Source organism: Anopheles marshallii, chromosome X, assembly GCF_943734725.1.
Source record: "Anopheles marshallii chromosome X, idAnoMarsDA_429_01, whole genome shotgun sequence".
In the NCBI taxonomy this organism is placed as follows: domain Eukaryota; kingdom Metazoa; phylum Arthropoda; class Insecta; order Diptera; family Culicidae; genus Anopheles; species Anopheles marshallii.
In genome coordinates, this window is record NC_071325.1 from 10,549,218 (window position 1) to 10,619,443 (window position 70,226).

The 70,226-nt window shown below is 43.2% G+C and overlaps 8 protein-coding genes across 9 annotated transcripts; 3 read left to right on the plus strand and 5 right to left on the minus strand.

Moving 5' to 3' along the window:
- The first annotated feature begins 2,523 nt into the window (after positions 1-2,523).
- Positions 2,524-25,035, plus strand: LOC128719418 (armadillo segment polarity protein). Its single transcript, XM_053813046.1, has 6 exons — positions 2,524-2,551; positions 16,808-18,438; positions 18,533-18,736; positions 19,272-19,544; positions 21,493-21,586; positions 24,710-25,035. Exons 1-6 carry the CDS (start codon positions 2,524-2,526, stop codon positions 25,033-25,035), a joined length of 2,556 nt encoding a protein of 851 aa, XP_053669021.1.
- A 3,131-nt stretch (positions 25,036-28,166) lies between these two features.
- LOC128719429 (uncharacterized) lies at positions 28,167-29,378 on the plus strand. The gene is made up of 2 exons (XM_053813057.1): positions 28,167-28,983; positions 29,050-29,378. The coding sequence occupies exons 1-2, from the start codon at positions 28,167-28,169 to the stop codon at positions 29,376-29,378; spliced, it is 1,146 nt and encodes a 381-aa protein (XP_053669032.1).
- An 873-nt stretch (positions 29,379-30,251) lies between these two features.
- Positions 30,252-34,190, minus strand: LOC128719440 (F-box/LRR-repeat protein 4-like). Its single transcript, XM_053813068.1, has 5 exons — positions 34,106-34,190; positions 32,061-32,257; positions 31,565-31,974; positions 31,076-31,393; positions 30,252-30,990 (listed from the first exon to the last, which is right to left on the minus strand). The coding sequence occupies exons 1-5, from the start codon at positions 34,188-34,190 to the stop codon at positions 30,252-30,254; spliced, it is 1,749 nt and encodes a 582-aa protein (XP_053669043.1).
- Positions 34,191-35,059: 869 nt separating this feature from the next.
- On the minus strand, positions 35,060-37,012 carry LOC128712503 (F-box/LRR-repeat protein 4-like). Its single transcript, XM_053807397.1, has 4 exons — positions 36,869-37,012; positions 36,373-36,782; positions 35,884-36,201; positions 35,060-35,798 (listed from the first exon to the last, which is right to left on the minus strand). The coding sequence occupies exons 1-4, from the start codon at positions 37,010-37,012 to the stop codon at positions 35,060-35,062; spliced, it is 1,611 nt and encodes a 536-aa protein (XP_053663372.1).
- A 1,594-nt stretch (positions 37,013-38,606) lies between these two features.
- LOC128707185 (probable methylthioribulose-1-phosphate dehydratase) lies at positions 38,607-40,679 on the minus strand. 2 transcript variants are annotated; one of them, XM_053802137.1, is made up of 7 exons: positions 40,638-40,679; positions 39,685-39,708; positions 39,483-39,577; positions 39,275-39,388; positions 39,043-39,196; positions 38,772-38,974; positions 38,607-38,694 (listed from the first exon to the last, which is right to left on the minus strand). In XM_053802137.1, the coding sequence occupies exons 1-7, from the start codon at positions 40,677-40,679 to the stop codon at positions 38,607-38,609; spliced, it is 720 nt and encodes a 239-aa protein (XP_053658112.1). The 2 variants fall into 2 exon arrangements, with proteins under 2 accessions (XP_053658112.1, XP_053658120.1); XM_053802145.1 differs by lacking the exon at positions 39,685-39,708.
- A 1,261-nt stretch (positions 40,680-41,940) lies between these two features.
- LOC128711504 (protein ILRUN) lies at positions 41,941-43,111 on the plus strand. Its single transcript, XM_053806387.1, has 6 exons — positions 41,941-42,016; positions 42,089-42,191; positions 42,270-42,389; positions 42,485-42,738; positions 42,870-42,994; positions 43,076-43,111. Exons 1-6 carry the CDS (start codon positions 41,941-41,943, stop codon positions 43,109-43,111), a joined length of 714 nt encoding a protein of 237 aa, XP_053662362.1.
- Positions 43,112-47,644: 4,533 nt separating this feature from the next.
- On the minus strand, positions 47,645-50,083 carry LOC128719474 (mucin-2-like). The gene has a single exon (XM_053813101.1). It carries the CDS (start codon positions 50,081-50,083, stop codon positions 47,645-47,647), a length of 2,439 nt encoding a protein of 812 aa, XP_053669076.1.
- Positions 50,084-51,953: 1,870 nt separating this feature from the next.
- Positions 51,954-60,314, minus strand: LOC128714500 (neuropathy target esterase sws). The gene is made up of 14 exons (XM_053809378.1): positions 60,222-60,314; positions 60,066-60,147; positions 59,456-60,003; positions 59,172-59,378; positions 58,753-59,097; positions 58,436-58,677; positions 57,354-58,353; positions 56,967-57,242; positions 56,379-56,565; positions 55,165-55,281; positions 53,521-53,637; positions 52,598-52,809; positions 52,303-52,514; positions 51,954-52,227 (listed from the first exon to the last, which is right to left on the minus strand). Exons 1-14 carry the CDS (start codon positions 60,312-60,314, stop codon positions 51,954-51,956), a joined length of 3,912 nt encoding a protein of 1,303 aa, XP_053665353.1.
- Positions 60,315-70,226: the final 9,912 nt, after the last annotated feature.

The following is a 70,226-nucleotide window of genomic DNA, read 5'->3' on the forward strand; positions in this document are numbered from 1 at the left end:
GTGGCCTTTTGTTAATTTGACCGAGTGCGTGTGTGTATCACTGAGTTTCGTTCAAATCCTTTCCCAATCAATAATCTACCCAACTGTTATATTAAAAATTAATATGTTTTTAATAGAATGTTTGATTATTTGTTGTTACGTAGAGATAGTGCTACTAATGTTAACATAGTGCTGATTTCATTCCTCATCCCACCCAGTAAAGACATTTGGATAATACAACGTGCAGAAAATTTCGTGCAAAACATCTTCCAAAAAAGGGTTTCTTGGAGGTGCACGCAACTAGGTATGCATCAGTGGGAAGGATAGTTACACTTATCCTTATAGTTGGGGAATATTTCACTATTCTAAATAAAATATCAAGAAATAACGCTGTAATGTAGTGGTGTTATTCAAACTGTCAACTTCAACCCTCTTAAATCAAACCTTCACTACTTGTCATTATTTAAGTTCTTCGTAAATCATATCTATTAATCACATTGGTGGCGCTTATAAGAGATAATAGAAAAAAAACCTGTTAATATGCATATAAAGAGTCAACAGCGACCCCTGTAAAGGATTAATTTGGCAAATGTTGCATTCTTCCAGATGCGATAGTCTCATTTGTGTTGCTTATAAGAAATCATAAGAGAAACACCTGCCATTATGCATTATTTCAGCATATTAAGAGTCAACAGCGACCCCTGTAAAGGATTAATCTGGCAAATATTGCATACCGCCAGGCGCCTTGTTCTCCTACACACAGCTTAGCGGACAAATTACACATTATTGTTAGTTAATGTTATCAATAATATCTAACATAATTATGCTAACCGTGAACGAAGTTATCCCGCATGTTCCTGCGTCCTTCAGAAGGGAAAAGGGACATGAGCATTACATTTAGCAGAAATGTGAGCAGAGGAATGTGTCGAAAACATACGCAACTTCCCTTCGAAATGCTGTACTTCTACCAATCGTCCTGTCATTGCTGGCATTAGTATATGTGTGTCTGTGTCTGTGTGTGTGTGTTTGGGCAGGGATTCACTAAACATCTTCCGTTCCGCTGATTGGTGAAACCGATTTACAGTAAATGGTATGCGCTAGAACGCGCCGGTAGCATAATGCGCACATCATTTCCACTCCTTTCCGTGACGAATCCTCGGATATGTAGGGTTTTTTTTTCCCCCAACCATGTATATACTTTTTACTTCAAAGAGTTTACAGGGCGCACCAAGCGTGGGAGTAAACGCTCGCAGTGGTATTTGTGTGGATGTGGGTGTGTATAGCTCATTTAATGAACGTCTTTTTTTGAAGTTAAATATGTTTTTTTTTTCGTTGCCGTTGCTATCCTTCAAACATACCTCTTAACCGTACGCGGTGACTTTAGCAGGGAAACCCTCTTCAATGGAAAGCAGATTGAAAACGTATGAAAATGCCTTCCGCTACACTACGGTTTGGTGGGAAGACTTGCGGAATATAGCAGTGCGAGCAAAAAAATCTAAATGCAAAAGAACGACGAAAACCCCTTTAAAAGGGAAATAGTCGTGCGTTGTTATGTGTTTTTATAGTCGCGAAGCGTTTTTTTTTTATTGCACGCCTCGCACAAACACACACACACACACAGGGTAGCAAATGGTTGATGGACTAAGCAGCGGGACGGGGGTGGCTTTGTGTGGCAGGGGTTCATCTTGCGCACCCGAGATTGACGTTTACGATTCGGGAAGGATGCCACATCGGTGTATCCAAAAGCTGGCCGTGTTTGCAGCAGCCGGAAGATGCCGTGCTGTATAAAGGCATACGGTATGCAGCGACAATCGCTTATTGATCGCTCATCGCTCGATGGTCGCGGTCGTGCGGTTTGCGTGTTGCCGCTTACCCAAAACCTCCCGCCGTGCACCGTAAGAACTGTTGAACGCGATGTGCGCAGTTACGGGCAGGACGCGTGCCGAAGCAACCGAGAGCAACTCGGTCGGATCGGATCTGCCCTAGGTTAATCGTGCGCAGGAAGCCTGCGAGAGGTATTCGGTGGTGCAACTTGGTGCTCAGTTTCCGGCGGTGTTTAGTGATACACAGTGACTCTGTTTGGCTTCTCAGCAAGTGATACCGTTTGGCTCTCACCCCGTTGTGGTTGAAACAATGCCAAGTGAACGTGAAATTGCGCGAGGGTCCGCTGCTCCATTCCTTCCGGTGCTATCGGAACTGTGAGTTTTTTTTTCTAGTGGGCTAAGCTTGCAAGCAGTGTGAAACAGCAAGGATATCCATTGGAGTCACGCACATGCTAACATCATCTCAACGTAACACGCCTTTCTGCTATCAAACGTAACCAACTTCCATCCACCGATTCTACCAACCTCACGACTCACAGCACGACTTGGTGGAATGTCTGGCTGTTTTGGCGCTGCGGCACTGTATGTCCGGGAGAGTGGTGTTGTATGTGGTGGAAGGGTCGTTAATTTTGTCCAGACTTCAACCGGTAGGCCACGCGAAAGTTGAGTACACCGTGCGAACTTAATGCCCAATTCCAGACATGGCCATTTGATCGGGAGGATGGAGTATCTACAGTTCCTGGGTGAATGTAAGCGTAAATTGTTCTTCTAGCTTAGACGAACCGTAATTCGCAGATGTCGTTTGCATTTCTGTCAGCTAAGTGGGGTTATTGGCACTCAATTCTATGCGGAGTACACTCCACAGGGTGTTCAATAAGTTTGGCACCGTCAAGTACGCGTTCTGAGCTTGTTGTCAGTATAAACCAATAGTATTCTGCACGTTGTTGACTCTCTGTCAGTTGGAGGAGGTTGAGTCGAGCACAGACCTTCATCTTGTGGGCCCAATGGTCAAGAATTCATTTTATTCGGAAGAGAGATACTGTTTGTGTTGTAGCAGCCACATGATTTTGCAGGGGAAGCTCCTAAGACATGGTTCATATGAACATGCCACGCTTCCCCAAATGCATCGTTACCTAGCTGTTTGGTGTAGGTTGTTGCCTTCAGCCTTTGAAACCTCTGCGGAGATGTGCACTACGTGTTCCAGCAGTACGGTGCACCAGCATTTGGTCCAAATCTGGTGTGCGAACGTTTTCAATCGACTTCTTGGGCAAAACCTTGTAGACTCCCAGCTTCCCGGAGTTTGAATCCTCTTGACTTTTATGATTGGATCTGTAAGATGTCGATTCTCAACGTATACAAGGAGAACGATTTGGACCAGCTTTAGACAGTAATTTTCAAATCTCGCACAAAAATCCCATGCCATTTGTGCATGCCACTTACTGCTCAAGCAACATGTGAAGTTCGTGAAGTAATTCGAAGCTTGAAGTTCCCGAGTTACGCGAATAATGCGTGCCAGAGAAATTCGCGTTACTCGAATTCCCCTTATAATATCGCTTATATTTAATATTCAGTGATAGATTACTTCTTTTCACCTAACGAAGCACATTAATAATTGATATTTGTACCTCTATTTCGACAATTAGAGTAAATTTTACCAAAATTAATGTTTTTAATATTAAAATGTAACATGTTTTTGCGAAAACTTAAAGTTTGATAAATAACAAATTTAATTCTACGTACAAAATTACACGAACTGTTAAAATCTTAAGATTCGCGTATCTCGAATTGGCGTAACTAGAGTGCCAGGTAGCTCGGGAAAAGACTGTACATGATCATCTTCTAAAGATATGTTGTAGAACTTCTATACAAACATAGCTTCAAATAGCAAAAACCACATCTCGGTGTGTTTTTAAAGCTTATTTTAAAAGCGTATTCGAATTTATGAAACACCCTGTAGAATAGTTTTTATTCTAAGCCTCAAAGCAGGTTCTAGTGAGCTGTGTTGAGTAAAAATAACCCTTTTCTTTAGCTTTCTTTAACTCCTTTGGGAGGTTACCTCAGATATAGGGGTGGCAACTCTGACGTGAACTTGCTGTGATCGGCAACCATCGTAGCCCGCTGTTGGGCATGAAGCAAAATCGATGTTTTCTCTTAATTCTCACCAAAAAAAAAAACTTGTTTTTGAGATGAAGTTAACGATAAAACGCTTGAGAATTTGTACACCAAGAAAACCAAGCTTGAAACATGCAGAGTGTACCGACTCCTTACACCAAGGCCAGTGTAACTGCTGTGCCAGTGTTCGTCGGGCGCATTATCAACGATAGTTTAGAAATAAAACACACCGCTAGCGCGCTAGAGCTGTGTTATCGCACAGTTTGGTGACACACCGCCCGTCAGCAAAAAAAGAAAAAAACCCCGCTGGTGTTGAAATGTTTCTCCGCAACGGGAAGCAATGCCGTGCCGTGGCAAACATAAACAACCGTTTCGCACTCACTTTTACGGCGACAACAATCGAAGGCAATTGATAGCGGAATGTCCGCCGTGCACGGATTGTAGAGCGGACAGGGAAGAAAAGCATGCAAACAGCAACACAAGCAATGGCGGACGGAAAATGTGTTTAATTGATTTTATAATCTTAACGGCTGTACTTCGGCCCGGGCCCGAAGTTAGCGGAACCTTTCATACAGGATCGTACGGAACGAATTGCATGTTGATTAGGCATGTTGCCCTGTTGCGTACTACATTTCGGTACATTGCAGTGTAAGCGTTGATATTGTGAGCTTTTCCACGACATTAATCGTCTAATTGCAGCACTAAAAACCCATCAAAACCTTTCTTAGTGCAGTGCGATCAGGCGAAAAATGTAAGCGAGTGCAGCAACACAGGCTCGTAGTTCATTAAATCCTACGGAAGCGTCCCGCGCAGAAAACGCATTGCGAGTGTCTTTGCGCTTATCGTTCTAGATAAGAAGCTTCTAGATTACAGCGCATAAGGCATAAATTGAAAATAAACAAACTATGCGTAGCAAAAACTAATTGTTTCCATAGCAAAGGTCTTTAAAACAGAAAGGTCGGACGTGTGCCCTCGCTGATAATCTTTAACTCCGCGCCTGTCCGCTGCTACCCAAAGTGTCAATAAGTGTTGTGCTGCACGCTCGGCAGCAGAATCAGCACCAACATGTAAATATGTAGCAGGCCCCGCCTTTTTAATCGCCTGGAGGGGTGATCTTGGTTAGCAGCGCGCCTAGCCCGCCATCCCCGGAAAAAATACCATAACTGTGATCATTCACATACCGTGGCTGCATTAGTTGCGTCACCGAATTACAAGCACTTCAGTTACGCTGCATTGAACGTGCATTGAACAAACAAAAGAAAAACATCGGATCCTGTGTGCATTATCAATGCTTGAAACCCAGCGGTCGTAATAATCGGGTCCGAACCACCGAACGGTTGGACCGCGCTTGAATCGGGCCATAAAATTGTGGAACGTAAACATAAACATTGCTTATTTTGCATTGCCATTGCCGAGGGACACGGACGATGACATTGTGATATGAATGTTTCGTTTTGTCGTGAGTCTGAAGGAATTTATGGTTTTAACATTTTTTTTTTAATTTTATGAGCTGAATGAAGGCAGCTGCAGTTCTATTTCAAAGATTTGTGATTCCTCTAAGATGCATGAAACATCTAAGATTTATGATCTTCTCCTGATCCGGTGTCAAAATTAGACCATTTTAAGCCCTCTAGGGGCATAATCCGTTACTGTTTTTGGGGATAAATGAATCTTTTAAGTGTTGATTCTTGATTTCAATGACACTAAAGAGTCAAATGAATGTCTCTTCTCAAAAGATTTGAATGATTCCTAACTAAAACGTCATATGAATGAAACTTCTCAAAAGAATTGGACGACTAAAGAGACATACGAGTGGCTTTTATTTAAAGATTTAGATCATTACTAAAGAGTCATACGAATAAATATTCTCAAACGAGTTGGATGACTCCTCACTAAAACATCATAAAAGTGACTCTTTTTAAAAAGATTTAAATGTCTCCTGTAATATTAATAACTTTTCTCAATGAATGAAACTTCTCAAAAGAATTGGACAACTAAAGAGACATACGAGTGACTTTTATTTAAAGATTTAGATCTTTACTAAAGAGTCATACGCATAAATATTCTCAAACGAGTTGGATGACTCCTCACTAAAACGTCATACAAGTGACTCTTTTTAAAAAGATTTAAATGTCTCCTGTAATATTCATAACTCTTCTCAAAGGAATTGAATGACTCCTCTCAAAAGACTTGAATGACTCCTCACTAAAGCGTCATATGAATGACTCCTCACTAAAGAGACATACGAGAGACTCTTCTCAAAAGATTCATTAAGCGTAAGAGTAAATTTAATTTATTAATTAATCGTTTCTGGCTGGAGTAAGTGTTGAACTAAGCATTGTGCGCAAGAAGGCGATTGAAGAATTTAAATCTTAAAAAAGAACATGTGAAGTCTAATGTCTAGTCTACATATTTAAACACCTTAAACCAATTTAACGACATCAGTAATCCCACAGCAAGGACGTTTAACATTTACCGAAGGTTGAAAATTGAATTTTCCATTTCGCTCCGTCGCTCGATTGCCAGTTTTCTCTGGGTGTGCATAATGATCTTTAGGTGGGGCGAAAAAGGAAAAATAAAAACGTTCCACCAAATGGGGGTTTGTCCTTTTAGCTCGGCATGGTACTGAAGGAAACACACAAAGCTTCCAGCAAGAAAACTTTACGCAGGTGGGGGGGGAAGAAAACAAAGCAACAACGCGCGTGAGCGCTGCAGTGTTCGGCAAAAGGGAAATTAATATAGGACGGCATGGTAAAACGATTCGCGGTGCGAAGAGTCGGTACGTCCGACACCCTGTTGCCGTAACGACGGCAAATGGATCCCGTTTCGTCTAGCACAGCGCTTTGATGCCAGACGGTGGCCAAAGCGCGACACGCGGGCATGGTAGATGCCTGGGAAGGAACGAGGGACAGCCCAAAACCTCCGCTTCTTCATTGTGCCGGGATGTCTTCGGCGGGATGGATGGCAGCGGGGCGCAGAGATCGTCGACGAGAGTGGAAGATCAAAGGAATTCTGGTCTTCACCCTCCGTCCGTAGATCTTTAGGATGTGGTTCCCGGTTTTTTTTCTTTTTTGGTTCCGCTTTGAACGTGGGAGAAGGCTAACACCCACATCCGTGTTTTGCTGCCCGGAACGCTCCGAAAACTGTCGAAAATGGAAAATTATCCCAATCGTTGTGACTTGGTCGGTTCGTTAAGGTGGCATTGCGCATCAAAATCGAGAATCACATCTCTTTTCGATTCCAAATCGATTGGTAACATCATCAAACTACTGGAACTTGGTGATAAAATCTTCTCTTTAAAGTGAAACATTGCGGAACGGAGCTTTAGTGCTGTTTGAAGCTGTTCACGGTGCGTCCTGTTGACATTTAGTGTTATTCTGATTTATCTAAGTTGTACGAAAAATCAAGCTCAGAAGCGCAGGACTCGTGACATTACGGGTCAATTTAGATGTCCAGGCAATTTAACTGCGTTATTTAATGCATATTCTGCACCCCGCCCAGCCACTTTGAGCAACCCACCGCGTTGAGACGGACGAAATTGGATAATAGCTGGATGGCGATCACAGAGAGAGATCCCCCGCACACGTGTGAGTTGTCCCGGTAATTATATGTGGTGCACCCAGAGCGCTGGAAAATGGAAGTGGAGTTGTACCCGTGCAACAGTTCCGCAAACTGGCGAGCTCGCTTCAATTATCGCCTGTGGGCACAACTGTGGTTCTTCCCATGGTGGGGCCAACTGGTGTCCGGTTGATGAATAGTTGATGCTAGTGCAACAACTCTGTGCTGTCACCGAGACAGAGGGGGAACTCCAACAAAACGGTGTGTGTGTGTGTGTGGTTTTTTTTAGCAAGAATGTCCGGTTTTTCTTCAATTCGCCGAATGACATCTTTCTTACCGGTGGAGTTGAATTATTCATGAAGGGTCTGTCGGGACTGTGGGGAGGTATAATTTGGTGTCAAGCAAGGCAATCGCTTCCCTCCGTTAGCTGACAGTCTCAATGACATAATTAAACGCAGCCATAAAATATCCAGCCCCAACCTTGCCTTACAAACTCCAACCCAAATAACATAGACGTAATGCGTCCAACGGTTTCGCCCAAAAACCCCCGCAAGATGAATATTATTAGACGTCTCTGCGCTCCAAAGCCCCAACAAAACACAGCAATATGTTGATCATTTTCCGTTGCATCGCTTCATCACCAAATCGCAACGTTGCGCTGTACAAACACACTGCCGCGCGTCTGCCGAGCGCGCCCGTTGCTGGTTGGAATGTTCCGTCATGTTATCGCCACGTGTATCCCTTGAACAGCACTCATCACCCAACGAATGGAACGCGCTGTCGGGCAATATCAGGCCAGATTTTGCGGGTCTGCGGAAATCCGAAGGGTAATAAGGGGGAGAGGGGAAAGACGCGCGCGGGGGATGGAAAATGGAAAACTGATGGAAGCCCTTCATTTTTCCTTTATTTTTTCACCACATGGAGGTGGAAGCTGGGCGGGTAAAAAGGGAGAACATTCACCGATGGCAATGTCGAAAACTTCAAAGAGAATCCCTAATCACGTAGATGAGAAGAGACGCCGTACCGAGGGGGCTTTTGTTGTTGTTGCTGCAATGAAGATTCCTGGGGGCGGACGGCAGAGAATCACCGAACACCGAATGGCTGGGAGGCCATCATGAAAGGCGGCCATTTTTGCGCGGGAAATGACTCGCATTCGCTCGCGTCTGGCAGTGCGGGTGTGTGCGTACGTGGCACCGTGCCGTCCTCACTCCGCAACGCGCGGGCTGTCTGGCAAAGGTTTCGAATATCCGAAAGGTCCAACAGTTGACAACACTGAATGCTATTAAGGATAAAGAGATTACCTGAAACCCCTCCGAGTCGGCCGATAGGGGGGGTTGGTTTTTTTTAACTGCTCTACCTCCAGCGAGGCAGTCATCGTGCATCTCGACGACTAAAAGCTGGGATGAGCTGAGCCTTACGAAGAAGATTAAAGTCATCTCTGGGTATCGCTTAAGTATTACGCTGTATTTTAAAACCGTCAATATACGATCTGCCAGGGTTCTAATAATGATGCCTCTTTGGGCCAAGTTATCCACCTTACTTACGCGGGTATCAGATGTGTGACTGGCAATGGAAAGTGCAAACAACGCCCAGCGGGGTATGTGTGACACGTGGACCTCTTCAAGCGTGTGGCCAGTTTGAGTGAGCTGGCAAACATAACCTCCCCCCGGCCCAATTTCCTTCAGTTTATTGTCTTTTCTCACTCTCTCTCTCGCTCTCTTGAGGCAAACTACTTACCAGCATTAGCCTGGTTTATTTGCTTAAGCAAGGTAGCCTATGGTCAACCAACGCACACCCTGACCCTAATGGTCCGCACGGGGGGACTCTCTCCACGCAGGTTGTCACATTTATTTGCCCTACTGCTTTTCGAAGTTTTGGGATTGTTTTGATGCGATTTAGGTGTTTGCTCCACTGCGCTGTGTGCCATGTCTAATATGATTTATCGACACTGCGTTAGTTCGTCCATTTGCCGCCCAAAATCCAGACGAAATGATCACGTCCCACGCTATCGGTAGAATCGTCAGCTTACGGGCTACTGATGTTGTGCTCCATGAGGAGTTCATTATTCCAGGTGAGATCTGGTGGAGAAACACCCAGCAGTAACGCTCTGCTAAAAGTGTTGTGTCTGTTGAACCTGTTGAGAAGAGTTATTCACATGATTCTTTAGTAAGGAGTCAACCAAATTAAGAAGCGATTCTCAAAAGATTCATCTTCAGAGCAGTAGCAGTTCATGCCGCTGTGGAGGATGCTGCTTGTAGGGAGCGGTTTTGGATGACTCTTGAATCTTTGCAATAGAGATTCAGATTCATTCCTTCAGTTCAATGATTCATTTAGATTTATGAGTCTGAATCCAAATCATCCAACAATGATTTTAGGATCTTCTTGAATTCTGAAAAAACAAACACATCACAAAAACTATAATTGGGTAAATGAATGAAATCTGAATCTGAATCTGAAATGAATCTTTTAGGAGTCGAATCCTGATTTAAATCCTCGCAAAAGATTCACATGAATCACTGTTCGCAAATAATTCTTTAAGAATTTATGAATCTTTTTGAGAGTTGACTCCTCGTTATCGAATCTTAAATCACGAGGAATCATGAATCTCATTAGCATGAATCATTATGGGATTCATGTGAATGACTCTTTGTAAAAGATTTGTTAGGCACAACACTAACAAAAACAGCAACGATCTGCCACTCTGCAAAAGAACATTAATATGTGCATATGACTTTACAGATTTTATTGTTGTGCCATTTGTTTTCAAACCACTACGCATCAGCACAAGTTTCTCATAACATACAAAAAAAAAAGACGCTACCGGGTTTGATTCCAACCGCAAAAGAAAAAAAAAACGCGGTCAGAGGATTCGTTGCAGTTGAAAGTACAGTTCCAAAACGTGTCCTTTTGATAGCCGTACACGTGTGCATTCATGTTTGCCTGCGAGGGACTTGCACGCTCGGCTTTGCTGCCAACAACCTTCCAGCGGTTTGACGAGACGACCGTAAGCATACCGGAAGCGAAGAGCCCTGCCAGCTTGCCGCACCTCCCACCCGGCTTTCTTTGTGCTCCGGAAAAAGGGCACATTCACTCGCCGGTTCTAAAATCTGCTCTACCGGACTTGGGGCAATGGGTGGGCTGGGACGACGGTGCGGTGTCCTCACTCGTCCGCCTGTTCCCCCGTTTCCGAATGGTAAAGTTTTCCTTTGATCTTTGCAAATCTTCCTGCCAGCTATTCGCTTCTCATTTCCTCTGTATCAACACGTCCAACCGTATTTTCGCCCTCGCCGATGAAGTGGAAAATCCGCATCGTTATGTGTCGCCGGTTGGTGTGTGCGACGGGCGGATGGAAACGCACGCAGCAGATAGGCTCTTCGCCTACATCTCTGCAGGCACTGACCTGCTAACCGTTTGCGCTAGTGTGAACTGTTAAAATGAAAAATATCGCCACGGTGTGAGCGTGGCGCTGGGTTTTTCCGCAAAACAATTTGGCGCGCCCGAAACGAAGCAAACTTAGCTGTGAATTTCGCTTGAGCTTTGGCCCTGCGCAGGGAGGAACGATTTGACGAAAGACGCCACGATTTAGGTGCCAGGTTTTCTAATCCTCAACGAGGTTGGTACTGTTCGGAGGATGCTCTATTTAACGTGAATTTAGTTTGTCTTTTTTGCTTAATAAATATTTTATTTGTTTTATGTATTTTAATGCCGGTTCGTTTCGGCGTAACTAATATACTTTACAAACAGAAAGGATTTAACGACCAAGAAAACAAACACCGGACCCTTTAGCGAATCTCTCGATAGTTCCCTTGTTGTTTTTCTGCCTGAAATTCGCAACTCAAACCACAATTAAGAACGATTGTCTCAAGGCGGTTTGGTTGGAATTATTGAGGATGCAATTTGGGAATGGATTTAACCGTGACAGTAGTCAAACAGCGGGAACCCCTTTTGCAACGCGATGAGAAACCCTGCTGGTTGACAATCCCGCTTTTCCCCCTCCCGTTTTGTTTTGTCGGCTAAAGTCGTATCACGCCACGATATCGATGATGACGCGTGTCAAGACGGGCTTGTGTGTATTGTGCGCACTTGGGAGGGGGTGGAAGGGGGGGGAGGGATGTTTTGTGTCATAATTATGTAGTAATTGATATTTCCGCTTTGTTTCGCTTTCGTCCGCCTGGCCTGTAAAACACGGGTTTTGTGCCGCTGCACAACAAATGCATGAAATGTGCCTTAGAAAAACTAACACGTGGGTCACTGGTGACCCCTTTCTTCCTGCAGTTCGATTCATAACCGGGTGCATCATGCATACCGTGTGTGGGAACAAAAAGAAAACACCGATGTAGGCACTACCAATTGTACTAAAACATTTATATTTATTAATTCTGGGTCGCTTCTTCTTTGTTGTAATTAATTGATCAGAATTGCCTCGCTGTACCCGATCGAGGAACAGTGTAATTATTGTTTATATACATTTTTTACGAGCTGTGGAGCAATTAGAATGCCGCCTTGCGTTATGGTAATTAAATTTGCATGTTTTAGATCGCAATCGAAAATCTTTTTTACACTTGTACTTTAAGTTGCATTCACTACTTTTTTACTTCCGACTCGATACAAGTAGGATGATCACTGACCATGCATACCCATTCATTTGGTTGTACTGAAATAGACAAAAACGCTGCACATTTTTTTAAATATAGTTTGTTAGAAGTTATTTTGTTGTTCCTTTCTTCCTTATTTATGGTTAATTTGTGCACGAGGTTTACGATATGCAAAGTTTGCATAACAAGCGTTGTGATAATTGTTTGCCCCATGTATAGGGTTTTACATTTGATAGAATATAGAGACACAAAACACTTTACTGAATCGCAAAAACTGTATATGGAATCACGTGCACAATTTATTTATATTATTCACAAATTATGTATGGGCGGATTCAAGAGTTGAGGTATAAAATTCATAATTTTACGACATTTTAAACAAATGATAGGCATTATTATAATTAATTATTATTTAATTAATTATAATTTATAACGAATTATAAAATGTGGTTAATAATAACATATATTTGTACTTAATTTCCAACTAATTTAATCCTCATAGTAATTAAATTGTGTGTTTCTACTCTTGAACCAATATCTAAACCGACGGCCGAAGTTCCATTATCTAAATTGTGAACGCAATTTCATATCCAGTTTTCTGCAACTCAATAAAGTTTTTAACTTTTTAGTGTCAAACTTTTTCCGTTCATCTTATTCGCTTGGGCGAGTAAGTTCAGTAAGTTCATATCTATAGTAAAACCCCTGTATAATTACCACAAGAAATGGATTTGAAGTTAGGAATAGATACAAGCAGTACGCTATTATAGCGAACCGCTATAACCCAGGAAAAATCCGCGTAATTCGAAAGCAGGACTAAAATCGTTTATACTTCAAAGTTACATAGTTGACTTCCTTCTCTACACTTAATTTTTTCAACATATCAGGTGACTTTTGGAACGAATACATTAAAATAAATTAAAAACAAATGTTTTATTTGACAAAGGAACGTATGTTCGGTTAATTTTTCATCTTTTTGCTTACATTTTGTGCTATAAACTAACTCTCAGCTGTCAAATTTCCAAACACCGCGAATCTCCGAATCCGCGTATTTCGGGGACTGCCTGTAATTGTTTTTTATTATTAAATTCTTATAATATTCTCAATACTTAGACGAAAATTCATTGGTTGATATATAAATAATGGAGAATAACTGGCTGTGTTGTTTAAGAAGGAATCATATCAGTTTTGAACGATGTTTTCGTTTACAAAATTAAGGTCGAGCGAGGGAGAGATCAAGAAAAAGGGGAAATAAAAGAAAGATAAAGAGATAGAGATAACTGAAAAGAGATAAAGAAAGATAAGAAGAATGAGAGAGAGCGATAGTGAGATTCAAATTAACTGAATGTTTCCGAGGATTATTGACAAGATTTTAGGGTTCGAAATTGAAATTAGATTTACAACATGTACCCTAATGAGGGTTTGAGAGAATAAATTCCTGGTATACGTATCGGAAAGAGATGACTGGGACAGACGAGACCTGTTCCAGGATTCAAATTCACCTCCAAATATGGTTGCCAAACCCTTTGATCTTTTGCATTGCTGCCCTCTTTCATCCTTCCCATCCGGGAACTCCTTGCTATTATGCCGCTTCACTCACACCAATCGGTCTGGTTGCGCAAAACCCGACGAGAGTATTTAATTTTTCCCCCTTTTCCTGGACCGGGGCCGTGTTGTTGTTGCTGTGCGTGTACGAATGATGTTTCCCCACATCATTCATCGCACTGAATGTCCTGGCAACAGCCGATTGCGAAGGCTGTGCGCGACCGTGCCTCGCAATGTCTACACCCCTGTTTTAATGCCCTAACGTTTCACCCTATCCGTAACACCATTATCAAACAATTTTAGAGAGCTGCCCCGTTTGTGGAGGGAGGAAGGTGTAGCAAAATCGTTTGATGTTGAAGATGTCGTCATTCCCTGCCATCATCCTGCACTGGTGACCGATGACGATGTGATGATGATAGACGGCGTTGCGCCCGGTCTGGTCTGCTGTGTGCCGGTGCAGTTGGCAATCGAGTTTAAGGACATACGGTTTGGTGAAACTCGTTGTGTTTCTGTGTTTTCTCGATGAGTTTTTTTTTAATTTTCACCTCATCCTGCTCATGAGCTACCAGGACAACAACAAAAAAACAGCTCAAGACTGACATTCTCAAGGCCGTGAATTACAGAATACGCAAAGTGCGGCATTGCTACATCCGAGAACAGTCTCGAATAAAGTAATAAGCATTTCCGTTTCTGAACCTGGAACGGTAGCAGTAATGCATTTGCAAAGGTATACGAGTTATCTTCTGATTTCCCCTTGAGGTGGATTACGGTCGACTGCCTATAGACGCGTGGTATTACACTTACGGTTTTGCAGCGATGGGCAAATATTTACCTTCACACTCCCAACGAACTCCAAGCGCCAATGTGAAAGGACGAATAATTAATTATCGTAACATAAAGCCAGGATGCACTTGAAACTGGAGATACATGCCAACTCCAATACCGGATCTAGCAGTGACATAATAAAAAAAGTCATAAAATGAGCAACTGTTATACTGCCCCGCCGTGTAGCACAGAATGAATAGCCGCTGCGGTCCGCCGTTCGGGCCGGCTAAATGAATTATTGGCTGCTTCGCGGGACGAAAAAAAAAAATCAGAAAGCAACAGGCGCCGATAAACGATTCGCTAAAGATGCTGATGGCACTTTTCGCGCCAAAGCACACAATTTGTCGTTGCATCATTAGTTCCGCCGCCAGATGTCCTGTCGTTTTGGGGGAAAAACGGGTCGCCCACCTCGTCAAAGCGTTTTCCCGCTCGGTGGGTGGCTGTATAACTCTGCAAAGCATCAACGACATCATCTTCACCACTAGCCAGCAGCCAGCGTTCGTGTCGCGGATTGCTCTAAGGATTCACCTTCAACGTCATCACCTCTTTAGTGCATTCGTTCGAAGCAAACGGACGGATACAGCGCCCGTTGTCAGTGGACGCATCATCGTCCTTTCATGTACGGCGAAAGCACACGCAAAAAAAAAACCTCCAACCAAGATGGCTTTCTTGCTTTCAATTTTTTAAGCATCTTTAATTTGCCCTCGTCTCGAGAGGAAATTGTCTTCGTATCAATGGAGCCGCCTCTTGCGTTACGCCGGTTTCGCATCTGCTGTGGCAAACGCAGTGCCAGATTTTTGTTTGTCAACCGTGGACCACAGCAGCGGGACGATTTCCGTTGGTCAAGGAAGGTGTAATTTTGTTGATTCGCCCATCCCTTAGCAGTGTGCATTATACTCTTGGATCTTCACAGGGAAACCAACCGTAACGGAAGTTATTGTTGAAACCCGGTGGTGCCGAATTTCCGTAAGGTGGCGTTCAAGGGAAAGCCTGGAGCACCTCGAGAATTAGCCCCTTACAACCGCAAAACGGAAACTGGCTAAGAAAAGATTTATCATCTTCCTGTGCGAGAAGATTGGGAGGGAGTGCGCTCCTGTGTGTCTTTATCCCCGGTCTCTGGTGTATAAGATTTGAGGGATATGTTTGTTTGGACGCTTTGCTACCTCCAGCACCACTCATCATTCACCGTCAAGTGTCTTTACGTTTGATGCCCTATCCACATGGCGTTGTTATTTGTTGCTTTTACCGACACAAGGTGAGAGGATACCGCAACTCTCCAATTGGTACGACTGAAAGGAACAAGATAAAAAAAAGGCACATACATAAGAAGGACTTTTCAAGGTTCATTTGAACAGCATTGTGTTTGCGTTTACCGGTCCCCAAGTTGTCTGCTAATCAGGTTGATTTTTGCATTACGTGTCTTGTTTTCGATGCGCCCCGCTTGATTATCGTGGCGTTTAGCTTACTTAGACCATGCAATCCAAACAAAGGGCATCACACACATTACACCGGAAATGTTTCCACATTCTTCTAGCTAGGTGCTTTGTCGCTTTGAGTTTTCTTACCATCATAGAACTTTTCCTTACGCTATCGCTTCCTATGTGGCCCGTGCTCGCCGTGCTTCGCCCGCTGTCGGCAGAATATTGGATAATAAGCCGAGAAAACGGTGTGGATAAATGAGGATAATGCGCGATTGCATTATCTAAGGCTTCTTTCGATGTTTCGTTTACCTCTGCGAGGGTTTTGAGAGAGCTTGCTGGGGGGAGGGATTTCCAAATCTGGGATTTGATGCTTGGTGATGCATTAGACAGATCACGTTTCCGCTTAATAGATTATCTGTTTCCTGTCACTTAGACGAAAAAGTTTCGAAGATTCGAAGAACAAGGACCTTAATTATTCTTATGCAACTGCTGTGAACAATTGACTTTACCGATGATCAGGTTTGGATTGTTTTAGATACATTCGTCACACAGCATTCCAATCCTTAAGACTTCCAATTCTTGAATGTTGGTTCCTGAAATTAGACATCCTTTTTCAGATACCTGAACTGCTTTAACACCGAACTTCTAACTCTGGTTCAGGTTTGGATTGTTTTAGATACATTCGTCACACAGCATTCCAATCCTTAAGACTTCCAATTCTTGAATGTTGGTTCCTGAAATTAGACATGCTTCTTCAGATACCTGAACTGCTTTAACACCTTCTAACTCTGTATATCTTTCACATTAGGAACTTTGAAAGTCCGATGAGAAATCGAAGAGTTGCTTTTTGATTTACTAAATCTTGAAACATGTGTTTCAGCGAGTAGCTCATACCAACCATACAAGAACAAAGTCACTAACAGTTTCCGTGTTCTCTGTGCTCTTTTTACAGTGTCTCATAATCCCTACAATCCGTCGGATATGCCGATGCCATCGGCAAAGGAGCAAACACTGATGTGGCAGCAAAACTCGTACCTCGGCGATTCCGGCATACACTCGGGCGCCGTGACCCAGGTGCCGTCCCTGAGCGGCAAGGACGACGACATGGAGGATGATCCGCTGATGTTCGACATGGATCAGGGCTTCTCGCAAAACTTTACACAGGATCAGGTCGACGACATGAACCAGCAGCTGAGCCAGACGCGCTCCCAGCGTGTGCGGGCCGCAATGTTCCCGGAGACGCTCGAGGAGGGGATCGAGATCCCGTCGACACAGTTCGACCCGCAGCAGCCGACCGCGGTCCAACGGCTGGCGGAACCGTCCCAGATGCTGAAGCACGCGGTTGTTAACCTGATCAACTATCAGGACGATGCGGATCTGGCCACCCGCGCCATACCGGAGCTGATCAAGCTGTTGAACGACGAGGACCAGGTGGTGGTGTCCCAGGCCGCCATGATGGTGCACCAGCTGTCCAAGAAGGAGGCGTCGCGTCACGCGATCATGAACAGCCCGCAGATGGTGGCTGCCCTCGTCCGTGCGCTCTCCAACTCGAACGATCTCGAGACGACGAAGGGCGCGGTCGGTACGCTGCACAACTTGTCGCATCACAGACAAGGTCTGCTGGCAATCTTCAAGTCCGGTGGCATACCGGCGCTGGTAAAGCTACTGTCCTCGCCGGTCGAGTCAGTGCTGTTCTACGCGATCACCACGCTGCACAACCTACTGCTGCATCAGGATGGCAGCAAGATGGCGGTACGGTTGGCTGGCGGGCTGCAGAAGATGGTCGCACTGTTGCAGCGCAACAACGTCAAATTTCTCGCCATCGTCACGGACTGTCTGCAGATCCTGGCGTACGGTAACCAGGAGAGCAAGCTGATCATTCTCGCCTCGACTGGACCGAGCGAGCTGGTGCGCATAATGCGCTCGTACGACTACGAGAAGCTGCTGTGGACAACGTCCCGCGTGCTGAAGGTGCTGTCGGTCTGCTCGAGCAACAAGCCGGCCATTGTGGAAGCCGGTGGCATGCAGGCGTTGGCCATGCATCTGGGCAATCCGTCGCAGCGCCTGGTGCAGAACTGTCTCTGGACGCTGCGCAATCTGTCCGACGCGGCAACCAAGGTGGACGGGCTCGAGACGCTGCTGTCCGGTTTGGTGACCGTGCTCGGCTCGTCTGACGTTAACGTGGTCACCTGTGCCGCCGGCATTCTCTCCAACCTGACGTGCAACAACCAGCGCAATAAGGTGACGGTCTGTCAGGTGGGCGGCGTGGAAGCGCTCGTCGGCACGATTATTAACGCCGGTGACCGGGAGGAGATTACCGAACCGGCCGTGTGTGCCCTGCGCCATCTGACCTCGCGCCATCCGGAGTCGGAATCGGCACAGAACGTCGTGCGCAATGGGTACGGGTTGCCGGTCATTGTGAAGCTGCTCAATCCACCGTCCCGCTGGCCGCTGATCAAGGCCGTGATCGGTTTGATTCGCAACTTGGCGCTCTGTCCGGCCAATGCGGCACCGTTGCGTGAACACGGTGCCATCCATCTGCTGGTGCGGCTGCTGTTTAAGGCGTTCCAGGATACGCAGCGGGTAAAATGTTTAAAAGAAGCGCAAAGCCTTGCAAATGTTAGCCTAAACAGTTAAACGTGTACGGTATTTGATTGTGTTATTTTTCTCCCAACAGCAACGTTCATCGGTTGCTACGAACGGGTCGCAGCCACCGGGTGCCTACGCCGACGGCGTACGCATGGAGGAAATCGTCGAGGGTACAGTCGGCGCGCTGCACATTCTCGCAAAGGAGGAATACAATCGACAGGTCATACGTTCGCAGAACGTTATTCCGATCTTCGTACAGCTGCTGTTCTACAACGATATCGAAAATATTCAGGTTCGTGTCTTATGCGTATGTCGCTCCGTAGTATCTCCGAAGCCCTGGGTGTACATGAATGCCCCAATATAGTTTTCCCCAGCTCGACGAATAGCCAACGTTACATCATGCAAGAGTGAAAAGGATGTTTATTGGTAGCGTCTAGAAAAACACCTGGGGAAGCAGGGAATCGAACCCCCACGCGTGTAGCAGTAGAAAGTAGTTCTGATTCTGCGCAATGTGCAAGTCTCTAAATTGTCCCTCCGAATATCGATTACCAAGAGGCGTGGCTTTCGCTTGGGGATCCATAGCTAGCTTTAGTGTCGCTTTTTCCCCTTTTCTTCGCATCATACCATGGCTCTGGGCCGTTGGAAAAGGTGTTGCTCATTTGACAGTCGCAAAACAAAGACTTTATTCTCCAGTGGAGAATAATTTCCGTTGAAGTTGACGAGCTAAAATCCATTCCCACAAACAGCTAGAGAATATCCCTGTTTTTCTATGCCTAGCTCTGTGAAATCGTTCTAACCAATATATGTGCATTCTTTCTCTATTTAAGCGTGTTGCTGCTGGGGTACTTTGCGAACTGGCCGTGGACAAGGAGGTGGCTGAGATGATCGAAGCTGAAGGAGCTACCGCACCGCTAACCGAGCTGCTCAACTCGGCCAACGAGGGCGTCGCCACGTACGCAGCCGCCGTGCTCTTCAAGATGAGCGAGGACAAGTCGATGGATTACAAGAAGCGCTTCTCTAGCGAACTGACCACCCTGCCTGTGTTCCGCGACGATAGCATGTGGAATAATGGCGAGCTCGGTATCGGACCGGACTTGCAGGTCAGTATCAAGAGCGTGTGTGCAAACACGATCCAGCAGCACTTCACTTTCGGGGAGAAAATGCGCAGCATCCTTTGCATCGCGGTACCAGTGGGTTTATTCCCGTTCGGGGGCGTGCTTGTTTCTCCGGTTGCCGTTTGCGATTGTATAGTTTTTTTCCTTCTCTGTCGCACGATACTCATATGAATGCACACAACCACCGCCCGGTGTGTGTGCTTTTTTATTAGAGAGTTGTAGGTTTCGTTCGCTTGTTTGTTTATCTGTATTTTACATTTCATTCCTCTACGGTGTGTCTTTGGTTTTCCATTTAAGTGCATTGCCATCCATTCAATCTCTTTCCATAGTTGAATAGCAACCCGGATTTTCCGAATGTTGTACATTGAAATGTAGACTGATTGCTGCTCCAACATATTTTCAGTGGAGTTAAACGATTACCAACCAGTTGTAATACAACAAGCTAAAGTTACACACGTACGAAAGGTAACCGATGTGCAGATAATAGTATCAAATCATTTGTGTTTGTAGCAGGTGTGTGCTATTTGATAAGATTTTTCACTACCATTTAGTGCGCATCGCACCCCTCGGTGTGTGTAATTTGCTTCACAACCGTTTTGTTTTTTTTTTTTTCATTTTTTAAACCCACCTTCCTTATTTTTGCAGTTGCACCGTGCATTGTTTTTTTGTTAACCAATTCGAATTAAATTTAAAAGGAAAAAAAAAGCAAAAGCAAACTAAAACACACAACGGCTTTCGAAGGCATTAAATTTGATATATTCTTGTACACATTTGTTGTACTGTTTTCATTTTCATCCATTTTCAAAACTTCCCTTAATTTGTGTTGTCACCCATATAATTTACGCTCTGCTTTACATGAATTATATTATTTTTTATCTGCCTCTCGAAAGTCCGTTTAGCGCGATTCTATCAAAATTATATACTCTTTATCTTCCCTATAGTTTTCAACCGTAAAAGTATTATCTATATTCGTTATTTTCTCTTTTTCTCTTTTCTCTTTTCTTCTCATCTGTCTATATCCTGTCTTGCTATGCCAAAAAAAAAACAATGTTTTCTTTCCCATTTACAATTTCACTTTGTTTTTTTTTTGTTGTCGTTCTGTTTTTTCTCGTTTCTTTTTCCATTCTGGTTAATGTTCTGGTTAATATTTCCTTTCTTTTTTGTTTTGGAACATTTTCACCATTACTTTCCTTAAAATTTATCGACTTTTCTTTTTATCATTATTTACCGAATTGAAATTTATGTTTCATTGTCTGTGTTTTTTTCTTCCATCTTTTTATTTCATGTATTTTCTCCACTGGACACTGGGTTTTTGTGTTTGGTTTTGTATCTATTGCTCGAAATCACGACCTACCCCACCCACCCCATTCACAATCATCTATACACCGTTTTGCGTTCATAATCACAAATTCAAATCAAACGCGAAAAACCAAAAAAAAACACCCTCCCGGCTATTGGATTTGGATGCCCGAATTGGACGAAACACTGGATGACCGAATCGCACACGAACACAACGAATCGATTGGCTGCTGCTGTCCCTGAAACAAAAACCAACCAAAAATTCCCACTCTGTGCTGGTGTGCGCTACAATATTGGCAAATGACGACAAAAACAAACCCTTTCAACCCAACCCTGGCACGTGACCGAAATTTGCATTGCCCAAAACTACACGCTCGACTAATTGTGGGTCATGTACGCACAAATGCTATACACCAAAACCAACACACGCATACATCATTCTCGGATTCACCATCATCACGTCGATCGGTTTAAAAAATCCCGTTTTATTGGCTCTGATCGGTCGTCCGAACGCTCCGGGATCGAACGACATGTTGTCCATATGTGGTATGGTACGTACTGATGTGTTGTTTGTTGGTGTGTAAAACGGTTACGGGTAATGCCGGATGTATGATTTGCACTGAAACTGAAACAGGACATCCTGTCCCCCGAGCAAGCTTACGAGGGTCTGTATGGACAAGGGCCCGCGAGTGTGCACAGCTCGCACGGTGGTCGTGCATTCCAGCAAGGTACGTAAATACTCTCAAAACACTCTGCACGTTTTAGGCTAAGATACTTTACTTGTAAAGAACCTCTCAATCCCATACTAGTTTGGAAGTGATCGTGCGATCGATCGACTCTCATCCATCCTCCAGGCGAACGTTATTCGATTGGAGCACTGTACTCACACATGTATTGAACAACACAAATACTAACTGCACTACAAGTTTGACACCTTTGTAAGCCTACATATCTAACAGCAACTAAGTATTGAAATATCATTACCATTCTTGCTACTCCTGTCATAATACTTCCCCTGTTACGTCTTCAAGAATTCGCTATTGTGTTTTGAAATTAAGGTTAATGCATTCACCCAAAACCTTGAAGAAGTGCTTAAACAAGATACATTTTGAACTGTCATAGACGCATCTTAACCTGCAGGGTCCAATTTTCCCAAAAGGAGTGACTTGAACGTCAGATCCTGGTAAAAGAACTGTTTTACCGAAATTTAGCCAAGGGGATCCCCATTAACTCAGGAGTCAGGAGGATCCAATTTCCCCAAAAGGAGTGACTTGAGCTTCACGTTCTGGTTGAAGCAATGTTTTATCGACATTTAGCCAAGATCTCCATTAACTCAGATGCGCCGGATATAACTTTGTATGTGGAGAATGTAGAAGGAGAATAATTTGGACTCCAACTAGGAAATCGCGATGGCTTCCGAATTGACCAGCAACATATAAGTTAATACACCTCGCGTTAAGTTATATCTTACTGAATTGTTTCCAGGCACTCATCTCTCACTAAATTGTTATCAGGCACTCAGTGATCATAACAATTCTTGCCATATTCGTTTGTCTCTCCTGAAGTCATCTATAAGCACTTGAAATCTATTGTTTCCCTTTTCCCCAATCATTTTCTCAATCCCTTTATTGTTGTTGTGCATATTGTGTTAACTTTCATAACTGTGTAGTTTGTTGGAACTATGGTTACTCTGCGTGTCCCCAGCGCTTTAACCACAGTTAAATGGAAACAAAAACATGCCGAGCACGTTACCATCCTGTCAGCGGCGTCTTAAACGTGCACATCCAGATGCAATTCCGCAATGTCGTCGTCGAGCTGATTGCCGCGTCATCTGTATTTCTACCATTTCCCACTCTTCTCTATCTGTGTTATCTTCACTTTCTCTCTTCTCTATCTGTATCTATTCCAGCTAAACCAGCCTAACATATATCATCACTAAAAAGAGCCCCCAAATAACCAGCCGACTCACAAATACGAACCCCTTTCCCCTCCCAAAATTTAAGCGTAACTGTGTAACCCCAATAGCACTACTAACACCCATTAGGCTCCCTCGCCGGTAAACGTCACGATAGGAAGGTGAATTACATGGCGGATAGGGAAGGAAAAAGGAAATCTAACATCCTTTTGTTGCATTCCATCCCATCTTTGGATACGTTTTCCTCCAGTCCTCTGTCCCCCCCCCTCCCCCTACGCTCACAACACAGATAGCAACGTAAGAAAAGCATAGATATTGTAGCATATAAGTACCACAGGATCTCTCTAAACCGCTCCGCGCCTTTCCCCCTTTTACTACGTCCGGCACCTAATCCTCCCTCGGATGTGCGTGTGTGTGTGTGTGTGCATGTGTTAATGTTTTTTTTGAAAAACTTAACCAAACCCGCGGGGTGTTTGCACAAGAATTCTAGCTTGTAGCATTCATTTATTGAGGAATTCCTCGTCATTCCGTTGGATTGTCTGTTTGTGGTGGCTTTCTATTTGATTCAATATCCACCGAGCTAGGTTACGTTAGCCTCATGCAATATAGATAGGAGGAAGGGAGAGCGTAAGGAAGGACACATTGAACCCGTTTTGTTAATTTAAATTCACAAAAACTCCACCAAACTATGCGCTGGCGACAAATACGACCAGCTAAAGGATCTTCCCGGATACGATGAGGGGCTTTGCAGCGTCGCCTTTATGTCCCTTATTCGCCTTCATAATAATAATATGCATCACAATACCCAACAATTGGATCTGCAAGCAATTCGTCAGCATAAAAATATGTTAAAACAAATGCATGTATATTTGATAGGATATAGTAAAAGCATATACATGACAAGGAAAGGGAATGAGATATGTTAGGGAGCGGAAAGGAGCTGTTAGGAATGAATTAAGCAATTGCTATGCTAGCAATATTCAGAACAGAAGAGTTCAGATGGAAGACGCATAAGGATCTCGGATCATGGAGGCAAATAAACCGTGTCCATTGGACCGACGATGAGCAATCAAGAACGCCCATTATCCCACATCCGTGCTTCCTCCCATCGCTATTCTTGCTCCCCAAAAGGAGCTCAAGGAACTTCCTACCAATTTCCAATGCCCCCCCTCCCAATTCGGCAAACCAACGCGAACCAAAGAGAACACTTCGAACATCTTCGGGCAACGGCAAAAAAAAACCTGCAGCAACGCGTTTATAGCCACCAGAAAATATGGCCGGAACTGCCGCAAACTCCCCCGGAACGCCCGGATTGGTTTGGGGGGCACAGGCAGCTCTACTGCCTTACCGTGTGCAATAGCGCGATACGCCCACGCAGGGTAATTAAGCTCGCAACCATTTTAAGCTATCGATACCAACCAGCCATAGTTTGTTTTGATTTTGAGCTGTGTGCGGTAGTGTTTCGGTTTGAATGTGTATTTTATGTTTTTTTAAACAACTTTGTTGCCTTTTCTATATGTGTGACCCGTTTTTTTTTTCTTGGTCCAATTGGGCTGCCAAAGTTTTCTTTGTTTTTTTTTCTTTATAGATTTGTAAAAAAGCGAACCATTTTGTTTGAATAGTTTATGCAATCTACTGTTGTTGATTGGTTTTAGATCCGTGTGGACCTTTGTCTTATATTTTATGTTATAGTCTCATATTTACACTAAACAGCTTGCGCTACGCTAGCGTTACTATACTTCGTTTGTTGTTTTGTAAGGTTATGTTTATTTTCATTGCCACCAGTTATTTTACATTTTCTTGCTGTATTTTATTACGTTTACCTTTGCCCTATAATTTATTTATGTTTTTTTTCTCTTTCTCATTATCTTTCCGACAACTCTTTCTTTCTCTCTCTCTCTTTTTTCTCTAATACGTCTTCGCATATTATCCACAGGCTACGACACCCTTCCAATAGACTCCATGCAAGGGCTGGAGATTGGCGGTGGAGGCGGTAGCAGCGTCAGTAACGGTGGACCGGGCGGCAACGGTATGGGCGGCCAGCAGCAGCAGTCGGTCGGTGGCGGCGGACCCGGTTCGGTGGTGATGGGTGGTGGCGCCAGCGGCATGTCGTCATCCGGCCAGCCGACCTCACCGTACGGCATGGACATGGATGTCGGTGAGATGGACGCGAGCGAGCTGACGTTCGACCATCTGGACGTGATGCCGTCCCCGCCGCAGGACAACAACCAGGTAGCCGCCTGGTACGACACCGATCTCTAAGGCGCGGCACGCGTTCGTACGGTTTTGTTGTCCGTGTGACATCGGTGGAGCGGGGGAGAGTTAATATTAACGAATGATGCAAACGAACGGTTCCCGTTGCGCAATGACTCACGGGTTATCTGTTTGCACGTACATGCGGCCTGTCATGATGAAGGAATCCTTCACCACCTCCCTCCCCCAACCCCTCTACCCCTTCACATTATGCAAACCTAAACTTTCGGAGCAGCACACGATGCCTAGCACAAGGCATCTTTTTTATAATTTCTTTATTTCGAATATAAGCACATCCCACCCCTCCTCCCACACCAGCCCCAAATCACAACTTACGGAAGAAAGTGTTTCTCTTTTTACGAAAATGCGTAAACATATTTTATATTTCTGTTTTTCACTTACGATTTTACATATTATAACTTACGTAAAAAAAATAGGGCCGATGTAGAATATCAATATATCTGTATGCTCTTGAATAGTTCACATTATCATATCGGAACCTTTTATGTCTGAAGGTTTGTAGCTTAAAATCCCTTTTATTGAAAGTCCCGATTTTAAGCGGCTAGAACAAAACAAGAAAAAACAGTGAATTCCAATTGTGAATTCTAGACAATATAACGTCGTATGCCCAACACACGTTAACTGTGAAACGCTTGCTTTTTTGATGATTTATTATATAATTTACGAGGCAATAACATAAAAAATGGAAAGTTTATTCGCGATTACGTTTTGATTGCACATAATTTTATTATTCCCCTTAGTACATAGCGGGACATTGATTATCGTTTAATTTTGAGCAATAGTTCTTAAATGTATTACGTTCCCTCCCTTGTATGGAAGCAAATAGGTGCGATTCACAATACAAATGTAGTCTGATATGCGTAACATACAACACACACACACACGAATGGTAGCAACAGTGAAAATTCTCCAACTTTATAATGGTTTAGTGTAAAGACATGCAAGAAAACCGCAAACAAACACGAAAAATATTAGTGCTTCCAAAAACAGCAAACAAAACACAACCCCCTCCCAACCCCATCCCACCATGCGCTCACATCTATTTCAATGGTTATCTTTTATCCCAGCTAGAAGAGCGAACGCCTCTTATTGATTGACTTATCATTATTACAACAATTTACATCGTATTTGATATATTATGCATATGCGTACCCTAATTGATAAGTTTTAAGTGCATGTAGCAAACGAAACAAACAAACAAAAACCCTCCCCTCGTGCCGTGTGACGATGCTCGGTGCACCTCCCCGTGGGGAGGGCCGTTACACTGTTAAACTCTGCTGCCGCATCGGACCCACTCTCTCGCTTTCGGGGGGGTTTTTTTTATGCATCTGCGACATAATAAGCCACTTGTTGGTGTGCTTATCCAAATGTTTTCACACCATCCGGTGGTAATATCTAATAGGTTCATTTTCGTTAAAAGCAATCGTGGTCACTCACTCTCTGTCGTTATCCTGAACGGGATAATCTAGACGTCAGATGCTGCTACTGGTGACAGGGGTTTTTTTTTGTTGGTTTAAGTACAATCGATCCGCAAACGATCGGTGCTTTCTTTAAAAGCACTCTTTGCTGCAAAGGGGAAGCGAGAGAGGATGCTGTTCGATGCATACGGGTGCGCACGAGTAGAAAAAGGAGTGGATCCACGCGTACTCCATTTAACACTTTATTACACATTATAGCAAATGATATGAGAAACATGCTTAATCACATTATAATATTTTAATTACCCACAAAATCGCTTTTCGCTTGGTCGTGTTTGATTATTTTTTAGACATTGATGTCCACCCGGCAACTAATGCAAAACCACGATTGCGAAATGGGTTTTGGCTTGCGCCAACTGTTTGTACGCCCGTTTCGCGTTTTTTTTGTTTTGTTCAGGCACGTTTAGGCCAATCTGCGCAATATATATTACAGAACGTAAAAGGGAAACATTGCATTTTGTTGCTAAACAGCTAAACACTCCATTCAACTCGAATCGAATGACGTCTCTCCGCACGCACGCATGCAGGAAAGGGATCAAAAGGGGATTGTGATAGTGTGCACAATCCGAGCGAGCAAATGGAGGAAAGGCATCCAATGGAGTACACATACCTTTAAAGAAACAGAACAAAAAATGATGAGAATGAACACAAAACAACACATAATAATGGAAAAAAAACACACACACTAAAAAATGGAATGCTAGCAGTCTTTAATACATACCAAGCGTAAAACGTAACACTGCTCATCCTCACATTCGTGCGTAAAATTTGAATGCAAGTGCAGACGTTATAAAGCAAGCAAAAGTTTTAGCGATATAATCAATGTTTTATCATTCGTATGAATCCAGATATAATAAACAAAAAGCAAACAAAACAACAGCAACAAAAACGCCCACAGCGGCAAAGCATAATACGACAAAACAAAACAAACGATGAAACAGCGAAATGAAATTAGCATAATATATCAGGTATTAAATAAAATGATAGAAGAACAAATTGTGAGTGAGTCGTCCACGCGCGGTTAGATGGATTTCGCCAGTACGCATCCCCAGTCCAGATCACGGCAAACGGTAATGTGTGTTGCTTTTGCGCACCGATAGAAAATAATATTTTTATCTGCTCAATTGCTTTCGTCAACCTGCCGGTGATTACATGGTCCGCTGGCTTTAATGGGACGATTTACATTTGTATATTAGCGTGTAAGTAAGCGAACGATTGGATCGTCGCCGTATGCACAACTAGTAGTGAAGATATCATAACCTCAGCGTACTATTCTGAATGTAGTTGTACAAGAGTTGATAACAGGTTTGCAACTGCGTGCTGCTGCAGCGTGTGTATCGTGGGAGAAGAAAGTGTGGTGTCTTTCACTCCGTCCCTTAGCGTTTAGCACACTCAGAATGCGTGACGTAGATATAGCGTCGGCAATTAAGAATGTGGATATAATGCGCATCGGGACTGACTTTCTCTCCGCCCCCGAACACCGGGGTGCGACACACCGTGACAGTTTTGTTACGCTTCCACAATCCCCGATGCACATGGGTGCCGTGTGTGCAGTTCGTGCAGCGTGATCCTCCGAGTCGTGTTTCGCACAAGACTGCAGTTGCAGGCGGAAAGTCGACCAGACTCGTTCAGCCCACCGCAATGGCAGCCTTGTATCGGTTGCTGCTGGCAGCAGCACTACTGGCCCGCCCGTCCGAGGGTGAGTGGGTCGAGATCCCGCACCTGAAACCATCGTCCGCCCCATCAGCGGTAACATCGTCCATTACCACCACAATCAAACCAATCGCCTCGATCAACGGTCACGGGTTGACCCACTCGCAGCGACTACTATCACACCTGCACGACGATCGGGCGACAGATGGTCGATGGTCTGTCGGTGCCGCCCTACGCTGGCAACGTCCCGTGAGCGATCTGCTCGACTACGAACGTCCAAGCAAACGGGTATCACAGCCATCCTCACCGTGGATTACACTGGCGAATGTGACCAATAAGGTGGAGGAGCTAGGTGAAAGCGAAGAAGCGGAGGCTGACCATTATCCGGTGGTGCAGACGGAGCTACTTCCGTTCGGCAATCGGTACGAGGAAGAATCGATTGAAACGGCACCCGCTGTATCGCATACTTCCAAGGCAGCGGTACAACCAGTGCAACATTTCGATGACTTTGATGACTACGATGAACGGACACCGGTAAAGCAACGGCCCTCAGACAGTGAGAAGCAACAGCAGTACGTCGAAGAAGACGTCGACCAAGAGGATGCGAACGAGACAGCAGAAAAGAGCACGGAGCATTTCCATCGAAAGCGACCGATCCAGTTGCAACCATCACCGACCGGGTTTGGTGGATTTTTCGAGTTTCTGCGCAGAATGCAGGCCAGCTTTGTGCAGCGCACGGCACACACCATCGGTGACAAGATACGAACCCTCGCCGGTATGCGTGATCAGCTGCTAAGCACCATCGGTAAGTGCCCCCAATTGCACACGCACACACTGACCCGGGGCTTTTAACCATCTCTTACTCACACAGAGCGACGTATTGCCTCGCTGTGGATAGGCGGTGGACGGCGGCGTGTCAAGCGCGGCTGGATGGAACCGCACGGCGAGACGGAGGCGATGGATTTCCCGTCCGCCGAAGGTGCGCTGCTTACCATCTCCTTTCTAACGTTTGCCGTCTTTCTGATCAAGCTGGTGCTGCAGGTGATCAACACGATCAAGGCGAAACACTACACGTACAGTACGTTTGCCGCGGCCACACCCGTATCCGGGGGCTTGCTGGTAAAACGGACGCGACGCTACGTCGATCCGCATGATCTGCAAGCAATTCTCGGCACGATTGACGGTTACCGGCCGGTATAGGTTCGTCCAACGCGTGTGTGAAGGTGGTGGTGTCGTGTTAGTACGCATTCTAAATAACACCAAACCTTTTGCTGGCAATTCAACTGGATTAGTAGTTTAGTGGTACAGGAGAGGATTATAGGAAAGAAATGTTAGTTGAACAAATATTAGTGAAATGAAGTTGTGATACACATACTGCGCCAAGTTTGTTCGGTGATCTGGTAAAGGTAAAGTTATATTACTTTCTATATCACGTTATATTTAACCGACTTGTAGGACAGTCAGATCAGATGCTTATCATATTACCACACCTTTGTGGAAGAGATCTGATGATTCGTTGAATTATAGATAAAGAGATAAATTAATTGTTGTATTCGTGTACAACTTCTTAACAATTACTTCGTATTTGCTGTATTGTAATCTATGAAGTGTGTTATACACGTTAGGCACATATTTTGGCATCGTTTTTCTATTATTTACTTATTATAAATTCAACCTTGTATAAGGATTTGTCAACTCTTTAATTAATGAATAAGGAACCACAACTTAAATCAAACTCTTTTGAGCTATTCGAAAAGAAACAAATGATAATTCTTTTTTTGTTGAATGTCGAAGCTAAAAATGAAAAAAGGACAATTATCTTCAAAAATTAATCAGAACCATAAACAAATAATTCAATATTTCCCTGTTCGGTTTATCTATTTAAATCAATTTACAATATTCCTTCCAAGTGCTGTGTTTAACCGTATAGTTTGATTTTTATAGCGCATAACGGGAATCTCCAATTAAATGTCGGCATTCCGATAACAATGTATTAGCGTAAAATATAGTACAGAAACAAATGTGTTAATTCACATAAGTAAAATAAGATGATAGGCTCCTTTCTATACCACTTTAGAAATTAAAGTACTGGATGGCAACGTTCGGATAACGTCCTTTCCAGTCGGTAATCCATTCGTCCGTTATGTTCCAACAGTGATTGATGTCTAGAAACCGTAAAGAGGAACATCCGATGAAAATGGCATTTATAGACTCACCGGTTGCCGTAATGCAGCCCATCAGGTCGAGATATTCAAGTGCGCGGCAATGCTGCGCAATCGCGAAGATATTATTGTTATGAACAACACGAAAGCCAGCTAGCACCAGTTTCCGCAAATCCTGACACGCTTCGATCAGACGGCTAAGCTCACTTTCCTGTACACACTCGTTGTTGGCGTAACCCAGGTTAAGTTCCTGCAGTTTGGTACAGTTTGTCAACGGTATCAGATCCTCCTCGCGACATACGCGTGTTTTATACAAGTTCAAGCTAATCAGTTGTCGATTGAATTGACCAATGGTTTGCGTTAATCGGAACGAGTCGAGCAAGCAGCAGGAAAGGTTCAGATGCTGCAGTCCCTGATTCCGACACAGTAAGCTATTCAGCGAGCTGGGAGCGATGAATGCGAACGATAAGTCCAGTCTGGTCAATTTGGTAAGCTCAATGTCTAAATTTAGTACATCTGTTACGTGTGCATTCTGCAGGCACAGTTCAGTAAGATTCGTATAATAGGATATCCCAAAATGCGTAGGATCACTAAATCCAATTGAATTCAGACGCAGATGCGTCAACGAGCGACCGTGATCCAACAGGAAGCTGAAATGCAGTAAATGAATGTTAATGTGGTTAAGATTTGTTGTGATTGGCAGTGTTCCTAATTTACAACTTCTTCGTCACTCACCTCTGCAGCTCCGGTTTCTTAAACATTTGGAACAATCCGCACCACGACAGATCGAGCTTCCGTATATTAAAACAGCGATCTTTCAGCCAATTGAGTAGCTTTGAATCCACGTCCATCCAGTACGGACGCAAGTTAACCTCCTTGTACAGTCGTGGGTCACGCACAACGTTACGAAATGAACCAGACACCTGCTCCAAGCTACGTAGCGACTTTAAGTCGAGATAGGTAACAATTTTGTAAAGCATTTCGTAAGGCAAGATGGCGATAGACGGTCCTTGCTGCAGCGGTTCCTCAAGTGCCTGCCGAGGAAACTTGCGGCTGTCCACCGGTTGCATTTCATGCTTGTCATACAAGGAACGCTTAGACGTGCTAGCATCCGTCATCTTGACGTGTTTTTCTTTTCGAAAGGTAAATGTTGGGATCGTAACATCGCAAACGCAATCGTCGTAAAGCAATCCCCCACTATCGGATACGAAAATGAGAGGTAACGGATCTTTTATATCGCTCTTAAGCATGATAGCATCCATCGCGTATATGTAGTTTAAATGGCGCGTGTTAAACTCCAAACGTATCACCCTCGTTCGGTGGTTGATGATTCTTATGACCGGCACGAAGATGCGAGCTTCACTCAGACCAGCATTGCGTTCGTCATCGCAAACTGCGTCTACTCGTTTATCCCATAGAAGCACCCACTCATGGGATTCCGTGAACGCCCAGATGCGACAGACGCCACCAGGGTTCATGGTTTCGTACACTTCAATTCCCGATGGGTACACAAACTCTTCGAAGCTAACTACCATGAATGCGTCGATCGGCGGGTTATCGACGGCTGGAATATTGTCCAGCCCAAACTCAGGCGCGTACGACGGCGCCAGCATGTTCCAGTCGCCGTATAAGTTCTGTAAGTGTAAAACACATCCAAAGGTTAGTTGAAAACGTACCCTTCCGCATCTGCTTGCCAAAGATGTAGGTAACATCAACTTACCAGCAAATAAGAATCCAATTGATCAGTATTGGATAATGGAAAATTACTCGGTCCCCCGATAACGTTCATGGAACTGTATGAAATATTTATATTGGGGCCATACTCGCAGCTGGCACAAATTATTCTCTCCGCGAACTGCTGCATTTCACACTTGTAGATGGAAGCCGTACAGCAAACGTATATTCCAATATTATGGCCTATGAAAACAATGTAGAACGAAGTTAGACTGATGTTTCAACAGACACTGGTTGCAAACTACATGCCCGTAAGCGATGCGTAAAGAAATTGGTTCACATTCGCTCGCTTCCCAGAAAACTTCGCAGCACATTCTCAAATCAACAACTACTTTCATCAAACAAAGCAAACCGGCTAGTTTTGTACCGACTACAGTCGATACCCGAGATTCGCAGATAATACGTTTCAGACAAATCCGCGTATCTTCGGTTTCCGCTAAAACATCGTTCATATGCCTTATTGAGGGATCGAATACTTATTTCCACGTTACGAAGAAGGAAATTGATGTTAATACGTTTATTTCAAGAATTACATTAAAATGTTATGAACATTAATTTTTATAACGATATAATGTAACGCATTTTTTAGTTTACTTATTACACATTGAATTCTGCATACAAATCTACGCGATATGATTGTTTTTTAATTCGCGTATCTCAGATTTCACATATGTCGACAACCGCGTAGCTCGGGTAATGACTGTATAGACTGTATAGAGAATGAAGACGGAAAAAAAAGGTTGACAGCTCAGGGATGTCAAACTCTAAATAGATTATGTATTTTTAATTTGTTTCTGTGAGATAAACGCACCATCTCGAATTGGTCGATGAAAAAGGTAGATATTGAGGTATTGCGAGGATTGTTCCCGATACTTTGAAACTTTCGATATGCAAATGACCTTTTGACGAAAAATTAGTCGGAATAGGCCAAAAATCAAACGTTTTATCTTCGCTACTTTGCGGTAGTGAAAACCAATTCACATGGGATTTGGTAGCGATCCTTCCATGGAGCATTCCATGGTCTCTTAAACGCACACACAGTTTTTTTAAAGCACATAGTTTAACACACTACACAACATGGGGAAAATTTCGAGTAAAAACTCACACTAGATGTAGGACCTTTCATTTGGAGCAATCTTTGGAGCCAACGACAAGTCTGAACTCACTCAGGATATGGATCTATTTAAAGAAATTGGAGACAAACATCAATAAGGAAGCATTCGAAATTAAAAGTCCTTATATACATTTAAGGCCAAGGCTCTGAGTTACAGTAGCGTGTTCACTTGATAACATACGATCTGATTTATTTAACTTCACAATTTTCCAAACTATAATTCATGTTGAGACTATTTCGCTGAAAACAACCAAGCAATTACTCTCGCCAAACATTAGAAGGTAACTGACAAGCATCGCACAGCAGGCCAACTACACAGCGGAGTTGAAGAAGCCGTACAAACTTTGTTCTTGCAGTCCGGACCGGAAACGAACGACTGGAATCGATTTTAATGCTCGTAACATATCTAACTGATCTGGCAATTTGGTCAGTTTAAGAAATGGTTCGGTATCCTTCCGATAGTTATTCTTAAGAGACATCCTCTGAAGTTGACAAAATTTTACGAGCGCGTAAAAGCGCCTAATATAGACGATCGGTAAGAGTCGTAGCTTGTACAATAGTACACATCATGTGAAAACACCTTGACGTTGACCCCTTGTAGACGAGATTTTTGTTTATAGCAATACACACCGATAACATTACAACATTAATCAACATCATTAAACACACTTCTGCGTGGGATGGTGCTGAAAACAACAGCGCGTTTTTATTCTTCAAAAATTTTCTACTAATATGTCGTACAAAAACACGCGTTCTATCACTTGTTAGAAAACCTCGATGAACGATGCATTGTCGTATGTAAACCGCTAGCAATATATATCCCTGTGGTTGTGCATTAATAAATTGATAACAAAACCATGGATAAACTAGATACACAAAATATGCAATTGTATGCGAAATGCGTCGTGGAAAACAACGTAACGCGTTCGCCATCGATTCTTCCAGATCCTTCTCAAACAGCGTGTTCTCGATGATAGGCACCACAAGTTCTTCGTCATACATAAGGTTGCGGTTCAGCTAGTAATCATAAATACCCTAAAAACGAGCACAGTGGATGAGTTCTTCTTGTTCCAGATGTGTGCAACGAAACTCTTTACCCGGCCAGAGCAACGTTGTCATTACTGCTGCGGGACTGTGCGTATGTAGAACAGCTCCAGCACTAGGCTCTTTATAAGCAAGCATAAACAGCGGTGTACATTGACTTTTCGTCAACCTATACGACTTGTAGGATAGTCAGATCAGATACTTATCATATTACCACACCCTTGCGGAAGAGATCTGATGATTCGTTGAATTATAGATAAAGAGATAAATTAATTGATTAATTGTTGTATTCGTGTACAACTTCTTAACAATTACTTCGTATTTGCTGTATTGTACTCTATGAAGTGTGTTATACACGTTAGGCACATATTTTGGCATCGTTTTTCTATTATTTACTTATTATAAATTCAACCTTGTATAAGGATTTGTCAACTCTTTAATTAATGAATAAGGAACCACAACTTAAATCAAACTCTTTTGTGCTATTCGAAAAGAAACAAATGATAATTCTTTTTTTTTTGTTGAATGTCGAAGCTAAAAATGAAAAAAGGACAATTATCTTCAAAAATTAATCAGAACCATAAGCATATAATTCAATATTTCCCTGTTCGGTTTATCTATTTAAATCAATTTACAAGATTCTTTCCAAGTGCTGTGTTTAACCGTATAGTTTGATTTTTATAGCGCATAACGGGAATCTCCAATTAAATGTCGGTATTCCGATAACAATGTATTAGCGTTTCATAATTAGCGTAAAATATAGTACAGAAACAAATGTGTTAATTCACATAAGTAAAATAAGATGATAGGCTCCTTTCTATACCACTTTAGAAATTGAAGTACTGGATGGCAACGTTCGGGTAACGTCCTTTCCAGTCGGTAATCCATTCGTCCGTTATGTTCCAACAGTGATTGATGTCTAGAAACCGTAAAGAGGAACATCCGATGAAAATGGCATTTATAGACTCACCGGTTGCCGTAATGCAGCCCATCAGGTCGAGATATTCAAGTGCGCGGCAATGCTGCGCAATCGCAAAGATATTATTGTTATGAACAACACGAAAGCAAGCTAGCACCAGTTTCCGCAAATCCTGACACGCTTCGATCAGACGGCTAAGATCACTTTCCTGTACACACTCGTTGTTGGCGTAACCCAGGTTAAGTTCCTGCAGTTTGGTACAGTTTGTCAACGGTATCAGATCCTCCTCGGGACATAAGCGTGTTTTATACAAGTTCAAGCTAATCAGTTGTCGATTGAATTGACCAATGGTTTGCGTTAATCGGAACGAGTCGAGCAAGCAGCAGGAAAGGTTCAGATGCTGCAGTCCCTGATTCCGACGCAGTAAGCTAATCAGCGAGCTGGGAGCGATGAATGCGGACGATAAGTCCAGTCTGGTCAATTTGGTAAGCTCAATGTCTAAATTTAGTACATCTGTCACGTGTGCATTCTGCAGGCACAGTTCAGTAAGATTCGTATAATAGGATATCCCAAAATGCGTAGGATCACTAAATCCAATTGAATTCAGACGCAGATGCGTCAACGAGCGACCGTGATCCAACAGGAAGCTGAAATGCAGTAAATGAATGTTAATGTGGTTAAGATTTGTTGTGATTGGCAGTGTTCCTAATTTACAACTTCTTCGTCACTCACCTCTGCAGCTCCGGTTTCTTAAACATTTGGAACAATCCGCACCACGACAGATCGAGCTTCCGTATATTAAAACAGCGATCTTTCAGCCAATTGAGTAGCTTTGAATCCACGTCCATCCAGTACGGACGCAAGTTAACCTCCTTGTACAATCGTGGGTCACGCACAACATTACGAAATGAACCAGACACCTGCTCCAGGCTACGTAGCGACTTTAAGTCGAGATAGGTAACAATTTTGTAAAGCATTTCGTAAGGCAAGATGGCGATAGACGGTCCTTGCTGCAGCGGTTCCTCAAGTGCCTGCCGAGGAAACTTGCGGCTGTCCACCGGTTGCATTTCATGCTTGTCATACAAGGAACGCTTAGACGTGCTAGCATCCGTCATCTTGACGTGTTTTTCTTTTCGAAAGGTAAATGTTGGGATCGTAACATCGCAAACGCAATCGTCGTAAAGCAATCCCCCACTATCGGATACGAAAATGAGAGGTAACGGATCTTTTATATCGCTCTTAAGCATGATAGCATCCATCGCGTATATGTAGTTTAAATGGCGCGTGTTAAACTCCAAACGTATCACCCTCGTTCGGTGGTTGATGATTCTTATGACCGGCACGAAGATGCGAGCTTCACTCAGACCAGCATTGCGTTCGTCATCGCAAACTGCGTCTACTCGTTTATCCCATAGAAGTACCCACTCATGGGATTCCGTGAACGCCCAGATGCGACAGACGCCACCAGGGTTCATGGTTTCGTACACTTCAATTCCCGATGGGTACACAAACTCTTCGAAGCTAACTACCATGAATGCGTCGATCGGCGGGTTATCGACGGCTGGAATATTGTCCAGCCCAAACTCAGGCGCGTACGACGGCGCCAGCATGTTCCAGTCGCCGTATAAGTTCTGTAAGTGTAAAACACATCCAAAGGTTAGTGGAAAACGTACCCTTCCTCATCTGCTTGCCAAAGATGCAGGTAACATCAACTTACCAGCAAATAAGAATCCAATTGATCAGTATTGGATAATGGAAAATTACTCGGTCCCCCGATGACGTTCATGGAATTGTATGAAATATTTATATTGGGGTCATACTCGCAGCTGGCACAAATTATTCTCTCCGCGAACTGCTGCATTTCGCACTTGTAGATGGAAGCCGTAAAGCAAACGTATATTCCAATATTATGGCCTATGAAAACAATGTAGAACGAAGTTAGACTGATGTTTCAACAGACACTGGTTGCAAACTACATGCCCGTAAGCGATGCGTAAAGAAATTGGTTCACATTCGCGCCCTTTCCAGAAAACTTCGCAGCACATTCTCAAATCAACAACTACTTTATTCAAACAAAGCAAACCGGCTAGTTTTGTACCGACTACAGTCGATACCCGAGATTCGCAGATAATACGTTTCAGATAAATCCGCGTATCTTCGGTTTCCGCTAAAACATCGTTCATATGCCTTATTGAGGGATCGAATACTTATTTCCACGTTACGAAGCAGGAAGTTGATGTTAATACGTTTATTTCAAGAATTACATTAAAATGTTATGAACATTAATTTTTATAATGATATAATGTAACGCATTTTTTAGTTTGCTAATTTAACATTGAATTCTGCATACAAATCTACACGATATGATTGTTTTTTAATTCGCATGTCTCAGATTTCACATATGTCGACAACCGCGTAGCTCGGGTAATGACTGTATAGACTTTCTGAGAAATTCCTGTTGTCGGCACCGGCAGTGGATGTTTCTGTTTTTTATATTGCGCTGAATTCGGTTGGTGATAAGTGACAGTTAAAGAGAATGAAGACGGAAGAAAAAAAAGGTTGACAGCTCAGGGATGTCAAACTCTAAATAGATTATGTATTTTTAATTTGTTTCTGTGAGATAAACGCACCATCTCGAATTGATCGACGAAAAAGGTAGATATTGAGGTATTGCGAGGATTGTTCCCGATACTTTGAAATTTTCGTTATGCAAGTTGAGTTGAAGAAGCCGTACAAACTTTGTTCTTGCAGTCCGGACCGGAAACGAACGACTGGAATCGATTTTAATGCTCGTAACATATCTAACTGATCTGGCAATTTGGTCAGTTTAAGAAATGGTTCGGTATCCTTCCGATAGTTATTCTTAAGAGACATCCTCTGAAGTTGACAAAATTTTACGAGCGCGTAAAAGCGCCTAATATAGACGATCGGTAAGAGTCGTAGCTTGTACAATAGTACACATCATGTGAAAACACCTTGACGTTGACCCCTTGTAGACGAGATTTTTGTTTATAGCAATACACACCGATAACATTACAACATTAATCAACATCATTAAACACACTTCTGCGTGGGATGGTGCTGAAAACAACAGCGCGTTTTTATTCTTCAAAAATTTTCTACTAATATGTCGTACAAAAACACGCGTTCTATCACTTGTTAGAAAACCTCGATGAACGATGCATTGTCGTATGTAAACCGCTAGCAATATATATCCCTGTGGTTGTGCATTAATAAATTGATAACAAAAACATAGATAAACTAGATACACAAAATATGCAATTGTATGCGAAATGCGTCGTGGAAAACATTCATGGTTATGCCATGATAACAACTAATGCTAACTCTACTCGATTATCATGCATGGTGTAATTTGTGTGTGATTATTTTTCTAATCCCACCCGGGGGGCGTCAGGATTAGCTTTTTGAGGTGGTTAAAGCTGGAAAGAACTCATCTAGTATTGTTTCGGTACGGCGTTTGCATCCAGGCCAACTTTATGCATTTCTACCGCTAGGGAGAATAGATAGTCGTAGCATTCCGCCCTGGGAAAGGTTTAAAGAAAAAGAAACCATCAGCAAACGGTTGTATCGTCGTTACCGTTCCCGCGCGTTTAACCTACATTGTCTTTGCCTTCTGCCAGTTGTGACCCCACACGTAAACACCATGGCGACGTACGAGTATGGCTGATGTGCCGGGATAATCCCGCAACGCGTTCGCCATCGATTCTTCCAGATCCTTCTCAAACAGCGTGTTCTCGATGATAGGCACCACAAGTTCTTCGTCATACATAAGGTTGCGGTTCAGCTCGTAATCATAAATACCCTAAAAACGTGCACAGTGGATGAGTTCTTCTTGTTGTTGTGAGCAATATTCCAGTGCTCTTTTCTCACCTTTATCATTTCCAGATGTGTGCAACGGAACTCTTTACCCGGCCAGAGTAACGTTGTCATTACTGCTGCGGGACTGTGCGTATGTATAACAGCTCCAGCACTACGCTCTTTATAAGCAAGCATAAACAGCGGTGTACATTGACTTTTGGTCAACCTATAATAGAAGCAAACATGAAGGAGAGCATTATGGATTTTTTTCCTCACTGCACCGCCATAAGCTAATCGATGGTACTTTTTATAATCGGGGGGTGTTTGTAGATCGTCTCCCTCGATGTTCTGTATGAAAAGGTCGTCCGGTTGAATTCGTTCCTTCTGCACACCGGAAGGGGCAATGTATATTTCGTCGCTAAAATAAAGCCGCAAACAAAGACAATGAAGCCACCCGTTCATGTATTATGGATTCGAGAGGGAAAACAACGGCGGTAAGCAATTATACGAACTCCAGCTTAATACTTATACCGCCGCCGGTGCCAGTCACCCATCCGAGGTTGTAAAATTGTTTGCATAGCTCCGGTATCAGCTTTCGGGGATGCTCCTGTTCCCGGGGGACGAACGATTTGCAACAGAGAGGAGGAGAGGATGTATTTTTTAGTGACTTTAGTACCGTGCCACAAATATCGCTACTGATGTAGTAGAATTTACCTTATTGATTACATTATCATAAATCTAAACGAGCGAGGAGAACAACCGGACACAACAGAGGCAAATCAAGAAAAGAAAATGTACAATCATTACCAAGGGATATCTGGATGAAATGTTAGGAACATATATAATCCGTTTGAAGGGCGTGTATTGGCGATGTGAGGACCCTACGTTGCTAGCATGCAAACATCAATAACTTGCACAAAAAAATCAGGAGCTACACACGATGCCAGCCTCTTTTGTTTGGAACTCAAGTGCTCCGAAAAGAAAAAAAGGGAATCGTTGAGGGAAAATACAGTGGTATTTGCAATTCTCTTTCTATGACGCTACCCAAAAGTGCGCTATTGCCTATACCCTATACTATTAAACGCTGCTACTATCGGCCATCTGCCAGCACGTGCTCGCTCTATAGTAGGAACCTCACCGAACGCACGTCGTTATTGATTTTTTTTCGGTCCTTACATCACCTCAAAAACAAAAAATCGATCGAATCCTTCAACCTTCTTAAAAGGCACTTTTCCAAGTATCAATAGCGTTGCGAAACGCCATGTCTGATTTTCCAAGGCATTGCAACCTTCCTGAAGCATTACAATACGCTATTCGTTAAGAAACCGTTTTGCCTATCGTTATAGCTGAAATGCTTGTAGTGCTTGTGTCTTCAGGAGGTACAATAGTGAGCTAACCTAACCGGTAGTTGCAGGATTTACCCTATCTAGATTATAAGACTTTAAGAAGAATGCTTCACACAAAACATTCACACACACGCTAATTGGGATACAGAGCAACTTAAAGAAACTTTTTTATAAGTTGGGGGTGTGTAAGGGGAGATGGGATTTTAAGGATCATTTCGTTTTAAATCTTTCTAACCTTGTTTTCCATTGCCCACATTTGTCAAGTTTCATGGACCGGGTATTTAAAGCTAAACGGTAACACACTCAAAGATGCAAACATACCTCTGACAAATCCTGATAGATTGATGACCTTCCCGATGCCATTCTCGCCCTGGGCAGTTATCGATAAGACTACACAGCACTTGTGCCGGAACCCGGAACCAATTCCAGATTCGTGCGACCTGGAAGCTGCAACAAAGAGCGAACGAATGAATGACAGTTTTGATGCTGGGAGTAATGTTTATACGGCGCAATATTCCTGTGCACAGTGGTTTGGGTAACACAGCACCATCATCATTATTTCGTAATTTAAATTTAAACGGCTGCATTTGCATGTGAGAACTTAACTGTGCTTCGTAATATGAAATTTGCAAGTTTATTTTATTTATTGCATCACTTCAAATGTCAGCTGAAAAAAATAAATACAGTGATCACATTTGTCATTCAGGGGATTTCAATCTCAGCTCAGGATCTCTTGATTACATCAAGCGCTAGCAAGTGTTCCAGTAATTGTAGTGTGATTTTCACGACTGATTTTGATTTTATACAGTGGAGCGCCGATTATTCACCTCCATTTAACCGGGAGTCTGATTATCCGTGCAGCTCGGAAATGACAGTTCCAAATGAAATTTGACATATTCCTTGCAACATCCTCGACAGGAGAAATGAAATACCCATGTTATAAGATGAACAAGAGCTCAAATTCTAAAAAACCAACTACTGTTTTTTTTGCAATAATGTAATAAACAGGAGATATATATTATGCTTCCATAAAGCCCTACATATGGCGTATTATACACTATTTGTAAAATTTGGTATATCATTCTTCCGTCATCGGTGTTGCTTGAAATATGTCAACTTTCCTATGGAACTGCCATTTGCAAGCTGCACGGATAATCAGAGATTCGGTTAAAACGCACCCGGATAATCGGCGCTTCACTGTGCACAATACCCCTTGATACGTTGAAATGCTGCTTATATTTCGTTGAGTACCCCTGCTCTGCCTGAAGGAATGCACTGACAGTCGCCTTACTGTCAGCTCCGCTGTGGCCTCAAACGTTCCATCACAGAGCAGCGAGTGTTGCTATTTGGTTGTTTTTGTTCCCTGTGCGATTTCTCAACATCGAAATATTTGTGTACCAAAGCGCTGATGCTGGTGTTCTGTAGGTGCTGATGTAGCAGACCGATTAGCCCACCGCACGGAAACGTTGGGAAAAGTCAATCCATCGCACTTACAATCAACCCGATACAATCAAATAAATCACAGTGATCGCAGCACCCCTGATCGCAGTTCACTCCTGTTCGTGTTCAATCAAGTACCAAAATATCAATTTTGTACAATCATCTTCAGAAACTGCAAGCAAACATGGATCATACGGACCAGAACGCATCAAATCAACTGCCAGACGATATAGAGCAAAATTTTCTCACCCAGTTCAGCTGTAAGTGTGCAACTTTTTCTTTTCCCCCCCTCGAAGAATTCTATTTCCAATGGAGTTTTTCTTTGTTCACAGCAATGGTCACCACTGACAAGGAAGAGCTCATCCAACAGTTTCAATCGATTGGAGAGAACGTAAACTACTCGACGGCAACATTTTTCCTCGATATGACCAACTGGTAAGTTGATGTTGAGCGTTTAACCGAGGTTGCACACGATATTGTCCGTTCATTTTTACAATATTAATATCCGAACAGGAACCTTCAAGCGGCTGTGGGATGTTATTTTGACTTTATGTCCCAAAACCGACAACCATCCATGAAGCTGCTGGACGATATTACGGTAGGAAAGGGCGAAAAAATCACACCCAGCACAGCGTGAGTATTGTGGAATGGAAGGCTTCCAGCCCTCCACCGCTAACATTATGATGTATGCTCATGTTCATTGTTTGACAATTGTCGCTCCGAAACAGAATAAAGCTTACCTGGCTACTGCAAAACAATGGCGATGTCGCGTGGCCGTACGGTTCGTACGTCAGCTTACGTCGAAACCCAGCCATGATGGAGGAAAATTTTCCGTTGTCGTACGAGGACTTGAAATACTTCGTACCTTCCTTGCCTCCGAATGATACAGTGTCCGTATCAGTGCAGCTCGTCAGTCCATCGACGGAAGGGTTCTTCGAGACTGTATGGTCCATTTACGCTCCCAACGGGACCAGTTTTGGAGGTAACCATATTTCACCGTATATAATGCCATTTTCAGCCCCGTAACCTAATATTATTCCATACATCCACTCTCACTTACGGGATGGCCAGCATGGTAAGCTAATTTTTGGTACATGTTTGCAACTGTTGCAGAAAACATCACATCCCGGATTGAAGTAAGCCTGGATGGAACGATGGCTGTAACGCAACAGTTTTCCAACCTTCAAACAAATTCCACCGGCGACCTTAACCCGCAGGAAAACACAACAGAGTCACAGGTATATTATTGCAATTTCAAACAATTCCATATCATCACGATAACGTAAAATAACATAACCATTATGTACTTTATTTTTCAGTCGAACCTGCTTGACGATAGTGAAATGTGGGGATAGCTAAACAAATGACGCAAAATTAACTGTATAGCAATATGTATGGGGATAGCTAAACAAATGACGCAAAACTAACTGTATAGCAGTATATAACAATTTACTTTTCTCTCATGTGCGTTATAAGTCATCATTTCTTCTGTTATCATCCCGTTTCCTTTCAACGATACCATCCACGACAGATATCGCGGAGCACAGATATCTTTCCATGGGTATGCTGTTTACAAAATGATTGTTATTTCGGCGTAGTTTAGCTATAACATTAAGGCGGGGAATTGAAAGATGGATTGTTTTTCTTGGAAAAGAAGTGCATGGTGCAAAATACGGATATTGCATCAATTCCCGTGAAGGTCTAACGAGATCTTCCAAAATTATGTACCCTTCCGCAGCTAAGATAATCAGTCCTGCATTCTGAGAAGTTGGTTGGTTAGTTAGTAAGGAAACAAACTTACTGTAAACATATAAGTAAGATACCCGAGCGTTACGTGAATTTAATTTAGCAAAGACGCAACTTATATTCCATCTGCTTGGCGTAACACACGACCTATTGTCATGGTCTGACCTTAAGGGGTCTTCGTCTTTATCGGTACACCAACCTTAAGAGGTCCAGGCCTGCTATTGATGGCGTTCATTGATTTTATTTACCCGGTGCTGGATAGTCAGGCTTGCGTACGGGCAATTGGTCCGGATGAAATTTTGGACCGGTCCTGTCGTGTGGAACCGACACCACTACCAAATACAATGGCCCGGTGGTATTCACCACCTATCACTGAATATACCTTGATAGTCATCCCGTACGATCCGATCTAACGTGTTTAGATACACGGTATACCACTCGGTACTCGGTATTCAAATGTAGTCTGGAAGAATTTGATTCGTTGTAAGGGCTGACTTTTCTAGCGGCGGTTGTAACAAATAATAAGTCCACATTATAGCCAGAACAAGACCGAACGGTCTTGACACCAAATTTGATTGTAAGAAGTAAGCCACTCCGGCAACGACTGAGATGCGCAGTAGCACCAAATAAGAAAAAAAAGAACAAAACAAAATTGTATAACTATTCTATTTATCGTTCCATACACGAGGCATACTGAGTACAGCAGGCGAAGGCGTGGACAGGAATGTAGAAAACATGTTATCCACCAGCCACCAGCTGGGATGGGAAGCATTGACGGGAAATTCCTGGCAAGGAATAGAAGTATTGGAAGAGGTAGAGCTGGTTTACGTTCATTGTGGTCCGCAGCATCAGTACCAATCCCATCCAGGTTCTGGCCGTTCCTCCGTAGCAAGGAGGACCATCCACCCTGGTTGGCACAGTTAAGTCGCTATTAGGTCGGTTATGACCAGGCAGTAAGTCCTTACGTTAACAAGCGGTTCGGTAGAGTGGTTGAAAAACAACAAATCGAACGTTATGCGTGCACTAGACGATAAGTCATACGGTTAAGAACACGTCCCGCGCAGATCTTTCTTTGTTTTGTTGGTTTGTAGAGTAAGCAATGGGGCAAGGGGATTTGTGATTTTTATCATGTGTTTTGGTGTTTTCCTCCGCCATTTATGTTTCGTCCTATTATTCATGATCTTTATATGCTTTTTGTCTTTTGTTTAAAATCGAACATTCACTTATTTGCTACAGTACGCGTGATCTCACCGCAACTACCGTGCTAGAAAAGTATGATGAACAAACGTCACAAGATATGAGCTAAGACTGGACCAGTAAGTAAGATCTGCGCGTGCGATAAGCGTATTTCCACGGAAAGTCCAACGTCCACACCGTAGTTTGTTCAGACGATTCGCGAGAAATTACCACATTCGGTATAAACAATGTTGCAAACAAAAATGTGTAAAATCACTGTTAGCGGCGGGATGCGTGGTTTCGTGTCACCGCTTAGGATTTCAACGTTCCGTAATGCTCAACATGAAACAAAAGGAGTGACCGTCATGATTACATCTTGCGTAATCCAGTTGGGCAATGTTAGGAGCAAGTTGTGAAAAAAACGCAATATCTGTGTAATGTTTGGATAAGTTTGTATAATAATATGGGATGGATGGTAAACCTGGGATAATATCGTCACCCTGGGTGTCGACCCGGGGGATTGGCGTGTTCTTATTTTCGTGCGGACGTTTTTCACAACCGGTGCCATAAGCACACGCATGTCGAAACTGAGGAAGCTATTCATATTCGAACAAGTGTTGTTTTTTTTTTTTAAATATTCATCCATAGTACGTTGTACTTGCTTCCAAAGTTAATTAAAAATCTTTTACCTTCGATGGGAGTTAATAAAACGAGGAGCACTTTTTCATTTCACTGTACATTTCATTTCACAATCACTTCAAGCGGTACGCGCGTGTACGCTTTTTCTAGTATGAGGACGTTAAAGAGCACATAAGAAGGGGGAAAGGCTTGCTCCTGCGCAAGGTAATTAATAACCAACCCGTATCGGGATGTAAGTATTGAAGCAGAAAAAAAAAATACAAAAGAATCATTCGTTGCTATTCTACACATAAAAGGGAAAGGTGTGAATGAATTGCGCCTGTTTTAAACGGCCAAGGCAAGGCCCTAACGGCAAGGTTTGCCCAGGAAGTACGGGAAACTATAGCCGGTCAGCAACAGTACCCGCGTGCGCCATTAACGTGCTCGTGCAAAAGTGTGTGTGTGAGTGTGTATGTGTGAACAATTTTGCTTAGGATTGTAAATGTATGGAACTTACCTTTTACCTCAGGGCTTAGCATAAAACCCAGCCAGAGTGCCTTTGAGTTGCTAAAATGGATATTAATAAGATTGATCTTTATTTCATTTCACACATACATCCGAACCTTTTCAGGCGAGCCGAGGAAAAGAGTTAATTGGGCGGTTAGCTAGGTGTCTTAGCACGTCGGACTCATGTAATGTCTACCAAACTTACTTCATGGCAACCATTAGCTACTCTTAAAGGCAACGCTCTTAGTCCTGTTCAGTTTGTATTATTTGTTGATGGTGTGAGTTATATCCTTCCTGAAATGGACACTTGCTGTATGCAGCTGACCTGAATATATTTTTTCCAGTCTCATTCCTCCCGCAGTGTTATTTTCTTCATTCCATCGAAGATTCCTTCTCCTTTTGGTGTGATTTCCTAACCCTCTGTGTCTTGACAAATGCTCTGTAATGTCCTACTCCAGATCTCGTAATGTTGCCCTCGGGAGTAGGCGTGCCAGGTATTGTTTATCAGTGCTCTCCTTGTAGGTGTGAGTGATGCACTAGACCTTCAAACCCGTATTTCCTTCTATGTTCGTTCCCGTCCCCCTACGATCACGTGACCCGTTGTTGATTCCGATGCGCCGCTTTTGCTACGCCTCTAATGAACCATTGCTTGTTAGTAAGCGAAACTTTAACTCTTTATACGCCTCTTTTGATTTGGACCTCTTTCTAAGTTCTTTACGCACCAGTCTTTCCTCTATCGCCTCTTCCTCTTTCACTCTTCATATAATTCCCTTCTGCAGTTTTATGAAGAATCGAACATGTGTCAACCTTATGGGATTTCTTTTTAGTCTACTGCAGGTTGGTGTTCAGTGTTGCGCTGCCTCTGCAGAAGTTAAGCATATTCTAATATAGCTTTTAAGATAGTTTGTGTTTAGCCTAGGGGCGGACACTATAATAATAAAACAAATCATTTCCAGGTGATAAACAAGTTGTACTCCATATACTAGATCACTGGAATCAGGGTGTCTAAATATTTAAAGATCGCTAGACATCATTGTCAGACCATAAATATTATATTGTTTCCTATCTCACATGGAAGACCCCCGAGGAGTCTGGATGTCAACATCGAGCAGGAATCCTGAGGAGTAGGAGCAGAAAATTGGAGAATCAACATTCTCTTTCTCGGTATTTCAATTCTCTTTCCATATACAATTCTTCTGTCTGTAGACGTCAGTTTCAGCTGCTAAATAATGTATTGCTTTTTTTCGGACATGGGGGAGCCAGGGTGTTGACCTAGGGAGAGTCCTGTGGGGTTGGGGTAGAGACATTGATGATCGACATTCTCTATCTATACACAATTCTTCAAACGGTAGACATCATTGTCCGGCCATAAATATTTTATTTTTGTTCCTATCTGACATGGAAGACCCCAAGAAGTCAGGGTGTTAACTGTGCAGGAATCCTGAGGTGTTAGAGTAGACAAATTCAGAATCAACATTCCCTTTCTATATACAATTCTTGAGTCTGTAGACGTCAGATTCAGGCGATACATAATTTATTGTTTCCTATTGGATATGGAAGACTGCCGAAGAGTCAGGTGGTTGACCTAGGAGGAGTCCCGGAGAGAGATAATGAAGAACAAAATTCTCTTTCTGTATACCATTCTTCAATTTGTAGACATCCGTTTCAGGTGATAAATAATTTATTGTTTCTTACCGGACGGTACGCAGAGCGTTCGGATTTTTATTCGATCCGTTACATAAAGATGCAGTCTGACCAGTGCATTGTACAGTGGTTTATTCTAATACGAAGTTGCTTGCACCACCGCGGAACTATGCCATCGAAGGATGAGCACATATCCATCAGTTTCCCCGCGGACATACATATTTATCCGAGCACACCTTGTTTTGCTCGTCAAACAGTGTGTTCCCTTGACATTTGAGAATAACCTCAACCAACCCGCCGGTCTGCAGCGCCCCGCAGAACTGGTACGACGAACAATCGTTTGCGGTGTTGGTTGGAAATATACCGGCCATCGTGCATGTACCTGCCATACTGATGGTGGTTGCGCTGGTGGTAGTTGTGGTTGTGGCAGCCGGGGTAGTGGTGGTCGTTACACCCGTTGTTGCGGTACCCTGTACGCACTGATACTCTCCAGACGGTACGCAACGCAATTTGTCGTTGTCGAAGATTGAGCCCCCCGGGCAGCTAAGCTCAACGCCGATCAGATTCAGCTTGCCGTCGTACAGACACAGGTAGTACGATTTGCAGTAGAGCGAATCCGGATTGGGATATCTGCCAGTGGCCGGGCAGACGAATGGTGTGGGTGTTGGGACAACCGTCGTGGTAACAGTTGGCGATACGGTTGTCGGTGGTACGATGCTCGACGTTTCGTATCTGCAACTGTACGACAGGGCCGAAACACATAAGCCATGCGTGGGGGAGAAGATTGTCGTCGGTGGACATAAAAATTGAATCGGTGTGAGTGTTCCGATACTGTTTTTAATGCATAGGATGTAAGATTCACAGTTCTGGGACCCGTTGGGATCCGGATAACGACCCTCGGCTGGGCACTGAAACGTTCCTGGTGTAGGGAAACCATCCGTTTCCGAACCTGTACTCGTGGTTGGTTCTAATGAGATGACGGTGGTTGGTGTTGGCCTAGTCGAGGTGGTAAGTTTGATTGGTGGAAGCGTTTCTGGTTCCTCTGTAGATGTTAAAACTGTTGTCGATGAAGGTACTTCAGATGTTGATTCGGACGTGTCTGTCGTCATCTCTGCTGTTGTAGTCTCAGCTTCAGTAGTCGTTATTGAGCTAGTGGTAGGCGGAATCAGTGGTACACTGGTAGTCACTTCAGTAGTCTCACTGACTTCAGTTGTTGATTCGGACGTGTCTGTCGTCATCTCTGTTGTTGTAGTCTCAGCTTCAGTAGTCGTTATTGAGCTAGTGGTAGGCGGAATAAGTGGTACACTGGTAGTCACTTCAGTAGTCTCACTGACTTCAGTTGTTGATTCGGACGTGTCTGTCGTCTTCTCTGTTGTTGTAGTCTCAGCTTCAGTAGTCGTTATTGAGCTAGTGGTAGGTGGAATCAGTGGTACACTGGTAGTCACTTCAGTAGTCTCACTGACTTCAGTTGTTGATTCGGACGTGTCTGTCGTCTTCTCTGTTGTTGTAGTCTCAGCTTCGGTAGTCGTTATTGAGCTAGTGGTAGGCGGAATCAGTGGTACACTGGTAGTCACTTCAGTAGTCTCACTGACTTCAGTTGTTGATTCGGACGTGTCTGTCGTCTTCTCTGTTGTTGTAGTCTCAGCTTCGGTAGTCGTCATAGCGCTAGTGCTAGATGGAGTAAGTGGTATGTTGGTAGTCACTGCAGATGTCACAGTAGTTGAAGGTGTAGGTAGCGGGATACGGGTTGTAACTTCCGGACTCACGGTGGTTGAAGGTGTAGGTAGCGGGATACGCGTTGTAGCTGGAGTAGTAGTCGTCGTAACCATGGTTATAGTGGTAGATGTTAAACTCGGAGGTGTTACCGAGGGTACGGTAAACTTTGGGCAGGTGTACAAATCCTCGGTAACGCAATTTAGTTCGATGACTGAGAATACATAACCCCCGGGGCATCCGGTGAGCTGTGGCATTAGCTTGTCGTTAATAATAATGCACATGTAATATGTACTACAGTCTGGTGATTGTTCATTCACAAACCGCCCTTGGCTAGGACACTCGAACGTGTCTTCTGGTGCACCTAATGTACTGCTTAACTCCGGCTCAAACGTTGTAGTACTCGACGCGTGTGGACAGATATTCGGTGGCGATGACACACACGACTTCTTTTCCTCCGAAAAAATCGTAGATGCGGGACAGGTAACAAGTGCCGCTATCAGCGACCCGTCTGTATTCTTCGTGCAGAGGAAGTACGATTTACAGTCGGTGGACGCTACGTTCGGGAATCGGCCATCTTCCGTGCATTGAAATCCAACTTCACGAGTCGCCATCCTGCTGGCGGCACTCTCGCACGCGTACGTTGCTGCATCCACGCATCGGCGCAGTTCGCGCGAGAACACGGTCGTGCCGGGACACTGGGCAAACACTGGCGACAGCACGTTGTCGGAGTTCACTGCACAGATGTAGTATGTCGCACATGAGTCCGACTCATCGTCCGCGATCGCACCAACCTGTTCGCACTGGATCGTACCGCGCGGTCTGGTGTCGGTTGCGGGAAACTCCTCCAGACTGTGCGCTGGCAGTGTCTGCAGCAGTAGTAGCACGCCACTAACCATTCCCTGCATCAGCGTTTGACGCATTGTGTTTCTATCGTTGCGAGGTTCAACTCTTCCTCTGGCTGGACGTTATCCGTACGTATCGTGTGTTGGTTCGCGCTATACTGAGTTCGGATGTACGTATTGGATGTAGTTTTTATAGGGATATAACAACCATTGTCACCCCGCCCGGTGCCATAAAAAAACTGGAACAATGGGCGAAAACTGGGCGCAGGTGGAGAAGCTGGCGGTGAAGCCACGGTTCTCAAAATTATCCAGTGGTCTTGGATGGGTTGCACATCGTTTGCGAGACGGTTCTGCTGCCTGATAAACAGGCAATAAAATGACTCTTTCGTGCGAAATTAGCAACAACGATAAAGGCAGCCAGTGGACCGCGAGCAGACCATAACACACGCCCGACGAAAACATCCTCCCGAGCCGGTGTGAAGACCCAGTGCTGTTGTGTGTTGGGCCCCCGGGGGCACAGTTCTCGCAGCGTCACGTTAATCTTTTTCCCCGGAATTGCTTCCCCCCCCCCCCCCCCCCCCCTCCCCATTCCGTCTGTTTTGGGGGAGACGGAGATCCAGTAGGCGTGCAGAACACGGTGAGCGATGAGTTACTTCACCCGGTGGTTGATAGTTTTACCGCCGAGCACGGGGCGGTACCGCAGGATTATCATCCGCTAATAGACGCGGTACGTACGAAAGCAGGTTGCGAAGCGCGCTGCGGCAGGTAATGAGCAAACTTATCAGCTTATTGGCAAAAACGATGGCAGCAAATAAGATTGTCTGTTTTTATCGTCCGACGATAAGTGCGCTAGGGGCAGAAGCTCATAAAACAAACGTTTTCGTCCCATCCGAGATATGTGGTGTGACGCCGTTTTGGGATGCCATCCTCCGCTTCCACCTTCCTCCCCCTTGCGAAGGTACGTCGATATTATGGCACTGGCAACTGCGGCAAAACATCGCAAACCCGGTTCCACGTGTGCGAAGCAATAGCGGAGCTTAGCAGTTGTCGATGAGCCGCACTGTTCCGGGAAGGGTTGTTGTGAATGTAACGGCGGCATTACGGCAAAACGCTTGTAACTAAGAACTCGCTGCAAGACAAACAGGAAGGCGTGGCGACACACGTAACGCGCGGTAATGGTGTATGCAAAACTATATCCATCAGACGTCATACCGATTTGCCGGAAACGTAATACACGGGGTAATATGGGTTAGTCACGCTATCGAACCCATCCTGTGTCCTTGTACTATAAACGGATGTGTATTGTTGAACGATAGACGACGCTGTAAAAAGCGGCTTATCTCGTCGCGTAGATTATAGGGAAGACGCATAATCAAACATTCCATGCACACATTTTTTCGGCATCGGCTACCCACCATTGTCACGTTCGTGATAAACTGGATTCCTTCACGGGATGACCTTGCACTTCAGCTTAAACTCACCGGCCGGAAGACACCTGTGCTAAGGTGCAGCACCGATTACGTCGACAAATAATTGATTCTCAAACGGAAAAGGGGTAGGTTTATTGAATGAAAGTTACGCCCCCGCGCGTGTTGCGCTCACATTTATCTTTGGGAGGGATGAGGTAAGAGAACAGAACAGTAACGCCAATGTTTTTACTAACGAGCTGTTGTATAAACTACGCAATTTAACTTGCAAAAAAAAATGAAATATTATTTCCATACTGCTGCACCGTTCAGCAAATGCCCACCACTAGTAATTTGTTTTGTTGTGTTTTGCTTCCCCGTTGGGTTTGTTGTTTTGTTTGCAAAGCAAAGGATGCACATCTTAAACACCTGCGCCTAACAATTCGTTCCTCTGCACAAGTGCTATTCGAGTAGCGCAGTAACGGATGATGCGGAGAATAAAACAAAACAGTTCGAGATGAAAACAGCACAACACAGGCAACCTATTCCTTTCTCTCGCCGGTCAGGTTGCGGTTGCCCGCCAGCGGTTTGAACGGTCTCGGTATTTCGAGCTCATCCGAATCCATATCGTTGTCCGACAGGGAGAGCGAACCGGCGGAACGCATCAGCGGCATATTGTAGCCCTTCTTCAGCGGCATGCTCGACGGTTCCGATGCGTACCCGTCGTAATAGTCGTCCTCGCTCGACGAGTAGCCCCGCTCCGGATACGTTTCCGGCACTTTGCAAACGATTTGTGCCAAATCGACGAAGGAATATCTGAGGAAAAATAATGCACATTAGAGATACATCTGAAGCCGTCGGGAGCGCAAAACAAAACAACGAATTACTTACTCGTTCAGCGAATGGGTGGCCTTCTTCGGTATCGGATGTACGGACCATTGGTTGAATCGGGTCAGGCGTCCATTTTCCGCCATGCTCTGGAAGTACGCCTTACCGTGCTCGTACCCAACGTTCTTAATCTCGTCGAAGCTGCCGAACGCAAGCGTCTTATACTTATCGATCGGTGGTCGAATGTACTCACAGTAGTCGCTCTTCTTTACCTCCTACAAATGCAATGCAGAACAAAACACAACGTATAGGTATTGCGGTATTCAGATTTAAAAGTGTTTGCGTAAGACATATTTACTTCGAGCTGACGCACGCACGATACGTAGGCAAGGCGTGATTGTATATCGGGCAGATTCGGCACCTTTACCGGTGAGGTGAACGGATTCCAGCGCTTGTAAAGCAACCACCAGCCGGACAGATCGTCACCGTAGTCAGTCAGATCGGTGTCGTCCTGCGAACCGACATCGATCGCTATAATATGCGCGGCACCCTGCGCACGCATCACATCCGCTACGCAACGTCGAAACGAGACGGAAGATGGGAACGAAACGGAAACACTTAATTGCTCGTGCAGAACGGGGAATTTTGGGGGGACAACAAAAACGAGTAAGCAACTATGTTCGCTATTGCACCGTAAAATTGTTGGGTACTAAAACTACAAACAAAAGTAGAACCCCATTCCTATTCATCTGCTGATAATGTTGAGGAGAGTATCTTGTTCTCTCCTCTAACCTGAATTGATTAGAGTTTGCTAGGTTAAATGTATGGTGTCAATGGCATGTTTGGGAGTTTTGTTGGTTGATTTAAGATATTCCACATCTCTTCTTACAAACTAACCGCTTACAGCGCTTAATCGAACTCCACAGGACATTACTCCTTCGCTTTCTACTGTACATTGTCGTTATCGCACACACTTATGAGTGGCATCAGCGGAGTGTTAAAAGGAAGATGGCATTGTGTAGTACCGAAAGAAGCAGAGCGAGCGACTGTGTGTTTGTGTGTCTCTCTTTCTCTCTGTGTGTGGGTGATATCGAAGGCTACTATCAATTGTTTATGTTATGTTTATTTTTTTTTTATCGAATGGTTTCGCAAGCAAACGTAAAAGAGGGTTAGGTAGGTAGGTTTCAAAGGTTACAGAGAAAGCGTTAGAAAACGAAAAAAAATGAAGTAAACAAAAGGTAAAACAAACAAAAAAAAGAAACACGAAGAGATTCAATTTACCTGGTACATTATTTGTATAGCAACCATCTAACAGCAGATGGCCATCGCGTCTATCACAGATAGGGGGAAATATACCGGCTACTGACATACTGGCACGTACATAACGCCACAGATCTCCTGATTTTGAGGGGTAATAACGACACAACAAACTTTTAGCAAAAAAAAAAAAACAAAACAAAACAAAAAAAGGACAAAACAAAGAGCACAAACAGCAGTAGCAGCAGCAGAATCGCACAATAAGCCTACAATGGGTGGCAAGAATTGTTTGAAGTTCAGGAAGCAATAACAAAAAAAAAGTGAAAGATACAGAAAAGGAGCAAGAAGAAGGAGCTTCATTCTATATAGAGCGATCGGTTGCTGTGAAGCTGGAAGTAATCAGGGTGAAGGGAAACCACAGAGTGCAGAGAGTGTTGCGTAATATAAGAACAGGTACGCGGGCGCTTTTTCTTACAATGTTTCGTTTTGTTTCATTTTTGGAGTTATATAGCAGTAAAATCCACAGCACAGATAAGGCAGATGCAGTGCGCGTAAAGAGACTACAAAAAAAAAAAAAAAACTAAAGAAGATGGCGTTTATTGTCAGGGAGCTGATGGATGTGACAATGAAGAAGTGACCAGTGCGTATGGATGTGTGAACAGAACAGGCAAAACTTCTCTCCTCTTTTCTTTTGGGCATCATGAAGTAATGGACCGATTATGGCGATAGACATTCATAAATTTGAAGGAGGGGAAGGGGGGGGGGGGGGGGGATACAAAAAGGGAAAACAGAATGCAATAAGAGTTGATAAACCTTCACCGCTAGTGGTTGGGTCCACTACTCCGCTAGAGATCCTAGTACGTTTGGCAGCTGTTTTGCATGGTTAATGATGTTACTTTACGTGAATAGCTGCTAGTGTTTGTGTTGCGTAGGTAAGTGAACAGACAGAAATACACTATTGGTGTGCGAATCGCTTGGGAGCTGTTCTTCCAGCAATTGAAGCACAGAGGGACCAGTGAGGAATTCCAAATAGTAACGTGATATCTTCCAATGTACTTGCTGTATGATTGCGAAACCATTTTTTTCTCCCTCTCTTTTGTACTCATAAACAAAGCGTCAGTAGCGTTGGTATCTTAAACCAACATGTCCAAGATTTGCCACCATACATAACCCAGCGTAAAGTTTCTACTAACCCTCGTCGCTTTTAGACACCCTTTTGGATACTGATTCACATATTTGTATAATGTTGCAAAACTCTTGTCGTCCATGGTCGACTTATGTTAGTGGAGTGTTTTGAGAAACTTTCCCATAACCAGCTAGAATACTTTTTGTCTTTTGGAAATTTGTTATCGGGTGCTAAATTTTTCCCGGTCTTGGTTGAATATTGTGCGTACTTCTTCTGCAATGTCCAAGAACTTTTTGAATCGTTATGTTTTAAACAATGGTTAAACAAATTCGTTACTTCGTAACCTTATGGGCTGATATCTTGAATTCTTCGAAACTCCACTGTATTTAGCAAACATTTTCGCTATTCTGTAAGCTTATGCACTGATACCTTTCTCGAACTCTTCGAACCTACACTACACTTATGTTGCTATAGCTATATGACAATGCTACGAGTTTTTAGGGGCGAAAGAATGAACGCATACACAACAACATTTTAATTACCTGGGAGATTATTGACGTACCCACCATCCAGCAGTAGGTGACCATCTGTTGGATCGCATAACGGTGGCATGTACCCGCTCAGCGACATCGACGAACGAACGTAACGCCATGTTGAACCTGTGTTATTTCATTGCGTATTGATAGTGATACAGTGCGTTATTATACGGTTTCCAACCCCCGTGTTTGCCAATGACGGTATACGGCCGTAGCGGTGTTAGATCGACGTGACAACCGATCAGATAATAAACGTTGAACTCTTTTCCCCCCATTTACGGTATACATTCACGCGTAAACTAATACACAGAGGATGCAACACGTTTGGTGGGTGCGTTTTAGTGTGTCCATGGTACAAGGAAACAGAACAGCCACGGTATGCAATAGGGAGACCACAGACACAGACTAGGAGCTGGTAATTTAAAACCCGAAACAAAAAAACAACCAAACCCACCACCTGTGGCGGAGCACGAATCGCTCGCCCACTAGCTACAGGTGCAAACAGAAAGCGAGCACGGACAGGCATCTGCTTCAAAAGTTCAACGGTAATGCAACAACTCCAGTAAACTTGAACACATTCGACTGTAAACAGTGCGTGCCAATCTGCGCCACTATTACGGTATACAGATATTGGCGGTTAGGCTATTATATATGATAAAGGTCGACATAGAAACAAAAAAAAAGGCACGAGCGAAGTGTCAGATTAATGCATGCAAGTTACCAAACACCTCGGGACATAAAAGTGTATCCTTCATTTTGCCGAAAGATAAGAGTGAGAGAGTAAGAGAGAGAGATAGAGAGTGAAAGAAAAATCAGGAAAAAGAGCGCGCGCGCAAGAGACAATAAAAAACAAACAAGAGAAGAAATAGAAGAAAGGGGGAGGAACGTCCAGAGTGGGGTGGCAATTAAATGTGCCCTAGGCAAGAGAGCCTAAAACAGATGCAATTTGCCATAGCGAATGGTGGGGGAAAGAGTGGGGTGGTGGCTTCTAAATGGTGGTACGAAAACATTGTTTAATTTTGATAACAGACAGGATACAACCAATTATACTAAAATCAGGCAAACAGAATCGTAGGGTACATATCACTATGTTGATACATCTGCTAAAACCAAAAAAATTGATATCCACACTGCTGCATTTTGTGTACCATGGGGGAAAAACACAACAACAATAACAAAAAAAAAACACACACACACAAAGTCTTGTTATGCTACATTACCGTGTGTGTGCACCCGGGCACAGCTGGCAGAGATGTCGGTGGTAAGGGTGAAGTATGGTATCCACAGGTCCTCGATGCAAATGTCCCCGAACGTACCGCGAATGGTTTGATTGAAATGGCGCCCAGAAAACATGGACGTAATCGGGTACGTGAGATCACGCAGCTGTCGACTCCATTGCGTCATTTTCTGGAATATAATTGAAGAATGGTTTTAATTATACTGAGCATTACGCTTCTTAAATCCATTGTATTATGTTTTGTAAAAAACTAAACTAAAAAGACAACTGTCGCATAAGCCTTTAGAAGTTATTAAAAAAGGAGCCCTTCTGGGGCGGTAGGTGCTGTATTGGTAGCGGCGACGGTCTTCACATGACATGCCGGTAAAAAATCCCATCCGGATCAATCCCCCGTAGCAAGGACTAACTATGTCCGGCTACGTGATAAAATTAAGTCTAGTAAGCCAGAAAAGGCATATAACCTAGAAGGTCGTTACGCCAAGAAGAGGGGATGTAGAGAGGATCCCTTCTACATCCTCAATTATTAATTGATGGCTGCATAATTGATTCAACTGCAGGAATTGATACTCACCGTACACCATTCACGGGCTTTTTGTGTCATGGTTGTAATGTTTTTCTCCATACACCACAGCGCTCCCATAAACGCACCGATGCTGACACCGCCTACCATATCGATGGGAATGCCAGCCTCTTGAATCGCTTTCAGCATGCCTACATGGGCTGCTCCACGCGCTCCACCGCCACCGAGTACGAGGCCAACGGAATTACCGGTCAGCCAGCGGGCCAGACGCGAGAAATCACAATGAATGTAGGGTTCGTTCTTCATTATGCGCTCGTACAGCTCAGCCTACGAAAGGAGGATAAAATTATGCATTAAATTTATGCGCTTGTACATCGTCCGGTCAACGTCAAATTAATTTACAATTTACACAATTGCATTGCAACAATTTTGACTTACGATTTTGTTTTGACTGCGACGTGTAAACATTCGCTTCGGGCACTGGATATGATGGTGCCGTGACACCCATGCACGCATATTCAACCAGCTGATCGTATTCGTGGGACAAGTGTTACCATCCTCCGGGTGCAGCAGTACCAGCTCCTTCGCTGTACGGATCGCCAACCGATCGATCTCCTTCTCCAGTTTGCCCATCAACGGGGGCCGATCACCAAAGCCAACGATCAGTATGACATCGGCCTGGCGTAGGCATCGCTGCGTCCACGGACCGAACGAGTTGTCGCATTGGTAGAGCGTGATGTTGTGACGGTCTTCTTGCTGCCCGAGCCAACTCGTGAGCCGGTACTCGTTCGGTGGTTCCATGATCGATGAGCCTAGTGCTTTTCGCACGATCTCGGACGTGAGCCGCACCGTCGAACCGATCGTGCTAAGCGAGTGATACAGTTCGTATGTGAACGGTGACATTGGCACATCATCACTCACAGCCACGATCGCCACCGTCGAGTAACGATGCTGAATCTGCTGGTTCGTATCGAACGAAACGGACGTGAACGAACTGGTGGCGATCGGACGCGAACGCATCGAGCCAAGTATGCGGTGGCTGAGCAGACTGATCAGCTGCGTCACCACGATCGGGTACTTAAATTTGATTGCGTTAAACAGACCCTCGGGCAGCTTGGCCAGCTCGGAGTCACGCACGGCCATTACCGTCGTGGTACGAGGCGTCTCCGTAATCATCTCGATAATGCCGATCAGATCACCTTTACCGTATTCGCCCACAATTTCCTTTTTGCCGTTCGGGTGCGTTGTGACCGACCGGAGGCGCCCGTTCAGGACGATGTAGGTAGAATCACTCGTTTCCTCTTGCCGGTACACCGCTCGTCCAGATTCTATAAAGTTCCAATCGAGTGCAAAGTCACATTGCCTTACTAAAGGCGATAAACGTTTCACAACGCTATTCGCTATATCGAGCACTACTGCTGGACGCTCTCGCATAATTCTGTAATGAAAAAAAATACAACAATCAAGTTTGGAAAAAAATTGATCAAAAACAGTATGAAAGTATTAATCGTTTAACATACTTATAGATGACATCTTTGTTGAGCAATCCCACACGAGAATTGTGTTTCGCGCGGATCGTGTACAGACTGCATTCTCCTGTTAGCACCGCCAAACCGCCCACCACATCACCCGGGTATATGGTGACGGTGTGATTGTCCATCTTATCCCCGGCAATCTTGTTGGAGTCTTGCGCAATCGGGCCAGTTTGTGGGCACTGAGTGAGCGTGAGCCCACCGGCAATGACGAAAATTAACATAACATCCTGTGAACATAATAAATGAGCAAAAAAAAGCTATATATTTCTCCAGCCAACCAAATACTTTACGTAATTTCTTACATCCAGTACACCCTGGTGGACAAGAGTGGTTCCAGGCGATACCTCTTTAATCAGTATGCTGTCTTCGATCGTTTGCTTGTGCGTATCGGCAAGATCGAGCTCCTGCATGAAGCCATCCACTGCACACGCTTTCAGCACCGCGTGATCTATCGGTTCGATCGGTAAGGCGGAAGTTCGTCGACCAACGTTGTGCTGTGCTTCGGACAGATCTACCAGCATGTCAGGTTTTATTTCACCGACAAGCGAATGCGGAACAGGATGTACCTGATCGGAAGGCACACGCCGGTGGCCGGGACTGCCCTTTGTCTGGGGCGCAATTGGAATCTTTTTCCGCTGAGATGAACACTGCGGAACGTGGCATCACCCCATTACATTAAGTGTTTGATTTGGAAATATTTTGATATTCTATCGCAACTTACCTGAATGTATTCCGTGCTCAAACCGAGATAGTTGTGCAGTGCGGTTATAGTAACACGCTGCAAACGCACCATTATCACCTGTATGACACGCACCAACAAATCTGGACATTCGCTAAAAACTTGCTGAAACGCAAACATGGGCAATCTAATCACCTGCGAGTTTTCCATCGCCCGAGCGGTGACCGTCTTATACTGGCTAGCATTACCCTGTAACGGGTGGGACAAAGGAAAGTTTTTATCAAACGAGATTCTCTTTCGTTTAGCAGACGTTCCAATTTACTTACCACTAGCACATCTATGAAGCTGAGAAGCGATGTCACTGATTCACCTTGCCGTACCACCTTCAGCGTGATGGAACTACCGTCCGGATTGTTTAGGAACACATTCACCTGTCCCGTCTGCACGATAAAGACACTATCGTCCGGATCGCCGACCTTAATCAAGCTTTCGCCCGCGATCAGATTAATAATCTCCGTGTGTTTGCACAGTTTTAAAAAGACAGGCTTCTCAAAGTGGCCAAAAATGCGGATTGATTGCAGCATGTAAAGTGCGTCTGGCGGTACACGATCGTTGCCGTCGGATGCAACCTCCAGGTATTCGGCCGGCGGTTCGATCACCAACAGTTGGGTCGGTGTCACGTCCTTTCGCAACAGAAGCCGCTTGGCGAAACGCATCACGGCTCTTCGCTTACGACCCTGGCCACCGTACGCTTGGCCTGATATGGATTTTACCTTCCGCAGCATCCGACGTCCGTAAAACATCATTTTATCCCTTTTGCGGAACCGCATGTGAGACGCGTACTGGTTCTGCAGCTGCATTTTTTCTTCTAGCTCTGAAAGAAACAAACTTTGCGCTAGAAAATGATCTATGGTCATCGTTTGTAGCTGTCCATACTTCTGAGATGTTTCCTACGCCATATGTAGATGGTGGCTATCACTGCCAAAATAGCTACCAACAATTTGATTGCCCACGATAGCTGGAAGAAGGAATTAAGAAGCAGTTCAAAACAATAATCACAACCGGGGTCAAGTAATGTGTCAAGGTACTTACATTTAAGTCTTCCGTGTTGACGGTGTACCAAGAATCCTTCAACATGGTGCCGTAATCGGCATACGATTTCTTCACTAGCCCTACGATATCCATTATTGCTAGAATTGGAATGCAAAACAGAACAGCCAGAACAGTTTACTAAAATTCATTCTATATCTGTAGCCGACGTTTGTGATACGAATCTAGAACACCGTTGGGAAAGTATCGCTCACCCGTACTCACCATAGTATTGATGCCAAAATTACACAGCGTACGACGACAATTGTAGAAGCTTCCGTTTGTTGCACACACCGTCAGTACCGTGGCATTCGGCGCTTCATTAGGAATGTCATTGCAAAATGAACTAGAATCGGTGCGACTGATTACGGTCAACCTCACCACTTGCTAGTTTTACGCATTAAAATGAGTTTATTTTGTCGAACGCACACTTGATTGTAGAAACAACAACCACCACTCGCTTTGGCACAATGTCAAGAAGTGACAAAAGCTAACTGCGAATATTAAACACACGCCTCGGTTGCACTCAACCACTTCTGGGTGGGAGGAGGCATCAATTCGTACACATTATTATAATGCACGATTGGTAAATATCGTATCAAAACTTGCGCTGTAATTTGTTTAAAAACTCTGTTTTTATTTTCTGTGGCGTGATTCGTTGCGGTCTTTGTTTTGCTGCTTACTGTCAAATATAGGCGAGATTGTGCATGGCTGTTTATACTGTCGGGTTGAAATGATGGCCATACAGATCTGCTGAATTGCATCCGTATTGCTGTATGGCTGAACATAGCATAGGGGAAAAATGCTACAAACACCGCTTTACTTTGACGTATTATTACTCTAGCGGCGTTCACACTACTGTACAATCATCCGAAAACAAACCGTCGTACTGTCAAACATTTTGAAAAAGAAACGATTTGAGCCAACTGGCCCAGACTTTGGCATAATTTTTGAAACGGACAAAAACGGATTGTAAATTCCTTTTTTGTTTCTTCTGTACTCTCAAGTACTTCACTATAAGAATATGAAATCTGTCATTGTTATTTGACTTACGTACGGAAAATTATGTTAATTTCATTAAATAATATGTAATATTTCACATGTTTAGCATACTGATTAAGTTATCTTTTAAAGTCCTCGAGATGATTTCGCAACAACTTCGGGACAAACAATACAAAAATTAACTTGTTTCCAAAATGAAATATCAAACTTGCGGGGAAGTATTCATAATTGATAAGCCGCAAAGAATCTTAAATTCTCGGGTGCAAAAACTGAGACCGTGGCCTATCAAGTCATTTTCCCAAGATGATGAAAAAAAGATACAGAGCACTGATTACAGCCAACATTACCACTTGCCAGCTTTACGCATTGCTTATCTTGGCAAGCAATTACATAGAATTAGCAACTGAGTACAGAGAAGATACCTAATTGCCACTTAATAGCGACAACAGGCGTGCAAGTTACGTACTTTACGTTTTCCACCAAGATGAAGTCATTGACGATTCCAAAATCATGTTCTAAAATGGTCCTTGTGTGGTTATTCGATTTGCGTAAAGGAAAATGTTCTTCCTTTCAAGACTTGCAATGATTTGGGATGTCGATGTCGGCGGGAGGGCAAAGGTGCCTTCGCCAAGTTGTTCCTATCAATAGGAAAAATCACGCATAAAAGTCCAAAATGGAGGAATAGTCGATCGTCAAGATTATGGAAAGCATGAAAAACCAAAGGCATAGGTGATGAAAAAGGTTTGTGCAAACTTGGGTATGTTCAATTTTCTTAATTATTTTCGATTTTCATCATCATTTGAACGCAAGTAATTTTATAATGCACACTAAACTATTCTATATTACTGGAGGCGCCCAGTACCTATCAGTCCCGCAACGTATAAATAATGTGAAGGGTTGTTTTAAATTATAAATAGACCATCTAATGCTGTGATATTACAGTTTATACTTACATTTTTTATATAAATTCTACTAGTTCGCTTTCAGAAAAGAACCACCAAGAAAATTATTGCACCATATTTTAATGAAGTACTGGGCGCCTCCAGCGATATCATTTTAACTAAACGAAATTTAAATAAATTCGTAACATTTTGAAGCTCCCCAAAGTAAATGTAATAGTTTTAAAATAATAAAAATCGACGAGATGGAAATGATGACAACAGTTGAACATATTTTGTACCATAATATCTTTATTTTACATGCTTTGTTTGTTTGTTTGTTTGCCAGTGTGTGGCTGTCTGCAATACATAATATTCTATTTATGATCCACGCGCTATCGTGTTGGAAAATTGATATGTTTTGTTTTGTGTCGATTGTTGTTCACTTAGCGTTCCGTTTTTTTTATTGGTAGTTTCTATTCCACTCGTTTTTGCTTGGCTCTGTTTTGTTTGGTTTAAAACTTTCTCTCGCTTTCTCCGTCCCTTGCTCGCTGCTTCTCACTCGTTCACTCTTTCTATATATATAAAATAGACACTTTCGGATTATCTTGCTACATCCCGTACCTTAGGTGTTAGGTTTTCTCTTTATTTTATTATTTTCCTAATTTTTGTTTTGTTTTGTTTTGCTTTTGCTGTTGTTGCACTATTTAAACCACTCAAATATGCTTCCGTTGCTGTTCAACACTCAAAGAAAAAGCTAAGCATAAGATTCTTATATTAAAGCTTAACTATCGAAACGAAACGTATTCGTGGGGGGAGAGGTGGGGTGGGGAGGAAGGTGTACTGACGAACGCAAACGTGTCATTACATTACATATTACACTTACTCTGTGTCTAAATAATTGTATATTTATGTATATGTATATATATATATATATATGTATATATGTATGTAAATGTGATAATTCCTATAAATATTCATCGTTTTGTATTATCCTTATCATCAATAATTCGCGACTGAACCATCTAATTAATTTCATACCGTATCATCTGCGGCCATTCCCCACATCTATAACACATCCTCAACAGCACAAGTGCAAACTATCGCTTCGAAATCAAACGTCCATTTTTGCAAGGAAAACAAAATGGCCATCCAACGACCTGACCGGAGCAATTAGCGCCAGGAACCATATGGAGCTAATTGCCACCCGTCCCCGTACACGTACCGGTACGAATATGCCGAATGATGCCGGAACGAATCAATCCGCCCACCGGACCAAACGTGATTGCGAGTGCCTTCCTGCATTAGTTTGCACCGGAGGCACTCAAACGCCCGTTTGTCCGCGTGTGGTGTGTGTGTGTGTGTATGTTTAGTGTACAAAAAATGTGAAAGAAAGCGGTGGCGAAGCGTCTCCGTACAACGGGTAGTACAACCATGCCTCAGCATGCCACCTATCGCAAGGGAAACACGGGCTAAATGCTACTTGGTTTAATTGAGCAGTTCAGCTAACGCTAACGGCGCGCGCAGAATCAAACAAATCATGACAGACCAATGCGCAAAACGATACCTTATTTTTTTGTTTCAGACAAAGCCGTTATAAACAGTTTGTTCTACGCCTACAGCCTGCTACAAACATTGTGTTTTGAGAATTTTAAGTTGGACTTTACAACTTTCATTGTGTGTGTGTGTGTGTGTGTTTTTTTTTATTAATTTTCACTCAATTTCCTCCACTTGCATTTTTGGTCTATTACCCCGAAAGCCCACCGACCCCCGCAAAGGGTTTTGTCACAATATAAAATATGTATCAAGTGGCTACGCGGCTAAATATGGGTATCCAGTGCCAACGGTATACTAAAACAACTACTACGGAGCCCAATACCGGATAGAGTCGCTAAAGCTTACACTAAAGTTATCTAAATGCCATTTTGCTCACAATCCTTGTTGGTACAGTACACAAACAGTCGCCATTGATATTTGTTCGAGGAGTGGGAACGGGGAGGGGGGGAGGAGGGGTAGGGGGTGATTTCGGCTTAAGCACAAAGAGACTACAGTGCACTCCCCTGTCGTTCCGCCCAAAGGGCCTACACCACCCTAAGCAAAGTGTGGATTCCGCTTAACGTACTAACATTCGGGTCTCTTCCTTAGTGGCCGGTGCGCCCATCTCATGTTTATATGTATATAATATATGTATAGGTATATCAGTGGAAGTTTCACAACTATCGCAGTAAGAGCCGCAACATGGCGTCCCTTTTCGGACATTTACCGTAGCACTCTAGTGGTTGGTGGCATTCGCCTGCTGCTAAGTAGTATTGGTAAACATTATTGTGTAGTTATTGTTTGTAGTTGTTGAAACCAAACTAGCCGTGTATACGTGAGTAACATCGAAAATTGATGCGTTATGTTGGTATTCATGTGCGCCTTGTGTCACATTACAGTAAGAGCTGGGTCCAAAATACTGGGTGGGATGGATAAAACTAGTGTAGCATGAATCAATCGTGCACTTGCGAATGAGCGCGACTCTGCACCTCTATGTCGCGCGACAAGATTCACCGAATCGTCAAAGTTGCTTGAACCCGCAAAGATCGCATGCATCCGCATGGAGAAAAGCAAATAATTTAAGAATGTACTAAGAATTTACTAAGTATCAACTCCATACGAAACATTTGCTAAAAGAACTCAAACTCGAAGAAAAATTAGAAAAAATAGTATAAATAATAGTAGTAGAAGAAGTAGTAAACGAATTGCTTACATTCGACGGTAGCAACAGCATTGTGACACTTAAAGTCGACAACCAAACCTTACCACTGATTGGGTACACTGATTGGGTACATATACATGTATAGTTCTGTTCCTAGCAGTGTGCATTCGTTTTTGCTATTTGTTTGCTACGTTATAAAATGGTTTCGCCGCAGAGCTTTTTGTGTTTGTGTATGTGTGTGTGTGTGTTATTTTTCTTCTCTAACGCACAGGAGCTGCTAGCTTATATCTTATCTTTTATAGAATTGACGTGAGGTTCAACTTTTGACTAAAATCTGCACAGCTTTGTTGCATGCGATTTTTTTTTGTGGATGATCGGTCTCGCTTGGCTACTACTGCCTAACACTGTTTTGCGCTTCAATACATTCCTGCGCTTTATGGGTTTTGTTTTGGTTTGTTGAGGAATATTAGACGGTACACATTAAAAAAAAAAAGTTTTTCAAAAAGGGCTTTTGTTTTTGTTTTTGTTTTTGAGTGTACGCTGTGTGGATAACCCTGCACATGACAGTTATCCCTGACGTGGCACATATACATACCTGTGTGCCACTATGTGGGGTTTTTGTTTTGCTACTACTAACACTAATACAAGTAGTGTGGTTGGACGACGAACAAAGCTCTTGGCATGTGTGTGGGGGTAGGAATAGGGATTCTTGTTTGTTTATGTATTGGTTATCCGTTTCGTTCTTTTGTTTTGCCTTCTTTGCAGGTAACAGTACCGTTTTAGTACTTTCTTTTTGCGTTAGTAGAGATTCTTTTCTTTTTGGTTGTTGGATTTCTTTTAATACTTTGCTCCTAAAATTCGACTATAAGGCAACAAGAACACAACCAAAACAACAACATGAGTGAGGAGTTCTAAGAAAATATTTTTTTGTTGCTTTTGCTCCTAATTGTGAGGGAGTTGTTAGGGAGAGTGAAATCTTATTCAAAACTTTCCTGTAGTACATAAACAATAACTATTTTCTTGTGTAAACGTTTTGGTTGTTTGTATGTAAATAAGTGAATAAACTTTGTCCACAAACGTAACATACCGTAACGACATTCTACCATAACGGAGGGCACATTTTTAAGGAGCTGAGGGTTGGATGGGGTTGATATGTGGGGGTGGAAGTTAAGGAAAAAAACATTTGGCATGCACGTGTCCTGAACGATTCTTCAACCTTATTACGTTGGACCGGTGCCGGCAGAGGGAAAACGATTACAATAATAGTGTAGTTAAAATTTCCGATAACAAAACAATCAGCATCGAAACCACTCACGCTTAATGGTCGCACACACGTACAGGCGCATTCACACACACACTTACAACCACGTACCATATATTTGTATGTATATGTTTAGATTTAGGTTGAGTAGGGTTTCGGTTTTTTTTTCCTCTTTTTAAATCGTGAAGGCTAGACGTTCTATCATATCATGTTCAAAAACACCAACGCAACGCAATGTACGGATTGTAAAAAAAAATAAAAAATACCTAACATCTAATATAGGATGTTTCGCGAGCGCGCGCGTGTGTGTTTAATTGTATTCTTATTTATGCATCAACCATGCAATACTAGTTAATAGAAGTGGATAAATATACTAACTTTGTCTGTCTCCTGAGTGAAAGATCGCTTTTATCCCTCGTAACTTGTGTGCAGAATTTGAAAACAAATCGCATAACACAGGAAAACCACCTTCTCTACGCTATGAATATATGAATCGCTCTGTGTTTGCACGTAAATACACCTTTGAACGTATATGAAAATATTGATATATTCTTCCGTTTCTGTGACACGATTGCAATACTCCCCCGTCTCGCACCATTTCTCTCTCGCTCGTTCAAACGTTAATAAAGGTGGGTAAATGTCATGTGGATTAGTTGATCCGTTTTTCATAGCTGATGCTGTGTAAGTGTCGTTGTGACGCTAGGCAATTCAAAAAAAAGCTTACGCTGCTACTACTTATACTACGCAAACACGCACATTGCTCTACCCAAGGTTACGCGCACTAAAAAGCAACCCTAAGTAATATTGCGTATATGCAACGGGTCTGCAATCTGTATGTGTATACGTGTAAGGTTAATACATGTTATTCGACAACTTCGTTTGCTCAGTGCTCAGTCCAGCTGATTTTTAATATGTATTACTACTACTAAACCTTTTACTTATGTGTGTGTGTATGTTTGATTTATTGTTTGTTTGTTGTAATTCTTTCCCGCTTTTCACGCAAACTAGTACAAAATGGCGTACAGATCTAGAGGTTTTAAGCTTAGACATTCTTCACACACTGGTATTACACCGCCAGTTGCACTTAACGCTTCAAAAACTAGACTTTATATGGACTTAATATTCATATCAGTTTTAAACTTTTAGTCCGTTGTACATTTATAAAATGTGGTTTCGTTTCTATCGCCTCGCATTTAGATGGGTTTTTTTTTCCTTTGGTTTTATTTAGAGAACTTTATTTCAATCATTTGCCTCAGGGATAGTATGTTTACCTTTTTATCATACCTTAGCATTTACTTTGAGTGTTTGTGTGTATGCTAAACTTCCAAACTGATCGAACAGCTACTTAATAAAGTACACTACTAATACCTTCCCATCCCTTTGAACGTTAGTATCTACACAATACGACTAACGCGGTACCTGGGATTAATATTTGGTTTGCATCACAAAAATAGTTCGAAAAATGTCTCGTTATGAAAACAATGTCTAAAGCGTGGCCATTTTGATACTTAAGCCGTTAAGGGTCCTTCCATTGCGCTGGTTAATGTAGCTCAAATTGATACACAAATAATACATCCTTTTTTCTGGGTTTTGCTTTCACTACAGCACTACAACGTCTGTCTTGCTTGTGTGTGTACTACCGCCCTCTCTGTGTGGTTGTTAAAATTGTTAATAGACATTGAACGATACCTTCTGCTGCTATTGGTGAATAAATATGTTATTATCTATCAGCTGTACGGTTGACTAGTCGTTTGTTTTTTTGTTTAATTCGTCACAGACAGGCACTAATCTAGATATGTTGATATGTTGGTTTGTTGCTCGTCCTTTCATTTTCCTTTTTGTTTTTTCTTCTTTGTAAGTTTAAAAGCTTTTTCCAATGTCTACTCGTTAAACGCTTAGTACGTCAATAGCGGACTGTTTCGCAGGTGGTTGTAATTTAAACGTATATTCCATTTCAAAACAGTTCGAAAGCAATCGCCAAACCCCTCAATGCTCGCGCTATGTTCTTAACTCACTAGAATTTACCAGTCCAATGTACGCATGCACACACTACACACACAAGCAATCAGGTTACCTGATGGTATGTTTCGTTAATTTTACAAGAAGATAAAAGGTTAAAAATAGAATTGATTTGCTTATTCTTATTGTCATTGGAGCCTCGGCTGCGGGTCACCAATTCATCATGCAGTGCCTAGATGGTTTTGGGAAACGTTTCCCCAATACTTTAAATTCCCAGCATTTCCAGCGTTAGCACTGTGGGTTCGTCCAACAGTGCTGAGTGTCTTTATGCAGTGCGCTAAAACAGATGCCATGTTTGTTTGTTCTACAGCTGGGAAATGAAATTTACACAACATCGTTGCATGTACTTTGAAAACAAAAAAAGCGGTACCTTCAATGGCATATCAATTCTATCATTCAGCACATAAGAGTGCTTTGACGCAATTACATTGTTAAGTTTGGGTTTTTTTTTACAGAAAATGCGCTTGCTGAGGCTCGTATACGATGACCGAACAAATATTTTTGGCAAGATTGACAGAAGGCTTTGTTGTGTACGGACTGCTCCACACAATTTTATTACCACGAGTTAGATATGGGAAAATCTAGAGTGAATTCAGCAATCTGACTGCGATTGCGGAAAAGTTGAGTTCCACTCCAGCAACAATCTCGGATGCGACTCTTGTTTCGACTCCGAATTCAATTGCAGATGTAACACCTAATGCTACTACAAGTTTAACTCCGGAATAGACTGCCAATTCGACTCTGAATATAACTGCAGCTGCAACTCCTAATTCTGCTCTGAAATAGACTCCGAATTCTACTCCAGGGTCAACTGCAGATACGACCCCTAATTCTACTCCGAATTAGACTCGGGATTCAACTCCAGGTTTAACTGCAGCTGCGACTCCTGATTCTACTCCGAATTAGACTACGGAATCGACGCCCAATTCGACTTCCATTCGAATTACAATTCCAGGTACGACTCCTAATTCTACTGCAAATTAAACTCCGGAATCGACTCCGAATTCTACTCCAGGTTCAACTGCAGATACGACTCTTAATTCTTCTCCGAATTAGACTCTGGATGCGATTCTGAATTGGAATCTAGATTTAACTGCTGATTCGACTTTAAATTCTACTCCGGATCCGACTCCACATTCAACTCTGGATTCCGAATTCGTCTCAACATTCAACACTGGATTCTAAATTCGATTCCAAACTCCAAGAACCTACTCTGACGTCGACTTCGGAATCAACTCCGGATTTTACACTGGATTGAGCCACTGAAAAAAGAAATGTGCGCGGTCACTCACAACGTACAGCAAACAGTACAGTACAATACAGTAAAAACGCTAGCCTCAGCAAAGTTATTCATCTGCGAAAAACCTTAACCTTTAAAAAATTATATTAGGCCAAAATTAGATGCATAACGACAGTAATGGAACAATAAATTCAAACAAAATAAATAATTTTTTATAAAAAAAAAACACTTGAGCTGTTAAACTTCAAACTCGTGCTTAACTTCTCGGGTATTTTTATATGGATAATAATACGTAGCGGTTGACATAAACGTCCAAATTCAGTCTTTAACAATTTGTAACAGAAATGTATTGTATAACGGTTTGAATATCCCCAGAAACGAAAGTTTTAAAACCAACTCAGTTTTAATCTGTCCGTAGGTGGGAGTTTTGGCAGACTTCACCTTAAATCAAGATTCGGTAGTAAGTGGAGTGAGGGAAAAACTAACTTTGCCCAACGATTTGTAGGGGATTTTTTGATGACTTAATGTCTAGAAATGCGTTTTTCCTGTTTCCTCTGCTGCCGTTTCCACGCAATTGTTTGCTATTGACTGGCATTTGGTTGTGTTTGTTGACGAACTGAGTTTCATTAGTATTCTTCTAGCTCCATTTGTTTTGTTTTTGTTTGCTTACATTCCAATATGATATGTGTTGATGTCCAGCAACTACTTTTGCACTAGATAGTCTAGCTTTTTTTTTGTAATAATGTATATTGGGGTATCTCTACCCACCACTACTAGCTTATTTCTACCTCCGTAACAATACACTATTATCATTATCTACAATGTAGACAGTTATGCTAAATTTTAATACTGTAGCGCTCAGTACTAAGTTTACTGTACAAAACGTATTTTTAGTTGTGTTTTTTTGTTG

Bases quoted from the DNA above. Each gene is read 5' to 3' on its own strand.
- LOC128719429 (XM_053813057.1), top strand. From the start codon at position 28,167: ATGGCAGCCTTGTATCGGTTGCTGCTGGCAGCAGCACTACTGGCCCGC. The intron at 28,984-29,049 runs GTAAGTGCCCCC...TTACTCACACAG, and splicing joins TCAGCTGCTAAGCACCATCG to AGCGACGTATTGCCTCGCTG.
- LOC128714500 (XM_053809378.1), bottom strand. From the start codon at position 60,314: ATGGATATCGTAGGGCTAGTGAAGAAATCGTATGCCGATTACGGCACC. The intron at 60,148-60,221 runs GTAAGTACCTTG...TCCTTCTTCCAG, and splicing joins TCAACACGGAAGACTTAAAT to CTATCGTGGGCAATCAAATT. The intron at 52,515-52,597 runs GTAAATATGTCT...TTGCATTTGTAG, and splicing joins CGTGCGTGCGTCAGCTCGAA to GAGGTAAAGAAGAGCGACTA.
- LOC128719418 (XM_053813046.1), top strand. From the start codon at position 2,524: ATGGAGTATCTACAGTTCCTGGGTGAAT. The intron at 18,737-19,271 runs GTTCGTGTCTTA...TCTCTATTTAAG, and splicing joins ACGATATCGAAAATATTCAG to CGTGTTGCTGCTGGGGTACT. The intron at 19,545-21,492 runs GTCAGTATCAAG...AAACTGAAACAG, and splicing joins GTATCGGACCGGACTTGCAG to GACATCCTGTCCCCCGAGCA.
- LOC128712503 (XM_053807397.1), bottom strand. From the start codon at position 37,012: ATGCAGCAGTTCGCGGAGAGAATAATTTGTGCCAGCTGCGAGTATGAC. The intron at 36,783-36,868 runs GTAAGTTGATGT...TTACACTTACAG, and splicing joins AATTGGATTCTTATTTGCTG to AACTTATACGGCGACTGGAA. The intron at 35,799-35,883 runs GTGAGTGACGAA...ACTGCATTTCAG, and splicing joins AAGAAACCGGAGCTGCAGAG to CTTCCTGTTGGATCACGGTC.
- LOC128719440 (XM_053813068.1), bottom strand. From the start codon at position 34,190: ATGTATGACGAAGAACTTGTGGTGCCTATCATCGAGAACACGCTGTTT. The intron at 32,258-34,105 runs GTTGTTTTCCAC...TTGTTTTCATAG, and splicing joins ATCGATGGCGAACGCGTTAC to GCCATAATATTGGAATATAC. The intron at 31,394-31,564 runs GTTACCTCTCAT...ACCGGTGGACAG, and splicing joins AAGAGCGATATAAAAGATCC to CCGCAAGTTTCCTCGGCAGG.
- LOC128707185 (XM_053802137.1), bottom strand. From the start codon at position 40,679: ATGGCATCGGGAAGGTCATCAATCTATCAGGATTTGTCAGAG. The intron at 39,578-39,684 runs GTAAATTCTACT...CCCCGGGAACAG, and splicing joins ATGATAATGTAATCAATAAG to GAGCATCCCCGAAAGCTGAT. The intron at 38,695-38,771 runs GTAGGTTAAACG...AACCTTTCCCAG, and splicing joins TGGCAGAAGGCAAAGACAAT to GGCGGAATGCTACGACTATC.
- LOC128719474 (XM_053813101.1), bottom strand. From the start codon at position 50,083: ATGCGTCAAACGCTGATGCAGGGAATGGTTAGTGGCGTGCTACTACTG.
- LOC128711504 (XM_053806387.1), top strand. From the start codon at position 41,941: ATGGATCATACGGACCAGAACGCATCAAATCAACTGCCAGACGATATA. The intron at 42,192-42,269 runs GTAAGTTGATGT...ATATCCGAACAG, and splicing joins TTCCTCGATATGACCAACTG to GAACCTTCAAGCGGCTGTGG. The intron at 42,390-42,484 runs GTGAGTATTGTG...GCTCCGAAACAG, and splicing joins AAAATCACACCCAGCACAGC to AATAAAGCTTACCTGGCTAC.